The 72,089-nt window shown below is 32.2% G+C and overlaps 5 protein-coding genes across 6 annotated transcripts in view; all 5 read right to left on the reverse strand.

Moving 5' to 3' along the window:
• The window catches only part of LOC137808984 (uncharacterized), a 1,065-nt gene extending 15 nt beyond the window's left edge, over positions 1-1,050 (reverse strand). The window contains exon 1 of the mRNA XM_068610129.1: positions 1-1,050. This exon is cut by the window's left edge and continues 15 nt beyond it. Coding sequence (XP_068466230.1) covers positions 1-1,050 — 1,050 coding nt within the window.
• Positions 1,051-31,926: 30,876 nt separating this feature from the next.
• On the reverse strand, positions 31,927-35,955 carry LOC137810540 (phosphatidylinositol/phosphatidylcholine transfer protein SFH11-like). 2 transcript variants are annotated; one of them, XM_068611878.1, is made up of 12 exons: positions 35,816-35,955; positions 34,960-35,356; positions 34,757-34,856; positions 34,321-34,587; positions 34,006-34,083; positions 33,476-33,577; positions 33,308-33,357; positions 32,795-32,903; positions 32,604-32,684; positions 32,394-32,537; positions 32,263-32,304; positions 31,927-32,175 (listed from the first exon to the last, which is right to left on the reverse strand). In XM_068611878.1, exons 2-12 carry the CDS (start codon positions 35,340-35,342, stop codon positions 32,131-32,133), a joined length of 1,401 nt encoding a protein of 466 aa, XP_068467979.1. In that variant the 5' UTR covers positions 35,343-35,356; positions 35,816-35,955; the 3' UTR covers positions 31,927-32,130. The 2 variants fall into 2 exon arrangements, with proteins under 2 accessions (XP_068467979.1, XP_068467978.1); XM_068611877.1 differs by lacking the exon at positions 35,816-35,955 and adding an exon at positions 35,531-35,738.
• Positions 35,956-43,579: 7,624 nt separating this feature from the next.
• Positions 43,580-45,491, reverse strand: LOC137810541 (probable aspartyl protease At4g16563). The gene has a single exon (XM_068611879.1). The coding sequence runs from the start codon at positions 45,159-45,161 to the stop codon at positions 43,752-43,754; it is 1,410 nt and encodes a 469-aa protein (XP_068467980.1). The 5' UTR covers positions 45,162-45,491; the 3' UTR covers positions 43,580-43,751.
• Positions 45,492-57,834: 12,343 nt separating this feature from the next.
• On the reverse strand, positions 57,835-59,944 carry LOC137810542 (bifunctional adenosine 5'-phosphosulfate phosphorylase/adenylylsulfatase HINT4). Its single transcript, XM_068611880.1, has 6 exons — positions 59,717-59,944; positions 59,555-59,601; positions 59,325-59,401; positions 59,157-59,223; positions 58,363-58,440; positions 57,835-58,273 (listed from the first exon to the last, which is right to left on the reverse strand). The coding sequence occupies exons 1-6, from the start codon at positions 59,792-59,794 to the stop codon at positions 58,177-58,179; spliced, it is 444 nt and encodes a 147-aa protein (XP_068467981.1). The 5' UTR covers positions 59,795-59,944; the 3' UTR covers positions 57,835-58,176.
• A 1,791-nt stretch (positions 59,945-61,735) lies between these two features.
• The window catches only part of LOC137810543 (chaperone protein dnaJ 13), a 10,968-nt gene continuing 614 nt past the window's right edge, over positions 61,736-72,089 (reverse strand). Inside the window, exons 2-13 of the mRNA XM_068611881.1 lie at positions 71,874-72,089; positions 71,305-71,502; positions 71,098-71,212; positions 69,966-70,052; positions 69,654-69,742; positions 68,231-68,315; positions 66,710-66,763; positions 66,032-66,112; positions 64,330-64,407; positions 63,148-63,387; positions 62,168-62,275; positions 61,736-62,078 (exon numbers count right to left, since the gene is read on the reverse strand). The exon at positions 71,874-72,089 is cut by the window's right edge and continues 71 nt beyond it. Coding sequence (XP_068467982.1) covers positions 62,022-62,078; positions 62,168-62,275; positions 63,148-63,387; positions 64,330-64,407; positions 66,032-66,112; positions 66,710-66,763; positions 68,231-68,315; positions 69,654-69,742; positions 69,966-70,052; positions 71,098-71,212; positions 71,305-71,502; positions 71,874-72,089 — 1,408 coding nt within the window. The 3' untranslated portion in view covers positions 61,736-62,021. The remainder of the gene's footprint in view (positions 62,079-62,167; positions 62,276-63,147; positions 63,388-64,329; positions 64,408-66,031; positions 66,113-66,709; positions 66,764-68,230; positions 68,316-69,653; positions 69,743-69,965; positions 70,053-71,097; positions 71,213-71,304; positions 71,503-71,873) is intronic.

Genomic DNA, 72,089 nt, shown 5'->3' on the forward strand with positions numbered 1-72,089 from the left:
ACCACGGGATGGACGGTCGGTACTCCGTGGTGGGGATCTTGAATTCCTTATCCTCTTGACGAACTGCCGCAAGTGGCCAGCCTGGATGAGCTCTTCGATTTTGTCCTTCAACGCTTGACATCCTTCGGTCGTGTGACCGAAATTCCGATGGTACTGACAACGCTTAGCAGTATCTGCATTCGGTGGTGTTTGATACTGTTTTAGTGTCGGAATTAAATCCGTTTGCAGTGCTTCATCTAGGGCTCGTCCCCTCGGAACAGTTAAAGGGGTGTAACTGTTAAACCTGGGGATTCGGCCTCCTCTGTTCCGGTCGGACCTTGGGGTATTTCGAACGGTCTGTTCGGTCTCGAATTCCCTTTCTTTGCTCGGGGTTTGATCTTTGAGGACTCCGGATCCGACGGCTTTGAACCGTTCGTGATAGTCAATGTGTTCCTCAATTTGCATGAATTTGGTTGCCCGAGTTCGAAGATCTTCCATGTCTTGAGGTGGCTTTTTGATGAGACATTCAGTAAAACGGGTCGGACGGATGGCCGAAACCAAATGGTGTAACGGGACTTCCTGTTTGAGCCCTCGGATATTCATGCATGCCTTGTTGAATCTATCTAAAAAGGTTCTGAGAGATTCACCTTTTTCTTGTTGTATCGCTAGGAGAGACATGGAGGACATGTGATGCGGTCGGCTGGTGGCATATTGAGTGGAGAATTTCGCGGCTAGGATGTCAAAGTCGTCAATGGAGTTCAGAGGTAGCTTTGTAAACCAGGTAAGAGGTTCTCCCTGAAGCGACGTGGGGAATACTTTACACCACACATTATTATCTGTGGTATACAAAGTCATTTGCGTCTTGTAAACATTTAAATGCTCGTCCGGGTCGGTCGAGCCGTCATAAAGTTTAATGGCGAGGCCTCTCCATTTGTCGGGAAGTGGTGTAGTGATGATTTCGTCTGTAAAAGGATGACCCCTTTTACTTGACTTTCTTTCGACTGTTTCAGCTTTGGAAGCAGGATTGGTGTCGGTCGGTGTAGGTATGCGAGAGGCGGTTCGGTCGGCCATATGGGATTGGCCTTCTTGTTCGGGATTATCGACCTATCGCTGGAGTCGTGCATTCTGCTCTCTCAATAAGGCGATTTCTTCCTCTTGGCGGCGTCTATTCTCTTCGTGTTGACGACGGTCTTCCATCCCCTTTTGCCGCAGTTCCTCCATCTGAGTTTGGAGGGTTTGAATCATAGTCATCTGTTCTGTCATAGCGTCGTTGTTGTTCCTTGTCGCAACCATTATAGCTTTAAAAATTGAGATTTTGCCTCGGCCCCACGGTGGGCGCCAATTGTACCTGAGTGGAGAGATGGGGCCCAGGCACGGTCGGTTGACGTAATATAACTGCTGACGTGTCGATCTTCTTTTACTTCGGTCGGTCGTTCCTTCTTGGTGTCTCCTTCGGTCGGGCGGGGAGGGTACCTGCGAAGGCACTCCGACGCTCAAGTAAGTATGAGATTCTAAGTGTGGTTTAGTAAGTGAATGAAAACGTACCTTTCTTTGGCTTGAGCACCGTATTTATAGGATTGCCTAATGGGCTTTCTACCCCTTGGGCTCAGGGTGGTTATAGATAGGTCTTACCAATCGTGCTCCGGAATACCCGGGGAACATATCTTCTTTAAACGCGTATTCCTTATTCTTCGGAGGTGTATCTTAACCACCTTAGCTTTGTCACACACCCTCACATTTATTATGCGTTCGGTCGGTCGGTCACGTTCGTCCGGTGCCTACCATGTTGGCAACTGTCACTCATACGGAACTTCTGAAGGGTTCAGTGCTTCACAATTTGCCCAAAAGCAATATCTTCAGAATCGAGGATTAGGGTTTCGTTCTTCTCTCAACAAAGCTTAAATTGGGGTCTTTTTTCCGCAACTGTGTTTGCAGAAGAATCATAAATCACAAACAAGGTAATGTTTTTTCAAATTCAAATTTGATTTCGGATGAATTGTGGCGCCTTTTTCGGACTACATATACCCCCTCTTATGGATTGATTTTGCACTCCATGAACGAGGTAATCTTTTATACCGTTTATTCATCTCATTCTCACATTTCTACTATGTTTTTATATTTTTTGTATTTTTAAAGTTTCTTGCTTTTCGACTGATTCTCTTGATCTATTTTATGGTTTGTTTTTGACATTTTTTGTTCTCGGTTTCTTACATGTTTTCGTAACTGATGCAGTTTATAGATTTCTCTGATCAAAGTTTCTTGCTTTTATCTTTTTTTCCAATTTTATTTGTCTCTTTTACCATTATTTCTTCTGTCTTTATCATATTTTTTGTTCTTTGTTTGTTTTGTGTTTTCGCTTTTTCAAGGGTTTTCTTATCAAAGTTTCTTACTTTTATCTTTTTAACGGATCGTTGCTTTTATCTTTTACGGTTTTTTTTCTCAAGTGTTTTCTGTGTTTTTTGATGCAATTTTTTTTTGTATTTTCTTATCAAAGTTTCTTGCTTTTTATTCTTTTTTTTACCGATCCTTTTCATCTCTTTTATGGGTTTTTTTTTCCTCAAGGATTTTCTGTGTTTTCTGATGCAGCTTTGTTTGTATTTTCTGTTCAAGATTCTTTCATTTTGTACATCTCTTCTTTCTCAAGTGTTTTCTGTGTTTTCTATTGCAGTTTTTTTGTTTTTGTATTTTTTATTCAAGATTCTTGTTCATTCTGTACATATCTTTTATCAAAGTTTCTTGCTTTTATCTTTTTTTTACCGGTCCTCTTCATCTCTTTTACGGGTTTTTTTTTTCAAGGGTTTTCTAATGCAGTTGTTTTTGTATTTTTTTGTTCAAGATTCTTGCTCATTCTAAACATCTCTTTTATCAAAGTTTCTTGCTTTTATCTTTTTGACCGATCCTCTTCATCTCTTTTTTTTTCTCAAGGGTTTTCTGTGTTTTCTGATGCGTTTTTTTTTTGTATTTTCTGTTCAAGATTATTTCATTCTGTACATCTCTTTTTTCTCAAGTGTTTTCTATTGCAGTTTTTTTTTTTTGTATTTTTTGTTCAAGATTCTTGCTCATTCTGTACATCTCTTTTATCTCAAGTGTTTTCTGTGTTTTCTATTGCAGTTTTTTTTGTATTTTTTGTTCAAGATTATTGTTTATTCTGTACATCTTTTTTGCTCTTTTCATTTGTACCAGTTGTGTTCCAGTTTTGTAAGGCATATGTTCATGAAATTTCTATTTATTTCTTGCTTTTGATATTTTAAATTCTTCATCTCATTTGTTCTTCTGTTCATCTCATACTTTTTTCAACAATTTCATCTGCAAGTTTCCAATCCATTTTGTGCTTTTGATTCAAGTTTGAAAACGTTTAAGAGGTAATTGTGTTTGTGTATTATTAGCTTTCATTTTATTATTATTTATTATTAATTATTATTATTTATTCTTTCATATTTTCAAAACTTACAATTCCAAGATCATTAATTACCTTCTGATTCATATATTCTTTTTCTGACTTCTGCCGCACACTTATTTCCAATTCCAATATTATTATCATTACTCTTCAAATATTTAATTTTTCAGATTTTTGAAATTTAAAATTCCAAGATCATTAATTACATTTCTAATTCATATATTCACGTTCTGAAGTAGATTTGACTGTCTAAAGTAGATTTTGACTGTGCAGACTTCATTCGCAATTCCAATATCATTATTAATACCATTCTTTTCTCTATTTTTTTCTCTAGTCTTTTGCATTCTAACCATTCTCTTATTTTGGTGTGTTCTTCTACTATGTCAAACTACAACCACACATCCTACCTCTATAAAAGTGAAGTAAATTGCAAAGTTCTCATAAGAGCACCTCCATCGGTAAAATTCGGGTATGGATGGAGAGAGTTCTGTCAAATTCATGCATTTCACAAAGGTGATAAGTTGATCTTTGAGGTCGGGATAATCCCTAATAATATTAGGATATTGTTAGTGTTGTAATACTCAAGAATTTTACTTTTTTTTCTAAATGTAATTTGGCAATATATTTTTGCTAAAACAATGTTTCGCTTCTTTTACTATTTTAAGTTTCGTTCTGTTTTGGTTTAATGTGTATTTGATTTTAATTTGAAAATAAAATTATAATATGAAATTATAATTTAAGGTTTACAATAAAATAATGTAATAATTATTTTCTGATTCTTATACTATTTATACACATAATATTTATTTTATTGAAGCATATAATTTAATAATAATTTCATAACATTTATATCTATATTTATGTATAAAGACAAAATTTTATTGTAATTATTTTTAATATGTACAATACAATAATAATAAAATAGAAGTTCGTTCTTATTATAGAAATATTGGGGCCGCATTCATTTTTCATTAAATATTAAGTAATTATTTCATTAAATAAACATATTAAAAAATCAATTTTTGAATAGAATTAAAGAAATGATAAAATTAATTTGTGTATTATGTATTTTAGTTTAGGATTTAGGCTTTAAAAAATAAAAATAAAAATACACATATGATAGTAATAAAAAAAATAGAGATATAAAAAATAGTGATAAAAAAATATAGAAATACACATGTTAATAATCTATATTTTTAAAATACATATACAGAAATTATACTTATAATAATATGAAATTATAATTTAATGTTTACGTTAAAATAATGTAATAATTAAATTTTTATTCATATAGTCGTTTAAGGTAATTACTTTGTCATTTTTCTTCTATTTCTGAAAGTAACAGTATAATCTTTTATGTATGCGTTTAGGACTTTGCCCATTGAAACAAATTTAATTACAACAGTCAACATTTGCAGTCTTTTTATTTTTTTTTATTTTTATAGTGGAGGATTTTCTAACATCTTTTGGACAATTGTATAATAATAAATAAAAGAAACAAATAAATTTTAAATTAAATGAATATTAAATATAAAAATAAAGATTTAAAAGAAATAAATAAATATTAAATATCAAGATATAAAAATAAATATTAAATAATTAAAATCAATTAGATTAAATATTAAATTAAATATGAAATATTAAATAAGCAGTTGGTATGAATGGATATTTGAATTGGAATTGATTGAAATGAAAGTGATTATGATGTGTATATATGTATTGGTATTTAGAAAAAATTGTAAAATAAAACTATAGGTATAAGTATAGATAAAATAATTACAGTGTAGTGTAAAATAAAGAATAACAATAGTAATAATAATAAAAATATTAATAATAGTCATAATAAAAATAATAATCTCTTATCACATACGATCTTACACAATGTATAATAAATAAAATTTTAAATAAATAAAAAATTTAAGTTTTTCAAAATTTTAAATAAATACAAAATCTTAAATTACTTTATTTTTAATTTAAAAAATATTAAATTTAAAAAAAATTTAAAATTTTCAAAATCTTAAATAAATATAAATCCATAATTTTTTAACATTCCTACTTAAATAATAATCTAAAATAAATACCAAATCTAAATTTTACTTAAATAAGAATATGAAAAAAATAAATTTCTAAATTATTCAAAATCTGAAATAAAAAAATCTAAAAATTTATAATGTCATTCTTAAATAAAAATCAAAAATCAATAAAACTTCTAAATTATTCAAATTTTAACTAAATACCTATCCTAAATTATTTAATGTCATTATTAACTAAAAATCTAAATTAATTAAATTTCTAAGTTTTTCAAATTTTTAAATAAATAAAAATCCTAATTTATTGTATTCCCTACTTAAATAAAAATGCAAAATAAATATAAAATCTAAATGATTTAATGTTTTACTTAAATAAAAATCTGAAATAAGGTTGATAAAGAAAGAAATATACATTTTTATTCATTTAATTAAATTTAATGTATTTAATTTTACTTTTAAATTAATATTATTTATTTTACACTAACATTATAAGATTATATTGCAGGAAGTACTACAAAACCCTCATATAAATGTACTGGACGTACTTGCTTGCTAAGAGACGAATATAATTCTATAATTCTATTATTTTTTGGGAACATTTAATTAAATAGTGCATTGAACATTTGGAAATTATTAATCTTCATTGAAGAAAATTAATTTCGTTTACTTTGGTTTAGTTATGAAGTTTTGTTTACCTACATGCTAAAGTTATGTAATTTCATGTTAAATCTTATTATGGAATGTTATTTTGTATTTTTTATTTCAATATGTTACTTTATAATTGTTGTACTGTATGGACTATAAATGTCAAATATTTGTGAATAATTATTATGTCAACTATTTTATACGTAAAGTCTTTCTTTTATTTTTTTTATGTAGAATAATAATAATAGTAATATTATTAATAGTATGATTGTTGTTACTTGATGTATAAGTCTAGCTGAGATATCAAATGGAATAGTGATGCCTAACATGAAAGTTTTTTATATAAAAATAAAAATAATAATAATAATAATAATCTCTTACTACATACTATCCCAACACAATCGTATAATAAATAAAAGAAATTTGCACAGTCATATAATAATAAATAAAAGAAACAAATAAATTTTAAATTAAATGAATATTAAATATAAAGATAAAGATATAAAAGAAATAAATAAATATCAAGATATAAAGATAAATTTAAATATAAATATTAAAGAATTAAATAAATTAAATAATTAAAATCAATTAGATTAAATATTAAAGGGTATGAATAGACATTTGAATTGAAAATGATTGAAATGACAATTGTTATGGTTATGATGAATATTGGTATGCGTAATGTTTATGTATATGTGTATATATGTGTTTTGGTATTCAGAAAAATTGTAAAATAAAGCTATAAGTATAGGTAAGTTAATTACAGTGTAAAATAAAAAATAACAATAATAATAATAAAAAAATATTAATAATAGTAATAATAAAATAATAATATGTTAACACATACTGTCATAATCGTATAATAAATAAAATTTATAAATTTTTCAAAATTTTAAATAAATAAAAATCTTAAATTACTTTATTTTTAATTTAAAAATATTAAATAAATAAAATTTTCAAAATCTTAAATAAATATAAATCCATAATTTTTTAATATTCCTACTTAAATAATAATCTAAAATAAATGTCAAATCTAAATAATTTAATGTTCTACTTAAATGAAAATTTAAAAAAATTAAATTTTGAAATTATTCAAAATCTGAAATAAAAAAAATCCAAAAATTTATAATATCATTCTTAAATAAAAATCGAAAATCAATAAAATTCTTAAATAATTCAAATTTTAATATGTATTTGTTAAGTATAATGTTCTGCTTATTTTAATATTACAAGTTTTGTTTCGTTCTTACATATTATATTATGTGTTTAATTTTATTTTATTTTATTTTTAAGTTTATTAATTTAAGCATATGAACAATATAGAAATTTAAATTAATTTTTAACATTGTCTGAATAATGTAAAATTGGAATATTGTCTAATTTAATTATTTATTTATTTTTATAAAAAAAATTCATGTTAGACATCACTATGTTACTTGACATCTCAGTTAGATTTACACTTCAAGTAACATATGGTTTAATTTAATTATAACATAAATATTTAACCCCAGTTTACATGAGAAAGATACACAATAGATCTTTAAAATGATGAGTTATTTTTAATCTATTGTTTTTTTTGGAACATTTAATTAAATAGCACATGAGACATTTTGTAATTGTTGTAATCTCTACCGGAGATAATTAATTATGTTTAGTTTAGTTTTGAAGTTTTGTTTACTACCATACTAAAGTTATGTAATTTCATGTTAAATGTTATTATGGAATATTATTTTGTATTTTTTATTTCAATTTGTTACTTTATAATTTTTACATTGTATGAACTATTATAATTTGTTTAATTTAATAAAAAATAATTTAAAATTTATAAATGTAAGAACTTTGAAAAAAGACATGTGTGTTATTTTTTTAAATAAAAAAGGTGAAGTATAATAATATAATAATATTATTAACACTATTTATATAAGAATATTATCTTTGAAAATGAATTGAAATATAAAATATTTATGTTTGTTAGCTTTCAGGGTAATGTTTTGTCTTTCTGTAAATTATAACAATTTATATTTTATTTGTTTTATTTTATAACTGATATTTACTGTAATTTTTTATATTTGTTTTGATTGCTTTTTATACGGTAACATTTGTAGAGAACGATTGATTCATATTGTTTTTTTTATATTTATGAGTTTTATTTTATTTTAGAACAAAAAAATTCATAATAATATTTTTTATTATTAGACATTATATTTTTTTTTTTACTTTTGATAAGAAAGGTGGTGGCGTAATTTAAAGTGTCATTCACCGAAATCACGTTTAGGGTTTAGGCTTACCTAAGACTTCAAAGATGTAGAGCGAACTGGATTATGAACATGTTTATGCATATGTGGCAAAAAAAAATGTTCATGCAACACATCCAAAGTTTTAGCAACCCCAAAATGTCCCATTAAACCCCCCTCATGAGCTTCTCTAACAAGAGATAATCTAATAGAGCTTTGGGGAACACAAAGACGTTTTCCTTTAAAAAGAAAGCCATCTTGAATAAAAAAGTCTTTGTATCCTCCTTTAAGACACTCTTGATAGATGGGAGAAAAATCAAGGTCATCATGATAAAGTTCCTTAATGTGATCAAAACCAAGATATTGAGAGGTTAAAAGATTTAGCAAGGTGTATCTTCTAGAAAGAGCATCCGCCACAATATTTATTTTGCCTTGCTTGTGTTTGATCACATAAGGAAATTGCTCAATGAATTCCACCCACCTAGCATGCCTCTTGTTAAGTTTGTTTTGGCTTTTCAAATATTTAAGAGATTCATGATCACTATGTATCACAAACTCTTTGGGAAAAAGATAGTGTTGCCAAGTAAACAAAGCCCTAACAAGTGCATATAATTCCTTATCATAGGTGGAATAGTTGAGATGACTTCCCTTCAATTTCTCACTAAAATAGGCTATGGGGTGGCCCTCTTGAAGGAGAACAGCCCCAATACCTATGCTTGAAGCATCACACTCAATCTCAAATGTCTTAGTGAAATTAGGAAGGGCCAAGATGGGAGCATTAGTCAATTTTTCTTTCAAAGTATCAAAAGCATTTTGTTGTGCTTCTCCCCAATGAAAGACCACATCCTTTTTCACTATGTCATTGAGTGGTGCGGCAATGGTACCAAAGTTTGGGACAAATCTTCTATAGAAAGAAGCAAGCCCATGAAAACTTCGGACCTCATTCAAAGATTTCGGTGTAGGCCAATTTTGAATGGCCACCACCTTTGTTTTGTCCACATGGACCCCTTTACAACTCACAACAAACCCTAGGAATTCTATATGATCAAGAGCAAACATACATTTAGCAAGGTTAGCATACAAATGTTCCTTCCTAAGGGTTTCCAAAACTTGCCTAACATGCAACCTATGGTCATTCAAAGATAAGCTATAAATGAGAATGTCATCAAAGTAAACCACAACAAACTTACCAATGAAAGGTCTAAGAACATGATGCATGAGGCGCATGAGGCGCATGAAGGTACTTGGTGCATTAGTTAAACCAAAAGGCATAACTAACCACTCATATAAACCAAAGTTGGTCTTAAAAGCCGTCTTCCATTCATCACCCGGTTTGATACGGATTTGATTGTAGCCGCTTTTAAGATCAATCTTTGAAAAGATTTTAGAACCATGTAATTCATCCAACAAATCATCTAGTCTAGGTATGGGATGCCTATACTTAATGGTTATGTTATTTATGGCCCTACAATCCGAACACATTCGCCATGTGCCATCCTTTTTTGGCACTAAGATGATAGGCATAGCACAAGGACTCATGCTATCTTGCACCCACCCTTTTTCAATCAAAGCCTCAACTTGTTGGTGAATTTCCTTGGTTTCACTTGGATTGGTCCTATATGCTGGACGATTTGGTAAAGAAGAGCCCGGTATCAAATCAATTTGGTGCTCAATCCCTCTCAAAGGTGGAAGTCCATTTGGAGGATCTTGAAACACATCTTGGAACTCTTCTACCAAATTTTCCAAGCAATGAGAACTATCAACAAGTGATTCTACTCTAAGAGTTCTAGGGATGGCTAAAAAAAGAGGATGATGAGCCACTATTTCCCTTTCAATTTCACGCCTAGACACAAGGAGTGTAGGCTTAGAACTCTTATCTTTTTTATCTTTTTCACTCTCCCTCTTTTTCTTCATGATAACTTGGTCCTCATGGACTTCTCTTGGAGAGAGAGATTTTAAAGTAACCTTGTGACCATGGAATTCAAAAGATAGTTTGTTGGTAAAGCCATCATGTAAAACTTTTCTATCAAATTGCCAAGGCCTTCCCAAAAGAACATGAGTAGCTTCCATGGGCACAACATCACATAATACCTCATCTTTGTATTTTCCAATGGAGAAATGGATGAGGACTTGTTTATTAACAATTATTTCTCCTACTGCACTAAGCCATTGTAATTTGTAGGGCTTTGTATGAGAGATAGTAGGCAATCCAAGCTTATCTACTACTCTTGTACTAGCCACATTTGCACAACTACCCCCATCCACTATCAAGGAACAAATGTTGTTTTGAATAAGACATCTTGTATGGAAAATATTTTCCCTTTGACTTTCATCAAAAGGTTGTGAAACTTGTCCAAGAAGTCTTCTCACAACTAACAAATCCCCTTCAAGTGGACATTCACTCTCTTCCTCACTAGATGCATGAGAATGCAATGAATGCTTAGGAGAATTCGAATCATGCTCACTAACTACAATGCCCTCATGCATGTACATACTTCGTTTGGAAGGACAATTTGCAGCAATATGACCATAACCCATACATTTAAAGCATTTAGTATTAGATATTCTAGTGGGAGACTTTGGTCTAGAAGTTGATGGCTTAGATTCCTTGGGTTTGAAAGAAGAATCTTTGGAAGGATGTTTAGAAAAAGAAGTTTTGTTTCTCCAAGACTTGGAGTAGTATCCATCATTGGAAGCATTTTTAAAAGAGTTTTTCTTTGCAAGTTGGGCTTCCACCTTCATTGCAAGATGAACTAAAGAGCCCAATGATGAATACTCTTGTAACTCAACAATGTCTTGAATATCCTTCCTAAGACCACTCACAAACCTAGCAACCATGGCTTCTTCACTTTCTTCTAATTCAATTTTAAGCACAAGCGTCTCAAGCTCCTTATAATATTCATCCACATTTAGCGTGCCTTGTTGAAACCGTTGGAGTCTCAACATGAGGTCTTTCTTAAAATGTGGGGGCACAAACCTAGCGCGCATGTGATCCTTTAAAGAGTTCCAAGAGTCCACGGGAGGACCCTTGTGATAGATAATGTCCTTTACAATTCCATGCCACCATTTCATGGCATAATCACTAAACTCTAGGGTGGCTAGCTTGAGCTTATGCTCATCTTGGATCTCATGGATCTCAAAAATTTGTTCACACTTAGCCTCCCAATCTAAATATACATTTGGATCACTAGAACCATTAAAACAAGGTAACTTGACCGAAGGAAGCTTGGACTTTGCATCATGATAGAAGTCATTGCCGTAGTGAATTCTTTCCCCTTGGTGATGATGTCTTTGTCCATGGACTTGGGGTGGAGGTCTCCTTCTCCTATGCTCATCTTCACGGCCAACATCATTTGAAGAAGCTCTTGAAGATGGTCTATGAGAATGATGTCCATCATGGATAGAAGGAGATGGTCTAGCTTGTTGGACCTCCATCTTTTGCATTTTCTCCTCCAACCGTCTAATTGTTCTTTGAGCTTCATGTAATTCACCAAGAATTGAAGCTTTGGAAGGAGAATTCTGCTTGTAGGATGCATCACTTGAAAATCCAGCCATTTGTAAGTAAAAACAGCAAACACACAAAACAGCAAACAAATTAAAAAAATTAGCAAAAACAGTGAGCTTTGCAATTGAAACTGCCGAAGTGAAATGAGGTAGAAAAAGAGGTCACTCTCAAAGAAATAATGTTCTTGCACCAATCTGATCTTGAGGCCTTGGAATCCTCAAATGAAAGATGTCAAAGCAAGCACACCAATCTCAAAAGCAACCACCACAAAACCAATGAAACAATAAAGACAAACAAAAAAAGGTATAAGCAAAGAAAGGTAATTGCAAAAGGAAAACTATATGTGAGACAAACTCAAAGAGTAAGAATGAAAGACAATCAAGAAAATAAAGAACTGAATGAGAAAAGTAGGCACACAAAAGAATACTTAAGGAAAAGTTCTAGAGTAGATGAAGAAAACAAAAAATTAGCTACTGGAAATTTTTTTTTTTAAAAGGCAAACTGTGCTTCATATTCACTGATTTAACTGGAAAGATGTAGAGCGAACTGGATTATGAAATTTAAACCACAGAAACTTCAAGATTTTAACTCAATAATGGCACTGGAATCAATTAAAAACAGTAAGCCAATTGAGAGAAATAAATTTTTCAAAATCGCTGCCAGATTACTGTATTTTTTTCGGCATAATTGTACACTTTTTTTATTTTATTTATCATTTTTTGTGTACTTCGTATTTTTGAATGATTCTTTTTTTTATTCTTTTCTAACACTTTGAATATCTCAAATCCAGAATTTCAGAATTTTCCAGTAAGTAAATCAATTGCAATAAGGAAAAACAGTAAAGCACTTTTTTTCAGAAACAGAGGAATCCTAATAGGAATAAAAAAACAGGATGATGAACTAGCAAAGACATAATAGAAAATGATGTATTGGAACTTGTATAGGTCTAGAATACAAGTATGAACTCAATTCTAAAAAGAAAATGCACAAAGGATCAACATCAATTCAGAAAATTATATGACACCAAAGCAAGAAACAATCAAAACAATAAAAGTACTACTAGAAGTAATGACAAATATGGAATAACATGACTAAGACAAAACTTGACATGATTACAAAATTAAAAGACACATCACAAATTTTAACAACAAGTGAAAGGAAGCTTAAGGTAAACTCTAGGAAGGATAATGCCATTCCAAAAGAGCAACCATACTCATAAGAATTATGAGTGCCATAAACATTTTCACAAGCACTTGGTGTAAAAGAAAAACAGCAAGAATATTCAATTAAAATTCTAAAACAGAAACTTAAATTGCAAGAAAATTAAAGAGTTCTTGAAATTAAAGTGCACACAACTCAACAATTAAACAAGAAGAACCTAAGACTCATGATACCACATGATGTGATTCCACTAGCCATATAGAGAAAGGTTCTTGACCTTCTTAGGAATCACCTTGAGTTGGACATTATAGAGGCACTTTTCTTAGAGTTGGATCATTGTTCTAAGACAAGAACTCACCAAAAACTAGTACCAAATCCCAAACTCATTTGGATGAACCAATTGTAGTCAAATTGAACCGAACAAATGAGCAAGAAAAGCAAAGGAACAAGATGAATGGACAGAAATATAAAACTGCCGAACCAAAAACTCATAAAAACAGCAAGAACATCTAACCAAAACTCAAGAACACAAGCTAACACAAACAATAGAAAGAGGAGAAAGGAAGGAGAGAAGAAATGCTCATGAAGATGGAAGGAGGATGGATGATCTCGCCACTAGAAGTGTGGAATGCTCCTAGATGAGAGTGATGCCGCCACTTGAGGACTCCATTGATCCATCAAGATAAGACTAGAGAAGAAGGCTCAAAGCTCTCCAAAGTTCACTCAAAATTTGAGTAGAGTTTTCTTAGATTAATTCCAATCTGAATTTTACAAAGGAAGCACCTCTATTTATAGCCTAAGGTGCTGAAAAAATAGGTGGGAAATTTCAAATAAACTCATTTGAAATTCCCACCAAAAACAAGTCACATGGGAGGTGTGACCTTTTTCTACTATGACACCTCCCAAAAACTACACCTACACCTATCTACTAATACACCCCCCTCCTAAAGCTCCTAACTAAAGCCTAAAAGATGCTAAAACAAAAGAGGTTTCTAATGTTTCCCTCTAAGCACCTTCAACTAAAGAAATTACAAAAAGAGAAAATAAATGTCCTCTAGCTCCCAAAGCTTTGAACATGCTTCTTGTAATCCTTTGAGGTGGACTTTGACCTCCATGGGCGTCCTCCATTTGTGCCTCCACCTCTTCTTGATCTTGTTGATTGGCCTCCATGTCCTCTTGAGCTTGATCTCCATCATTATTTATATAATGTAAATTTGTTCAAATTATTTTTTTTCTATTGTAATGTATTTGTTATGGCAAAAATTTAGTCATTCCTTTTTATTTATAATTAATTTTTGGACTACTAATCTTTGTAGCATAGACACTGACACGGGGACACAGGGACACGGGACACGGGGACACAGGGACACGGGACACGGGGACACAGGGACACAGATCTATATATTATATAATTATGAATTATATGGTTCTTTGTTTACAAAAACAAGCAGCATAATCATCAAAATTCCATAGAACTTTTGCTAATTAAATTTATTGTATCATATTATTTTATCTTATTTGTTTCATAACTATTAACTTCAGCAGTACATTTCTTTAAACTACTGAGACAAAAACCTATGACAGGTACAAAATCATTCTTATTCATTTTCAATATTTACATAATTCTATTAATTGTCCATTCTTTTATTGACATTTCTCTTTTATGTATTATTTTTTGCAATGATGCAACTAACATCAGATGCGAAATGAGATGTGTTGACATTGAATACAATATTGATCAACCCTCATATTATAGCACCTAAAGAAAAGCAACTATGTAGTCCATTTGTATTATTTTTAGTATGTTTTGTTTTCTTACTGAGTATATTTTCTGTTATAAAGCTTTGAATTTAGAAATACATTTTACTTCTTTTGTTATCGAATTTATTTACATTTCCCATGAAATTATTGTTGTCTTAATTGAGCCTTAAATACACTTGGCCACAAGTAATGAAGTTCATATTTATTCTATAATAGTATTTCCTATAATTAATGAGATATTGCATTATGTTACAATTTATTATGTCAAAAGTCTTTATTTAATAATATGAAAACAGAATACAATGACTTACATTATTATGCATACATATAGGTGTACACATTTAAGTTCTGGCTTGTTCTTTTTGAAACAATGTGTTTACCATTTTCTATGTGGTTAACATCTATAAGACAGTTACATGAATATATGACTTATAAAATTATGAATATATGACTACCTCATGGATATTGTATCTAAAAGATTATGTATGCTTTATATTTTGCAGCTACAAAACAGCCTTTGCCAATTTGATGAACAAGAAAATGCTCAGGCTACAAAACACCCCTTGCCAATTTCAAAAAGAAAACGTTGAAGCACAATTATTCACAACAAAACTTTACTATTTATGGAAACCTGCCTTCTCTTTTAAATTTGAGAAAACATCTATCTAAATATATTTATAATAAATATAATACACTGGGTCAATTTTTTATTTTTGTTTTTTTATGTATTCTTAATTGTTTACTAATAATTGAATAATTGATCGATTTGATTTTTCTTATTTCTTTACTAATACTTCAATAATTGATGTAATTTTGATTTACTCTAAAATAATTCTTAATTTTAATATATAGATTTATTATTATAATATTTTTATTTAAATAATAAATATTATAAATATTCCATATACTAGTTGTGGGACATGAAAAAAATTTCTTCCTTTTTTTTAATAAAAGCTTTCAGGTTAGGTATCACTATGCAACTTTAAGATCTCAGTTAGACTGACACCTCAAGTAACAACAATCATTTGCCATCACATGAAAAAATATTATTAAAAAAGAAAAAGAAAATACAAAAATACGGGAACTAGACCAAAACTCATATGTTAACAAAAACGATACATAGGTAGACTATACATATTCATAAAGAATTCTAAGAACAGACAAGATGGAAGCCTATTATACCAATGAAAAGATTCTCTATGAATAAATCCTAAATTAACCAACTTATCAGCAAACACATTCCCTTCACGAAAAATATGAGTAACCCTAAACCTAATTTTTCCACAGTAATTAAGACAAGTATTCCATCGAAGCATCCAAGGAACATTTGTCCTAGTAGAAAATGTAGTACAAACCAAAGCAAAATCACATTCAAGCCAGACATTAGTAAACACCATCTTTTGAGCTTCCTCCACAGCATGTATAATCCTATAAAACTCAGCAACCAGAGCAATATGAACTTCAAAAAACGCAGAAAAAGCTTCAATAAATTCCCCCATACTGCCACGAAAAATACCTCCATAAGTAGCAAGACCAGGATATCCCCTAGCAGCCCCATCAGGTTAATTTTAACTCAGCCTAGTGAAGAAAACTCTCATTTAAAAGGAAGAGAATGTAGAACTTTACTAGTACGAGTGTTAATATAAAAAAACTTGAGCACATTGAAATCGAACATATAATTCTTCATTGAAGCTTTAGAGGAATTATCCACTAGACAAGTTAAATCTTTAATAACCAAAATAGCTCTATAAACCTCAATCTTATCCTGAAAAAGCATAATTCTTCATACGCCATATCATCCAAATAGAAAAAGTTATCACTACTAGCTTAATCAATTTAACTAACAGACTACCATCACTCTTAATAAAAGAAAGAAGATCATCCTTATTAGATAAATGATAAGAAAGTCCTAGCTAATTTAAGAGTGAGACGACCAGACTCATCTAGAATGCAATTAGGAATATCTTGTTCCGCCCCAACCATGATATGACTAAAAAAATGAGGCATTTGCTGTAAAGACAATGAAATATTTCAATCACCATCTGTTCAAAATTGAGAGACTGTATCTGGAATACTAGCACCATCAAATAATCCTAGAATATTTGCTAAAGAAGTAGTAGTACACCATTTATCTTTCCAGAACTTTCTTCCTTATAAATGTGTCAAAATTTATGGAGAATATGTCTTCAATATTCTATATTTGACTATTATATATGATGGAAGAGGCCCAAGCACAAGCCCACATGCAAGCCCACCAAAGAGTAGATTTGGGCCAACCATAGAGTTATGGCCAAGAGGATCCAAGAAGACGTTCTTTTACATGCTCAAATGCCATAAACTCTAGTGTAGAGTAGACTTTAATTTCTTGTCAAAATTAGCATAGGAACTTTATTTGTAATTTTCTTAGAATTAATTTTGGCACCTAAAAACACCAACCTAGGTAAACTTAGAGTTTCTAAAAAAACCTCTAAATTTACCAAGGCCGGTCTAGAAAGCCCATGGAGGGGGTAAGCATAAAAACTAGACACACCCCTCCCCATGTGCTCATTTGTGCACCCATGTGCCATGTGCACCCATGTGCTTCACATTTACATTTCATTTGGCTAGCATTAGGGTTGCATTATGGTCCTCCTTAGCCTATAAAAGGAGGAGCCTACACCTTGTATTTTCAAGTTTATTATGAGTAAAGTTATGCTGCCATTTTGTGCCAAGCTTTGCTTCTCCCTAGAATTCTAGGCTCTAAACTTCATCTCCTTCACCTCTCCTTGGGTTGGCCGAACCTCCCTAGCTTCATACACATCATGCACCTTCAAGATCAACACCACTCTTAGGAGGATCTTGCTCACCTTCATTCATTGCTTCCGCCCCATTACTCTACATTGATTCAAGAAGAACTTCATGAAATGCCATCAAAATATATATATATATATATATATATATATATTAAGTTTTGAATTTCTCATAATTTTAATTATTTTTAATTAAGTTTTTATGAAACATTTTTTTATTAATTACTTAACATTTTTATATATTTTTTAATTAATTATTTATTATTAAGTGAAAGATGTGATCGTTATCTATAGTCATTGTTTATTAAGTTTTAAGTTTTTTATAAATTTATATATATTTTGAGTTAAGTTGTCATTAAAAAAAATATATTGAATGTTTAAAATATTTATATTTTCTATTAAGTATATGTCATTTGATTTTGTCACATTTAAAATTTTTTGTATATATAGTTTGGTGGTGATTATTCAAACGATAATTTTGTATAACAAGCGACTTGTTAATGACTTTTAAACCTATACTGGTCTAATAGAATGCGATAAATACAACTTTATAATTTAATAGATTTATTATTTATAGAATTTTAGAGAGTAATTTTCACAATGATTCTCCTTCTTAGGTTAGTGCATGTAATAGTAATATCTATACTTATATATAAAGGGGATTCCCCTCTTAACTATCATCTTATTTTATTTCAATTTTATTTTTATCTTTATAAATTTTATTTTTTAAAAACAATTTAAATTTTATATCTCAAAGAGATACTAACATAGCTGATAAAACTATTTTTAAATTCAAATTAAACATTGCAAAGTGAGGTTTGCTCAGGAACATTGCACAATTGCATTTTTTTCTTCACGTTCATTTTCACTTTTATCTCATGAAACTTTTTCGCTTTCTATTTTCATATTCACATTATAAGAAGTCGTAGTTTCGTTCCAGAACCACGTAGAAGATGAAAATGCAATGTCTGAATTTACTTTTCTTTTTTATTCCTTTATGCATGTTTTTAGCATTGTATGATGACAATATAGTAATTATTATGCTCACACAAATAACAAATTAATCAAAATTATAACAAATCTATTAAAGAAAACACAAACAAATAAGAATCCTACGGTTTTGTTCATTGAATAAAAAATTAAAAGACAAAAAAACGTACCAGATAAAGTTCTGTCGGTGAAAGTGAGAGAAACTAGTATATGAGAAAGAAGGGATTAGAGAGAAAAAGGGAGGCGCATTAGGAAGTTTCGAGAGAGAGATATACTGAAAAGTAAAAAACTCCATTGTTTTTCTTCAGATTTGAATACAAAATGTAGTTTTCGTTTCTCTCTTTCCATTTTTTTTTTCTATTGATTTTCTTTTATCTAATTATGCTTTTAATTTTGATTTTATTTAATCCTTTGAAAGAAAGATAGTTACGAGATAGTTCCTCCATTTATTTATTTTTAATAATAAAAACTAAAAAAACATAATTAAATTATTCTTAAAAAATATTTAACAGTAGCGCTATCATCTAGATAAAAACCTTTTTTTTTAATATTATCGTATTTCATATATTTATTTTTACATTTGCAAAATATTTTCTAAAGATACTTTTTATTCACGCTATTTTTATGTACAATATTTGTATATAATATATGTACCATAAACTTTAGTCAATGACCATGTTGTGTTTTAGATACTACTTAAAGATTGTGACTTTAACAACTACTTTTATTTTTTTTACTATTAAAATATTTTGAAAAAAAAACAATTCTTTTATAAATTTTGACTCTTTCCTAAACCATCATATATGTAAAATTGGAATGAAATAATAATTGGTGAAGATGATAGCATTGTATGTGAAAAAATAGGTGTGGAGAATCATTGAACTGAACTATAACTAGAAACACACACTCAAACCAATTTATGTCCAACTGTTTTAGTTTTGTAAGCCATTTTTCTTTGACTTTTTAGTTTTCTCGTCAAAAGTTCAACTACATTTTGAATTTTCAGAACAGAAACACCAAATGTGTTTATTTTAAAATGAGAATACCAAAATTATGGATTCAACAAAATACAGGACAAAAGTTATATATTTTAAAATATGATGTTAATTTTCATGTATGTTATAATTTTTACATTATCAATCAATTACAATTTTATCTCAAATTTTACAAAAAACTTAAATATAATTATAATATTGGATACATAATAGAGGACAAAAGTTATATATTTTAAAATATTGGATACATAATAATAATAATAATAAAATACTAGATACATAATAATAATAATAAAATACAGATATACATTAAAAACAAAAAACAAAAATGCGGATACACACCTGTGTTCCCGCTAGTACAAGGTAAAGTAGATAGGATAAAGAGAAATACACAATATATTTTTGTACTCATTTGTGTGACAAAATATACTACATTCAATTCTCAGTTAATATATTAAGTTTCATTAAGCATACTAACGTTATGAAGTATAAAACAAATATCATTTCGGCTCGTAGTCACACTCTTGGTTAACCCGCACAAGTATTGTTTCAAATTGCACATATAACTAACCCACAAAATATTCTTTGAGCTCATAGTCACTTCTGAATAACATCTTTAAGTATTGTTTGGGAATGTAGCTACTCATGACCAATGCCTTCAAGTATTATATGGGCACATAACCACTTATGGTTAATCCTTGTGAGTATTCTTTGGAACTGAGTCACTTATGACTAACCTCATTCAAGTACTCTTTGATACTTAGTCACCCTTAACTCAAACTGAGTATTTTTTTTGGATCACAAACAATCATCGTTAACTCGTTTAAGAGTATTCTTTGAATAATAACCATTCTTAAATAACAACCGAGTATTCTTTGTCAAACAACAATTTCTAGCTAAGATAATAAATTATCTAAGTAGTGATCAACAAATCACAATGTTGCTCAACAGGGAGGAATAATGTCTTTTGATGTATATAAGGTTTATGAACTCTCTTATAGTTTGTTAAGTGAACACAAAAAATGGGTTTTTTTTTATCATAATGGGGTTATTTTTTTTGGTTTTTACCAAAATGGGGTCCGTTTAAAAAAAATTACAAATTTAGGCAAGTCGTGTCAATTCGGCACGACTTCATATGCAGAAATCGTTCCAATTAGGCACGACTTCTGCCATGTCATACTGAAGTCGTGCCTGTTGGCACGACTTCTGCCCTGTCATACTGAAGTCGTACCAACTTGGCACGACTTCTGCCCCGTCATATTGAGGTCGTGCCAACTTGGCACGACTTCTGTCCTGTTATACAGAAGTCGTACCAACTTGGCACGACTTCTGCCACGTCATATTTTTTTAAATTTTTTTTTAATTTTATTGTTTATATATTGGGTAGTAAGTTATGTAATGTTAAAAATTAATTTGATACATAATTTTCTAAGAGTGTTAGTTTTAAGGAACAAAAAATTGGATAATCGTGTATGAATTATGTTTGACGGTAATGTAATACAATAACTTGATTATTTGATTAATTAAAAAATGAAGAAAATTGTTATTGAATTTGGAAATAAATAGATAAATGAAAAATTATTGTATTTGAAAAATAAATAGAGAATTATTGTTGTGAATTTGCAAAATAAATAGCTTGAGAAGTAATGATTTTACAGAACACGTAATGATGAGAAGAAATTAATTTTTAACATTACATAACTTACTACCCAATATATAAACAATAAAATTAAAAATAAAATAAAAAAATTATGACGTGGCAGAAGTCGTGCCAAGTTGGCACGACTTCAGTATGACAGGGCAGAAGTCGTACCAAGTTGGCACGACTTTAGTATGACATGGCAGAAGTCGTGCCTAATTGGGACGACTTCTGCATATGAGGTCGTCCCAATTAGGCACGACTTGCCTAAATTTGTAATTTTTTTAAAACGGACCCCATTTTGGTAAAAACAAAAAATAATAACCCCATCATGGTCAAAAAAACCCAAAAAATGTTCACTATGAAGCTTTTTGAACATATAAAATTTGAGCTACGTTTTTGCAATATGCAATGCGATCTCTCACTTCTTCTTCTTCTCAACTACCTTATGTAAGCGATGAAGAATATAGTTGTTATAGTTTTGTTCTGACGGATGAGCAATTTCAACTAAGTTGAATGTTGTTATTACATCTAAGGAGCTTGAACATAAATGGTGTATTAAATGCACTTCATGCAACATTAATTTCTCTTTTCTTTTTTATGCAACATCCCAAAATTTGGATGTGCCTATCTTTTCTTAGATAGTGATCAACAAATCATAATGTTGCTCAATAGGGAGGGATAACGTCTTTCGACGTATATAAGGTTTATGAACTCTCTTATAGTTTACTAAGTGAAATGTTCACTATGAAGCTTTTTGGACATATAAAATTTGAGCAACTTTTTTGCAATATGCAATGCGATCTCTCACTTATTCTCAATAAATGACCTTAAGCGGTGAAGAATATTGTCATTGCAATTTTGTTTCTGACAGTTGAGCACTTTCAACTTAGTTTAATGTTGTTCTTGCATCTAAGGAGCTTGGACATAAATGGTGTACTAAATGTATTTCATGCAACATTAATTTCTCTTTTTCGGTTTTATACAACATCCCAATATTTGGATGTGCCTAGCTTTTCTTAGACTGTGTGTCTTTATTTGAATTTGTGTAAATGATAAAGTCGTACAAAACAAATACTCTTTCCAGAGTTGAAAATGTTAGAATCATGAAGTTGTTGAAGAAAGAAGCTTTAGCTCTTCATTCAAGATATCTTGATGTGACTTCATTTTTTAAACGAATATTCTTGGCAGAAGAAGGTAACAATAATTCCCTATGTCATAGAATAATTATATGGATATTCTTGCTTGTAGTATGAAGCTAGCTTAAAATTATGTGTGTATCGTTTAAACATATCAAATGTTTATCATACGTAAAAGAAAGTAGCACATTGTTGTATTGTCTAATAGACGAAATACTTGCGTCTTACATGATTTATTGTTGAATGAATACTATCGTCTTACATATGAAGTATAATCATTTTTAAGACTTAATCAAAGTCACGAGTGTTTGACTTTTTCCTAACAACGCAAATGAAACTAACCATATGAAGAAACAAAACAATATTGTTTTATAAAGATAATTAAATTTCCAAAATTTAATTTTTCTTATTATAAAATCAAACAATCATGTTAGCTACTTGATGATAGAGACTCATTTGAAAAATATAAAAATTTCAAATTCTCAATGAACAAAATATTTTAATGAGAATTCAATTGAAAATCTTAAATTTCCAAGAGACTTAAACTTAATTAACCATTTTTTTTTTGTTTTTATGTGAAAACTGATGGCAAATTCATGAAATTCTTCTTAGAATCATGTAAAGGATGGTGCAGAAGTCATGGATGTGTGTGTGCAAGATCCTCCTAAGAGCTATGGTGATCTTGAAGGTGCATGGTATGTATGGAAGTTGGGAGGTTCGGCCAGCCCAAGGAAAGGTGAAGGATGTGAAGATTAGAGCCTAGAATCTAGGTAGAAGCAAAGCTTGGCACAAAAATGGCAGCATAACTTTACTCACAATAATCTTGGAAAATACAAGAGATGGCCTTCCTATTTATAAGCTATAGGGTCGTAAAAACTAAGCTAATTCCTAATGAAATGAGAGCCAAATGAAATGCACAATGACAAGGCACATGTGCTCATGACCGGCCAAGTAAACAAGTTCTAGAATGTTCACTCATTTATGCTTTCTAACACTACTCTAATTACTAAGCACCCCTAATGGGCCTCCATGTAACATGTACAAGGCTTTCTCTCTTCCATTCGTGGCTTCATCCAATTGGGCGTGAATGTGCTTAGCCATTGACCTTGTAATAGGGCCTAGACGGTCTAGGTCTCTTCCTAGACGCTCCATGTGTAGCCTTCCCTCATCACGTCCTAGACGCTCCTTCCTTGAGTCTAGACGCTCATCACAGTCTATCTTTGGGTCTTGGCTTCCATGGTGAGATGTGCTTGGCCCTCCTCCATCATCCCTTCCCCCTTGGAAAGGATTTGTCCTCAAATCCAGCTCGTCATCGTCATTGGTACCTACAAATGGAGAAAGATCAATTACATTAAAAGTGTCATGAACTCCATATTCAAGAGGTAGGTCCAATTTATATGCATTGTTATTGACTCGCTTGAGGACTTAAAAGGGTCCATCACCTCGGGGACTTAGTTTGGACTTCCTTTGAGTTGGAAATCTATCTTTGCGAAGGTGAAGCCAAACTAAGTCTCCTTCCTCAAAAATTATTTCCTTCTTCCCTTTATTGTTGTATTTTGTGTACTTCTCATTTTGTTGTTGTATTTAGAGTTTAATCTTCTCATGCATTTTCTTTACAAAGTCGGCTTTGATTACTCCTTCCTTATGCACAAATTCTTGTGGATTAGGAAGAGGTAACAAATCCATGGGTGTGAGAGGATTAAAACCATATACTACTTCAAAAGGAGAAGCATTAGTAGTCTTGTGAACTACTCGATTGTAAGCAAATTCAATGTGGGGAAGATACTCATCCCTTCATGATAGCCCTAAGCATAGTCCCAAGAGATCTATTGACTACTTCGGTTTGGCCATCCGTTTGAGGATGACAAGAAGTTGAAAATTGTAGTCTTGTTCCAAGTTTGCCCCAAAGAGTTTTCCAAAAGTGGCTTATAAACTTGGGATCTCTATCGGATACTATACTTCTAGGGAGACCATGAAGTCTCACCACTTCTCTAAAGAAGAGTCTAGAAATATTTTGAGCATCATCTACCTTGTGGCAAGGAATAAAATGGGACATTTTGCTAAAACGGTCCACTACCACAAAGATAGAGTCATGGCCTCTTGCAGTCCTAGGAAGTCCTAAAATGAAATCCATGCTAATGTCTTCCCAAGGAGCATTTGCAATCGGCAAAGGGGTGTAGAGTCCATGAGGCATTGTTCTAGACTTTGCTTTTAAACATGATATGCATCTAAAACAATGTCTTTGGACATCTTTCCTCATGTGTGGCCAACAAAATTTTGCTTTTAAAAGGTCTAGAGTCTTATCAACTCCAAAATGGCCCATGAGTCCCCCCTCATGTGATTCTTTGACAAGGAGTTTCCTATGTGTTCCTTGGGGAATGCAAAGTTTTCCCTCTTTAAAAAGATATCCCTCGGACACATAATAACCTCCTTGCGCTCTATGTAGACATTGGGCATAGATGGATGAGAGTTCTTGATCTTCTTGGTAAAGCTCTCTTATGTGATCAAATCCAAGAATTTGGGCACCCAATTTTGAAAAGAGTGTATGCCGTCTTGAAAGAGCATCGGCCACTATATTGGTGCTTCCTTTCTTGTATTTGATTACATAAGGAAATTGTTCAAGAAATTCCATCCATTTAGCATGTCTCTTGTTGAGCTTGTGTTGGCCCTTCAAATATTTTAAAGACTTGTGATCACTATGGATGACAAATTCTTTGGACACAAGGTAGTGTTCCCAAGTCTTTAGGGCTCGCACAAGAGCATAGAGCTCTTTGTCATAGGTGGGATAGTTGAGAGTGGCACCATGGAGTTTTTCACTAAAATAAGCAATGGGGTGTCCACCTTGCAACAATACCGCACCTATGCCTACCCCCGATGCATCACACTCTATCTCAAAAGTTTTGGAAAAATTTGGGAGAGATAGAATTGGTGCATTGGTGAGTTGAGCTTTTAGCCTTTGGAAGGCTTGCTCATGCTTTTCATTCCAACAAAATGCAACATCTTTTTTAACAAGTTCATTCAAAGGAGAAGCTAGACTAGAAAAATTAGGCACAAACCTTCTATAGAAGCTAGCTAACCCATGAAAACTTCTTACATCACTTACATTTTGTGGAGTGGGCCACTCGCAGATGGCTTTGATTTTCTCGGGATCTACATGCACCCCCTTTTTGTTTACTATGAAGCCTAAGAAAACTACACTATCTACACAAAAGGTACACTTATCCCTATTTGCAAAAATACTATTTTTCTTAAGCACTAGAAGAACTTCCCTAAGGTGACTTAGATGGTCTTCTAGGGTTTTACTATACACTAAGATATCATCAAAATAAACTACTACATATTTACCTATACAATCTCTCAAGGTGTGATTCATAAGCCTCATGAATGTACTTGGGGCATTAGTAAGCCCAAAGGGCATCACCAACCACTCATATAATCCAAATTTGGTCTTAAAAGCGGTTTTCCACTCATCACCCTCCTTTATTCGAATTTGGTGATATCCACTTTTAAGGTCAATTTTGGATAATAGAGTTGACCCATGTAATTCATCAAGCATATCATCAAGTCTTGGGATTGGATGCCTATACTTGATGGTGATGTTGTTGATTGCTCGACAATCACAACACATGCGCCATTTTCCATCCTTTTTGGGCACCAACAAGACAGGTACAGCACAAGGGCTTAGGCTCTTTTGAACCCAACCCTTCTCCAACAAGTCTTGAACTTGTGATTCTATCTCCTTTGTTTCCTCGGGGTTTGTTCTATAAGCAGGCCTATTTGGTAGGCTTGCCCCCGGAATGAAGTCAATTTGATGTTCTATACCACTAAGGGGAGGAAGCCCAATGGGACCCTCATTAGAGAATAGATCTTCAAATTCACTTAAAAGGTGTTCTATTTGAGGAGGTAAATTCATAAGTTCACTACTTGTGGCAGTGCATGTAAGTGCTCCTTTACAAAAGATAAGGCTTGGTTGTTCAACAAGAAGCAAATTTTCAAAAACGTTTTCAAGAGGCTTTTCTTGTTGATCAACCTTGTGGGAAGGAACACTCTTCTCCCACGCCTTCCTATCCCTAAGGATTTTCTCTTTTTCTAGCGCTCTTTTTTTTTTTCCTCATCCCTCTTATGCTTCATTTGTATTTGGTCTTTCACCACTTGAGAATGTGGTAAAGGACTAAGTACAAACTTTTTATACTTGTGGGTGAAGGAAATCTCGTTAGTGAGACCATCATGCAAGGTTTTCTTATCAAATTGCCATGGTCTCCCTAATAAGATATGACAAGCTTCCATAGGTACTACATCACATAAAACTTTGTCTTTGTATTTCCCTATGGAAAACTTGATTTCCACTTGTTTGTCTACATGTAGTTCCCCATTTTCATTAAGCCATTGAAGTTTGTAAGGTTTTGGGTGAGGAACTACTTGTAGCTTAAGCTTTTCCACCATCCTAGCACTACAACAATTACAACTAGATCCACTATCCACAATGAGGGAACATATGTTTTCTAAAACATTGCATCTTGTATGAAATATGTTCTCTCTTTGTGTTTCAATGGATGTGCTAGGGTGATTGTTGAGGGTTCTCCTAATCATAAGCAATTCTCCCTCTAGTGGAGCTACCCTCTCATCCTCTCCCCTTTCCTCTCTCTCACTAGACTCATCCTCGCCACTAGTGTATTCATCTACACCCTTAAGAAACAAAGTCCTTTGGTTTGGACATTGTGCTTGCACATGCCCTCTACCATAGCACTTGAAACACTTAACATCTCTAGCTCGGATGGGTGGGGTGGAGGTTTCTTTGGTGAAAGGTTTGGTAGGTTCTTTTGGTTTTTCTTTTAATGTACTACCCTCCCTTCTAAACTCCTTCTTGGGATAAAAGTTAGAGTAAGGGCTCACCTTTTGACTTGACGTTTTGCGTAAGATTTATTGCTCAACTTTAATGCAAAGTTGAACCAAGTCATTCAAGTCTTGGTAAGGTAAGAGCTCTACCCTATCTCTTATCTCAAGTGATAGGCCACTAAGGAACCTAGCTATTGTGGTATCCTCCTCTTCTCTAATGGATGCTCTCATCATGTAGAGCTCTATTTTTTTGCCTATACTCTTCCACACTCATGTTCTTTTGTTGGAGTCTTTGGAGCTTGTCCATCAACTCCCTATGGTAGTAGGAAGGTATGTGGCGGCGTCTTAGGGCTCCCCTAAGGTCATTCCAATATGTAATGGGAGGTTCCCTATGAAGACGCCTTTCTCTTTCGAGAGAGGTCCACTAATACATGGCGTTCCCTTGGAAGCTAAGGGTGGCTAGGGGTACCTTACGTTCTTCACTCACCCTATGGCAAGCAAAGAGTTGTTCTACTTTCATCTCCCAATCTAGGTAGGTTTCTACATTCTCCTTACCATGGAAGTGAGGTAGGTCTACTCTAGTTTCCCTTGGCCCCTCTTGCTCCCTTTGCCTATTCCTTCTAGGGGGTGGTTGGTAATAGTCATTAATTCTAAGGCTTCCCTCCCCTAGAGACTCATTACTCCTAGATGCATGAGTATGAGTTTTCTTTGATTTTTGTGATTTTTGGGATTTCTCTTCTTGGGCTTTAGCCAATTCATTAATTTTTGTCTCATTCTCCAATTGTCTAAAAGAAATCATTTGCACAGCTTGTGAAACTTCTTTTAAAAGAGATTTTATAGATTTTACTTCACTTTCAATAGACTTTGGAGAGTGAGGAGGAGAAGACATGGCTAAAGTTTTTGTGTATATAAGTGTTTTACCTTGAGGAAATTTAGGAAAGTCAAAGAAGGTAGTTTTCCAGGTAAGGGAGGTGAGTCACAAAGGACTACTTAAGTACCAAGCCTTTGCCTTAGCCAAAAACTATCCCTCAATGTCTTCACACAAAACTTTCTCTTAGTAAACTACTTAGAACACAATTAAGTTGAGAAATCAAATTTTTTTTTCAATGCAAGAAAACAATGTAAGCTAACTAATTAACAAAGCTAGACGGTTTTAACAAAGCTTAACAAAACAACCACACAAAGCGTTACTAATTAATCAATAGAAAAGCAACTAAAAACAATTAACAATTGCTAATTAAAGAGTTCTACACTAGTTGGCCCTAGGTGAGGCTTCTTGGACACTTGGAGCCCCTTGAAGACACACTCACCGTCTAATAACGTAATTAAGAGGTAATTAACACAAACTAAGTTGCAAGGAAATTAAGAAAACTCCCTTTGTTGATCCTCTTTTTGCTAAAGGAACTTCCTTGTTGTCTTTGCTTGTTGGCCCTCCAAGTGTTTGTGGTGTTTTCAAGAAAGCTTGATTCTGCCTTGTCTTTGTTTCCCCTTAGAATGAAGGTCTTAATTCTCCAATTCCAGCACCTATCAAAAGACTAGACCTTACCCAAGTCAAGTTTCCATTCAATTAAGCACCAAGGGAGAATAAATTCCAGTACCAAATTAGAGGTCAAAGAACAAAAGCAAGAAACAATTTAATTGAATAAAACAATACCACCAAAAGGAGTTAGATTATGACAACTAGAAAGAGGTCCAAGAAATATTAAGCAAGCAAATAAAAGTTACTCAAATAAAGGTAGGCACACAAAAGAATTCCTAAGAATGACACTAGAATTAGATTACAAAATAAAAAACAGCACCACTAGAAAATTGTTGTGGGCCAGAAACGTGTTTTTCCCCAATTTATGCTGAGCTGTGCTTTTTAGATTTGATTCTGAAATTTGATATGCAAGATATTCAAGATCTTAGCTAAAATCTGGCTTTGGAATCACTCAAAACGCATGAACCATTTGTTTTTAATAAATTTTTCAATTTCAGTGTTCAGTTACGTCAGTTGTAGCGCCTCAGATTTGCACACTGGTTTTAAAATATTTATCATTTTTTTTCTGTTGACTCTTTTGAGCTAATTCTTTTTTTGTCTTTTCTGTAACACTTCAAACTTGCATATTCCAGAGAATCAAAATTTTACTATGAGTGAAAATATTTTTCTGGAACAAAACAGCCAGCACAGAGAATGTGAAACAGGGGATTCTGGAAAAACTGGAAAAAACAGTAAGATACCAAAATTTAAACACAATGGAATTGAGAAAAGGAATTTGTGTAAGATCTAAACACAAATAGGAACTCAAACTAAAATTAAAAAGGCACCAAAAGATCAAATGAACAGCAGATTCAAAGCAAAAGCATATACCCAAAATCAAGAAACAATCAAGCCAATCAAAGGACTACTATGAATTGATGACATTGTGGATGAACATGACTTGAAAAAAACATATATGGATTCAGAAATTAAAGACTCAAAGAGCATAATATGAACCAAATTAAAAGTGCAATAAAGACTCAAAAACCTAAAAGAAAACAGCAACTCAAAGGTGTATGGAATCCTATCACAATTTGCACAAGAATTGTTCAAGAGCAATTGAACAAAGTGCACCGGTTGGATCTTTCAAATAGCACACCAAAACAAATTAAAATGTAAAAAACAACAAGACAATTATGGAAAATAAGATGACAACCTGAAATAAAGAAGAACTAAAAATGAAAAGACCAAGAACAACTCATCTTGGAGAACCTAAGCTCATGATACCAAATGATGGCAAATTCATGAAGTTCTTCTTAGAATCATGTAAAGGATGGTGCGGAAGCCATGGATGTGTGTGTGCAAGATCCTCCTAAGAGCTATGGTGATCTTGAAGGTGCATGGTATGTATGGAAGTTGGGAGGTTCGACTAGCCCAAGGAAAGGTGAAGGATGTGAAGATTAGAGCCTAGAATCTAGGTAGAAGCAAAACTTGGCACAAAAATGGCAGCATAACTTTACTCACAATAATCTTGGAAAATACAAGAGATGGCCTTCCTATTTATAAGCTATAGGGCCGTAAAAACTAAGCTAATTCCTAATGAAATGAGAGCCAAATGAAATGCACAATGACAAGGCACATGTGCTCATGACCGGCCAAGTAAACAAGTTCTAGAATGTTCACTCATTTATGCTTTCTAACACTACTCTAATTACTAAGCACCCCTAATGGGCCTCCATGTAACATGTACAAGGCTTTCTCTCTTCCATCCGTGGCTTCATCCAATTGGGCGTGAATGTGCTTAGCCATTGACCTTGTAATAGGGCCTAGACGGTCTAGGTCTCTTCCTAGACGCTCCATGTGTAGCATTCCCTCATCACGTCCTAAACGCTCCTTCCTTGAGTCTAGACGCTCATCACGGTCTAGCTTTAGGTCTTGGCTTCCATGGTGAGATGTGCTTGACCCTCCTCCATCAAAAACACACCAGCTATGATAATACAATGAATTAACAATTCATTTTCGTGTAAAAAACAAGAACTCAATTAAAATAATATAGAAATTTTGGATATTCAATTGAATTTTTTTAAGAAACTTAATTAAAATAACTAAATGTACGAAAACATTAAAAATTAATTAATTTTATAATTAATTATACTGTGAAAAAAAAATCATATTTAGAATATTATAGCCTAAAATTAATATGAAGTATTATAATAATTTATAGCCTACTTTTTTCACCTTTTCATTTTTATTATAATAGTAAATAGTAAATTAATGTTAATTTGATCAAATATAATAAATAAAATTTATAATAATAAATAAAATTATTAAAAATAAATGAAATAAACTTCTTTTTTCATTTTTTTTTCTAACCAAATCATTCCTCTCCTCATTCATTCCTTTTTTTTTCTATGCAGAATATCTTTATTTTTTTTGTGCACCTAGTACATTAATATTTTTAAAAAATTATTTAAAAACAAAAACAAAATATCCTTAATTAACAATACACATTATTGAATTCATAAAAAGAATCGACAAAAAGTTTATGAGAAATAATTGATTTTCATAAAACATAATTTATTTGAGGAAGTTGAGAACTTTAAATGTATCTAAACCCAACACTTATTAATCCTAAACGTGTCTCACAAGATCAAACTTTGTAAAACAAGTCTCACTCTTAACAAAAAACGAAAATGCATCATCAGCTGTGTTTAAAAATAAAAAAAATACAGATCCAGTTCTCCCAATTCTACCTGACTCTTCTATCATAATAAAGGTAAAGTAAAAAAAAAAACTTTAAATTTAAAATAAATAAAAATAGCAATTATTTAGAATAAAATATTAATGATAATTATAATAATAAATTCCTTAAAATCAAATAACCTTTATGAAAGGAATTTTCTGTTTGTTTTTTTATTATTTATAATAAAATAATATTTATTATTTATCTTCATTTTTCTTTTTTCCTCCTCAACTAAATTATCTTTATTTTTCTCCAATTCTTTATTTTCTTTTTCACTCCCATTATTTATATAAAGAACAAGAAAGTGTAAAGTTTATTTATTTTCTCTTAATAAAACATATTTGAGTAATGATATAGCGAGAACTTTAAATTTTTTATACCACCACATTACAACTTTTAATACTATCATTTTAATATATATAATTTAATTACAAATTTATCTTTTATTATATATATTTATTTTTAAATTTATACATCAAGTTATATACAACTCGTGAAAGTATCATTTTCCTTTTATACAAAAGAAAGTATAAACCGTGTTTTCAATCCTAAAAAATTATTATTCTTTATTTTTTACTGTTTCTACACTTACCAAATATCATCTCAATAGTGTCTCAAAAGATATATATTCCTGCGTAAAATTATTTTATTTTTTCTTTCTGTACAAGTATTGGTAGAATTTTGTGCAACCACCATGTCAGGATATTAACATAGGAGAGTCTGGTAAACTTTAATATAACAATACAATGGGAATTGGGAAAAATTCAATACACTGACTGAACAGCGTTTTTTTAAACGATTGCTGGAACAGTCTAACACTAGCCACTTTTATACTGTGGGCTGTTCTGGATGATGTGCATGTTCTTTCAATGCCTGAAAGAGAAAACAAAAAGTAAAGATAAAAACACGGGTCATTTGTCAGTGCTAGAGGAAACGTTCATGAAAGTGTTTTAATCTCACCATCTTGGTGTCTTGAAGTGCATCTTCCAGCGTTTTGATTTTCTGCGACATTTACAAGTATCGTGAAAAATCCCGAAGCATTGGGATTGCCTTAACCTTAAAATGTAATCATTAATTTTATGAAAACTCACATCCTTTATGTCTCCAAGACTAGCTTCAAGGCAATCAATTTTTTGCATTGCTAACCGACAAGTACATGCAGAGTCTGACCCCGCGCACGCTGTCTCCTCAAGCAGACTCGCAGTATTATCGTCATCTTCGGTTTGCATGTCAACCTGCATATTTCACTATCTTAAGCAACAGAACCCATACCATTGGTAGAACAATTAATACTACCTCACCTTTTTAGGCATCGAGGAATCTTCTGTAGCCACCTCAACATCCTCGCATTTACCATCAATCTCTTCTCTCAAGTTAACAACCTGCATATATATAGCCAATGAGATAGACATGCCCCTCTCAACTATTTCTAGATCACAAATTCAGAACCAAAAAATCAAGAGTAGTAATCTCATTCACAATACTGCCAAACCTTAATCATTTCCAACACTTCTGGATTTTTCCAGGGGCCTCGATCACTCATCAGACAACCTCCATAATCGGAACATGTGCAATTACCACCCAGAAAAGTTGGCAAATTACTGCAAATCAGACAATGAAATGTAGGAACTTCATTATATGCAGAATCTCAAAAAAATATTTTTCTTGTTAATAGCAGTAATTCATCAGCAAGGTAAAAGTTGCTACTTGTGAAGCATATATATGCTGAGTATCCGTAAACATAAGGTACTTGTTTACTAGTTGATATTATTTTTTATACGTGCAAATGAATTTCTTTTCCTGTCGTTCAATTTCCCCTTGTTTCTTTAATCAGGCTCTTTCGTCCTTACTAGTGATATGCGAATTTGTTAATCTCTTTTATTATAAATGTATGCTTAGCATATCAATCTAATCTACAACTTCTTTATATTATTCAAACATTTATCATGTTTTGTATCACATTCCCAGTACTCATATAGTCATATTCATGGAGAAGTCACATTACCTCGGCTCGATAGCCTCAAGCAGCACACCGAGATAATTAGAGCCCAACACCTGTAGCAGCAATCTTGCACGTTCAACATGGATGCAGGCCAGAAAGTAATACAACAATAACATGTGCAAATTCATGGCATCTGATAATGAAATAATAAATATTTTCAATTATTCATACCTGAATTTTTGCTACTGTGCGTACATCTAGGAATGTCTTTACTGCTTTCCACAGCATCCTAAACCCAGATCCGGCATTAATAATAAATAGCTTATTTAGAGTCTGCAAAAATAAATAGCTTATTAATAATTAACTACGTACTCATCTCATAAACACAACATTTAAGCATATCTTCTCCATCTCGCATGATTAAAAAATCTTAACAACCTGTTTTTCAGTACAAAAAAGAATATCAATATCTCAAGGTAATTAGCCATAGAAATGCAAGTAGCTGAGGTTTACAACTCTATTTTGTTTCCTCTCTCTCTCTCTCTGTTTCATTCGCAACTTCATAAAGTCGTTAGTGATAAATTGCACCATGAATGTACCAGAAATTACACCATGTATAGATTATAATTATTTCATGTTATGTTGAATGACTGTTAACAACTTCAAAACAAGACTTATCATCAGATAAAGTGACCTCCAGTGTCACATTTATCACAAGCGTATCCAAATCATAGCATATGAGCTATAATCTAAAAAATTACCTCAGGATAGTAACAGCTATCGATCTTCTGAATTTCCATAAAGAGGTACCTCGCGGGCTTTGAGAAATTAGACATTCCCTGGAATGTAAGAGTAAACCAAATAATTGTATCAGTATTTAGATACCTTATGATATAGATATGTATATGTAGCACTAGAAAGTGAAGTGAGCCCAAAATAGATCATAACAAGGTTACATTTTGGATAGTTTTTTGAAAAGGCTATTTTTCTCACTGTAAACTTAGCAAGTCCTCTCTCCCATGTCTAGCAAGTTAAGGTAAACAGGAAAAGAAAAATGTTCAGAAAAATGTCCTTACAACTCCGTTGACATCCAAGATACTTGTAGTGGATGCTATGTGACTTTTAGCTGCTAGAGAACATGCAGGGAATCTTAGTTTGAGAGTTTTCTCTTGTTCTGACACATGATGTTTGATAAACCTTTCAAATGTGGTAACTTGCCCCAGTTTGTTAAGGTCTACCATCCCAATTCTCTCAATATACAAGGGTCTTCCGTATCTGTCAACTCCGTGGTATCCATGAGGGTAGCAGTTCTTCACTTCATTGTACTCCGTGAAATGGAATTCCTGATTATGTGCCAATACGTGAACCCCGCATATAATGTTAATTGAGCAATCCACAGCTTCAAATTTCATTAAAATCATTAACATTTAAAGTTGTGAATTCCTGATTACGTGCTAATATGTGAACCCCGCATATATAATACAACCTACAAGTTTAAAGTTGTTCGTTCACCTTTGGAAGCAGGTCTACTCGAAATTCGTTTCGCCACTTGAGATAATTTTGGAACATTTCTTTGGATTTTGGCATGTCGAAATCCCTCATACGCAGAAACCTTGCATCATTGAAAAGCTATGGAGTTAGAAAGCTAACTCTGCAATTAATTAAACTTGTCATAGAACAGCAATTAAGAGATACATGTTTATATGTATATATACCTCAGAAGAGTGTGATAATCATCATGCTTAGGTGGCAAGATAGCTTCTTGCAATAGCATTTGGCGAAAAGAGTCGACAATTTGTTTATCCTTAGGATCACGAGCTCCTTCAATAATCATCACAAGGCTTTTACTCTTCCTAAATTTCGTGAACGGGTATGACAAGAGTGACTTGACAGGGGACGAATTAGACCTTTTCCCTGACGCTGATGAATGCAGATCCCAATGCGTTTCAATCGGGGGATGAATACTTTTTTTTCTCTTACCACTACCACTTCCACTGTCAAACTTCAATCCCTGAAAACCAGAACACAATTCATCTTCTCCATCACCTCTTGCTATAGTCACGTCCCTGTCTTCGGACTCTTCCTTCGAACTTCTCATTTGTAATCCCAATGCTACAGAAAACGTGCATTCATACATACAAAATATATTCAATAGATCTTATAGCTTGCAATTGCGTGCCTTCAAATTACTGTTTGCACGCCAGAAATAAATTTAATTTCTCACTGTAATTCTTTTACAGATAAATTGGAATTAAAGAATCAAAATCCATGTTTAAAATCTTATACCTCTCACTATCGAAAACCATAATCGATGGCCATAATTTTTAACCGTAGAAATTTTACAACTACTTGAGGGTGGCATGAAGATCAAAATGAATCATTACTTTATACGAACCGTACGTGAGGATGCACGACTAAAAGTTAATTGAACAAGCGTTAAATTCTACATGAAAATTGGAATCAGATGGGGAAAAAATGTAACTAACAGAAGGAAGGAATTGTGAAACAGTAGAAAGAGGTTGGTGTAATATAACAAACATCAAAAGAAAAGGAAAAGAGAAGAATACTCACGAGAAGGAATTCAGGTGGAATGAAGAATCAATAGGAAGAGGAAAAGAGTGATAATTGACGTAGGAAGCAGACGCTGGTGAAGAATGGTATTGGAATTATGTGTGTTCCAAGGAACCGCCAAAACAAACCAACCAAGTTCGGTATCTCATTTTTTGAACTACATCGGAATACACCTTAACCTTTACGTCACTAATAATAATATTTCCATAACAAATTAATCAGAAAAGAAAATATTTTTTACTAATTCCATAGTGACAAAAATATATATAAATTAATATTTGATAAATTTATAACTTTTTTTAAGTGCTTCCTTTATATGACTGCTTTCGAGAGCAATGAATCATTACCAGTGATTTTCTTCATCGACACTATTTTTTAAAAAAATTTGAAACTTTGGGTTAACACAGCCTATCTTAGAAGCAGCTAATTTTCCGTTAATTGATCCGCACCCAACATTTTTTATTTAAATCCCAAACTGTCCTTGTGACTTTTATTTAAAAAAAATCTGTAAAGGAGCTCGAGTTTCCTATGATGAGAGCGTTTTGACTGGAGGTAATGGTAGTGTAGTCGTTTGTTGTGGTGGTAGATGCACTCACAATGGTGCAAAGGTGTTTCTAGATATCGGTGGTTGAAAAGTAAAATAAGTTGACATCTGGAAGTCATTGTTGAGTGTCTCGATAAGATTATGGATGGTGATATCCGAAAGACACTTATTGGTATTAGTTCCGGACAAGCATATGGATATCCAAAATATTAAGGATAAAATAGTCAATTTCTCTGTAGGTGTTGGATGCTGGTCAGTGATATGGTGCGGGGAGAATTAGCCCTTTGAAGCCTGTTTGACCTCTCTATCTGGGCTTCTCAGACACATGGCCCAATTAACAGTTTTGTCATCATTGAACTCTAGCCCAATAAGAAAGCATTTTATAGTTTTTCTTTTGGGCTCTTTCTTTCACCACCCATAGCTTCCTTCTGCACCTCATTACATCCTCAACTCTTTTTTTTTATCTCCTTTTATAAATATAATTTTAGAATACCCTATAATGAGATTTGCCATTACTAAGTAATTGAATTTTTTCAGAATTCATTTTACAATAATATTTCAAAAAAATATGTTAAATTCATTCTGGAATGTCTCACCTACCCATTCTGAAAATATAATTTTAGGATAAAATTTAGACTCTTAAAAAACGCAGTAATAATAAATTTCACTACAAAATGCTCCAAAGTGATTTTACCGAAAATATGTTAATTTTTTTATGAAATGACTTTCCTGAATGAGTTTTAGTCTGTTCCAAAATTATCCTTCTGGAAATGATATTTTTTTTGCGAGAGTACTACGAAGTTAAAAAAAAATACTCAAGAGTAATTTTGTCCTTTCATATTTTTAGAGTTATAAGTCGAAATTCATATGAAGTAAAAAAAAAAGAAATGTAACAAATTATTTTCAAATTACTTTTTACTTTTTTAATAAATAAAATGTTAATGTGTTGATTACATAAAATATTTTTCTTTACTAAAATGAGTAAATAAAATAGCTAACTAGAATATTTTTATTTAATGTATTTATAATTATATTCCTAAATTTATTCTTAATTAAAAATTTTAAAACTTTGTAATGTATAGTTCAATTTTCGAATTCTTCATTATAATGCTTATAAAAAATGCCAAATAGATTTTAACTTTAAATATGTTTAAATTAAAAACTAAAACTGAGTAAACTTTTTATTTTTTAATTTAAAATGTTTTAAAACTAAAAATCATTGAACAAAAATCACCTTAATTTTGCAAGTGCATGCAGTTTGGTTGCAAGCTGTCACTTCTAATTATGTTATGTCTCTGTCTCCGTGTCATAAAGATAGAAATGTCTGACAAGCTAAAATTAACATTTTAAGTTATAAGGGTAAATGATTTTTTTTTTAAATTATTCTATAGAGAGAGCAGTCAAATAGAAAAGACAAAATATATTAATAAGATAGTTAAATGCAGAGTTAACGACTTTTATGGTACTTTTTGAATCAACATGATAATGGTATATGTTATACGTGCAATTACCAGTGATTTAAATGAAAAAGTCTTCTAGGTTCATACTTTTTAAAAAAAATCCAAATTACAAAATCTAATCCATAATTATTTAAATTTATATTAGTTTTGATTCATTTAAATGGATTTATTTCAAATTTAAATTCATATTTTTGAATTTTAAATCTAATCCATTTAATTGGATATGGATTGGATACATTTTTGGATTATCCAAATTATATTTTAGGTTGGATTTTGATTTGGTCCGATCCAAGTTAAACCAAGACAATTCAGGCGCAGGTTGAGCAAAGTTGACCCAAGTCCATGTTGAGCCGAATGGCCCCGGGCCGATGTAAAGCCGAGCGGGTCAGGACTAATGTCAAGCCAAGCGGGTCCAAGCCGATGTCGAGCCGAGGGGGTCAAGGCCGATATCAAGTCATTCGAGCTTGGGCCAATGTTGAGTCGTGCGGGCCGGGGCCGATTTCAAGTCGTGCGGGCCCAGGCTGATGTCTAGTCGTGCGGGCTCGGACCGATTTTGAGTTGTTCAGGCCCGGGCCGGTGTCGAGCCGAGCGAATCCAAATCGATGTCGAAGCGAGCAGGTATGGTTGATATCGAGACGATCGGGCCTGGGCCAATTTTGAGGCGACCGGGCCCAGGCCATTTTCAAGGCGACTGGGCCCAGGCCGTTTTCGAGGCGACCGGGCCCGAGCCGATGTCGAGGCGACCGGGCCCGAGCCGATGTCGAGGCGACCGGGCCCGAGCCGATGTCGAGGCGACCGGGCTCAGGCCGATGTTGAGTCGACTGGGCCCGGGCCGATGTTGAGTCGACTGGGCCCGGGCCGATGTCGAGCAAACTAGGACCAAGTCGATGTCGAGCCGAGCGGGCCCGGGCCGATTTCGAAGCGAGCGGGCCCGGGCCGATTTCGAAGCGAGCGGGCCCGGGTCGATTTTGAGCTGGCCGGGCCCGGGTCGTTGTCGAGCCGAGCGGACCCAGGCCAATGTCGAGCCGAGCGAACCCAAATCGATGTCGAATCGAGCGGGCCCGATCGATGTCGAGACGATCGAGCCCGGACCGATGTCGAGGCGAGCGGGCCCAGGCCGATGTCGAGCCGAGCAGGCTCAAGTTGATGTCGAGCTGAACGGGCCGTGCCGATGTCAACGGGCTCATGCCGATGTCGAGTCGTTCGGGTTGGGGCCGATGTTGAGTTGTCCGGGCCCAAGCCGATGTCGAGTCGTCCGGGCCCGGACCGATGTCGAGTCGTCTGGGTCAGGGTCGATGTAGAGCCGAGTTGGTCTGCATCCAGTTTGAGTCGGCTTAGGCCCAGTTCGAGCCAAGTTAGTCTCTATCTATATCAAAATGGATTTAATGTAATTGACAAAGTATATTTAATATAATTAACAAAGTAGATTTAATTTGGATTCAATCCACTTTAAATGGATTTTAAAAAAAATCCAAATATATTTGATCTAGTTAAAGTGGATATGGATTTTAAATCCAATCCATTTATTTGGATTTGGATTGGATCTAAATTGGATAATGGAAAATCCAATCCATGTCCACCCTTAACTATAAGGAATACAAGTGTTTTCGTGCTTTGTATTTTTTTTTATATATTTATATTTATATTTATATTTATTTAAATGAAATATAAATTTATGTGTATCTGTATTTAGGGAAGAAATAGAGAGTATGGAGATACAAAGCATGAAAGTTATATTACTGAATTTAAAAAAAAGAAGAGAGATAAAATAAGAAAGATCGAAAAAAAAGTTGTGATAAAATCTCAAAAATTCAAATTATAAAGTAATAACTGCATATGAAAATTAAAAAAATTGAGATATATTTAAAAAATTAAATTCAAAAAAATATATTCTACATTGAAAACTGTTTTTTATAACTGTCTTAATATCTTTTAAAAAAAATAAAATTAAATATTGATATAAGTATAAAATAAAATAAAATAAAATTAAAGAGAAAATCTCCTTCTTTATATATAAGTATTATATATAAATAAAAGTAAAAAAAAATCAATTTATTTTGTAGACGACATAATTAATTAATTGTGTTATCTACGCCTATATATATTACAATAATAAATATTGGAAAGTTTTATTTTTTACATACATAATAAACAACTTTTTTGAACTCATTTTTAATCTTATTTTTTATATTCTCCACTTTCTTTTACGTGGTCCAAATGGGTTAATAACGACAAAATGATACAACTGTACCTTTTTATTAACTGTTTTGGGTTGGAGTATGGGTTATCCAGAAGCACACGTGTGCGTGATTGGAAGTAGGTGTCCATGCATGTATATATGTAAGTTTCTTACTACACTAACTACAATACAATACATTATTTTATTTTTATTCTTCTCTCGCCTTTAAGATTATTTTTATTCTTTTGAAGACAATTTTGTTGAAGCTAGACGATATTTTTTTTAAAAATATGAACCATAAATGTTAAATTTAATTTTATAATCTATATAAAATAAGTCAATTGTTCATATAAAAATCCACTTATTTTGATTTATGTGACATTCAACGGTACAGTTTCAATAAATTTATTAAAATAGGTGAAAAAAATCTTGAAGATTTTTTCACCATCTAAGCTCTTTTATTTATATGATTTACAGAGCTACCCGATAAATAATATTGAATAAATAAAGCGGAATAATAAAAGAGATAAAGAGAAAAAATGCACCAGAAAATTGTTAACGGAGTTCAGTCAATTTAGCCTAATCTCCGAGCACAGCAAAAACAACTCACTTTTATTATTATGAGAGAAGATATTACAAAATTGAGATATATAACAATGAAGGATGAGAGTTTAATTTATAACCCTCAAACCTCCTTCCCAAACAATGAACCCTCCGATGTGGGACTTGGGATTAAGCCAAAATCAACAAATCTCCACTTTGACTTAATTTCAAGTCCCACCTAAAACAAATCTTCTCAAAACATAACAAAAACAAACTTTGCAGTGCTTCAAATTTGCGCCTCCGGGCGCCAACTTCAAATGTGCAAGATATTAACCAAGTCTAAACAATGTTCAAACTTGGTCCTTGTAACCACCTTGGTGAGCATATCTGGGTTCTCCGTAGTGTGAATCTTCTGGAGAACAATCTCCTCTTCTTCGAGAATCTCACGCACAAAGTGATAGCGAACATCAATGTGTTTCGTCCGTGCATGAAAGACTTTATTCTTTGCTAAATGAATAACACTCTGACTGTCAGAATATAACTCAAGTTGTTTCTGGCCAACTCCCAAGTCTTTAAGCAACCCATGAAGCCACTGTAATCGCCATATACTCTGCCTCTGTCGTAGACAAAGCCACTGTAGACTGCAAGGTAGACTTCCAACTAACTAGCGCTTTTGCTAAAGTAAACAAATAGTCAGTTGTAGACCGTCGCTTATCCAAATCACCTGCATAATCAGAATCACAATATCCAACTATGCATTGACCAAGTGATTCATCTTGCTCAAATGTCAATCCAACATCTAAGGTATTTGTATGCTTTTTGACTGTGAGGATAACCAATGAAGATGCATTGTCGGACGCGCGGATCAAATTTTTGCTTAGGTGAAACAGCAGTTGCGTAACAGAGGCAACCAAAAGTTTTTAGGTGAGAAAGTGAAGGTGGTTGATTATATAGTAGCTCAAAAGGTGATTTATTTTTTAGTAAAGGTGATGGCAAACGATTAATGATATATGTGACGGTTAAAACGCATTCTCCCCAAAATTCTAATAGTGAATTGGATTGAAATAGAAGGGCTCGTGCTGTGTTTAAAACATGTCTATGTTTGCGTTTTACTACTCCATTTTGTTGAGGAGTGTAGACACAAGTGCGTTGACATTCAATACATTTTTTGAGAAAAAAAATCATACATTGAAATAAATTCCAGTCTGTTGTCAACGCGGATGATTTTAGTAGATGCTTGAAATTGATTTTGTGCAAATGTAATTAATGACTCTAAGAGATGTTGGGTTTCAGATTTGTGATTCATAAGAAATAGGTAAGTACATCTAGTATAGTCATCGACTATAGTGAGAAAAAAACATTTTCCAAAATGAGTTGGGGTTTTATGAGGACCCCAAATGTCACAATGCAATAGATTAAATGGAGAATGAGATTTTATTGTGCTTAAAGGAAATGGTAGCCTTGTCTGTTTAACGTTAGGACAAATACTACAATTATTATGAATGGGATGAGATTTTTATTGATAGGGATAGGTAGTAAGGAAGATACAAGTTGTAGACACGCCAGAGAAGGATATCCAAGGCGCTTGTGCCATAAATCAGGATCGGTCGATATTTGAGATGCGTGGGCTTTGGAAGAGAGACATGTAGTATAAGCCTGCGTGTTTTACCCGAGCCAATCATCCTCCCCATAGCCAAATCTTGTACGACACAACAATTTAGTGAACTGGTTATCTTACTAATGAACATTGTCATTGAATTTAATTGTGCTCGTAGATGGGATGGACGCAGTTGAGCCTGTGGGCAGATTAACATTTGAAATAAATGATGATGAAGTGTGTGTGAAAAATCGTGAATCAGATGCAATGTGATCGGTTGCTCCGCTATCCAAAATCCATGGTTTCGTAAAAGCAGAATTAGAAGAGGAGTTATGGGCAAGCAGACCTGTAGAGCTAACAAACGTGTCACTTTTACCGTTATTGTTGAGCGAGTAATAGCCATTGCCAATTGCTGAATTTGCTCAACACTGAAGCGTTGTACAAGGTTTCTATCGAACTCGTTACTGGTGCCTTCTTTGCCAGACATGATTTTTTATTTAGGGGATAAAAATGGAGAGGTTGTCAGGGCACCAAGATCGGTGCTATGATACCATATAAGAAAATGATAAAAAATAGAAGAAGAAAGGTTTATGTGTATATTACATCACTTCATGTATAGGAAATATATAAAGAATTTCTATTCCCCAAATTCCAATCTAATTAGGTAGAATACTAATCATGAGATTATATAATTATTAAATTAATTGCATATAATATCGTCAAATATTGCATACAATAGCATATAATTTGATAATTATTATTTCCTTAATAATTTCTTTAATAAAAAAAACTTTTTTATTATAAACTTTAAGTTTTCATTAATTTAGGAATTATTTTCGTATTTAACCCTATAACTCATTCCAGGTTGAATATTGAATACTATACCTATATTATTTTTTCCTTTTAGATATTATTATTTAAATTATTTATAAATTAGCAATATTCATATGCCTCTTCTCTCTTTTTTGGACAAATAAGATATAAACTTAGGTTGTGTATAAAATTCCAAAATAGGCTACCCTCCCCCACCCACTCCCAAAATATTCAGTAGATGGAATGTCAGAAACAAACATTTAATATTTTAAACTAAGAGAAACAAAGGTTAGGAATAAATAAATGAAACGTAGATATATAATCTCTAAAACCCAAAATTAAATATCTAAACTTTTTTGACATGTCATGAAAAGCTGAGTTAAAACAAATGGATATTTTGAGAGAAATAGATTACATAAAATGAATTTACATTAACTTATACTTCCACGATAACAGACTTCCATTTAAACGTTAGTGAAATTATGTAGATATGTTATCTTATGGTACACATAGTTTCCCTCCAAAATATTTAGCAAAATAAACTAACTAACGTTAAATACTCATGATGTTTTAATCAAACACACCAGACACGATTTCAAACAAAAAAATTAATCGTACAAAAAAATCATAAAAAAACTGTAAGCATTTGTACTTCACTTAGTTTTCATATCATACACTTGAAGAAGGGAGCCCGAACCCAAACCCACCACCTTATTTTTCCATTTACAAGAGACCAGACCCGACCCGACCCGATCCAATTGACAGAATCTTTAATCCGGTGGTACAGAGAACAGTAAACACTAGCTTTTGTGACGGTTGAGGTTATCCCAAAGCGAAGCGCATTCCCTCTTAGCGAAACCCACGCGCTGGTTTTCCAAGTCATACACCACCTCGAACCCTTGCTGCTGATAGTTCCCAAGTGTGGCCCCAGGTCCACCGCTCAACTCACTGTCATCACCACCGTTCATCATCATCAAGCACCCAACCTTCCTCCTAACCCCATCATCACCGTCCAAAAACTCATAAAAATAGTTCCCCCTAGGCAGCACCACATTTGAATCATTACCCACAAAGTGCCACGTCACCGTAGGCACCTCCACCAAACCTTCCAAAAAATAACAAGGTTCAAGCCCCGTTTTTTCCTCCACCTTACTCGCGCGTTTCTGAACTCGCCCGACTCGCCGGTCGAACTCACTCACCACCGAGTTATACAAACTCGCCGGCAACATCGTGAACGTGGTTCCGCTGTCAACAACCACGCCGCCGTCCCCTCTGCCGTTCACCCTCCGCAGCATCTCCGGCGCCAGAATAGTCTTCTTCCCGACGGAAATACCGGAGAGACCGACGCAGTAAAAATAAGGATGCTTCGGGTTCCGAAGCATGGAGGTGTAAACAAACTCACTACCCTCGCCGGAGTCGTCGTAGCGGCCGAGAATGAGTGGACTCGGTTTGCGAACTCGTTGTTCATCGAAAGAGTGAGAAACCAGACAGTAAGAAAAACGGTTACCGAGGTTTGGAGAGAGCGTGGCAAGTTGCGCAGGGAGGGACAACAAGCCCCAACCGAAACCCGCGACGCCGGTGGGTTCACCGAGTGCGGTGTGGGCGCAACCGAAGGTGAAGTTTTTAAGGAAAAGAGAGGACATAGATAGCGAATCGCGGTAGAGGCGCGCGATGAAGCTTCCGTCGCCGTAAGCGTAGTAGAAAGGTGGACACGTGGCAGAAGAGCAATCAAAGGTTTCAATGTTGTCGAGAGGACAACGTGCGATTGCGCAGAGGTCGTGGGAGGACATAGAGGAGTGTGCTGCGGAGCATGCAGGGGATTGGCAGGAGACGCGGTGGGAGCGCGTGAGTTTGAGGGGTGTTGTGGCGTTGAATTTGCCTTCGCAGAGAATGCATTGGAAGGGTGCGCATGGGAACCACACGAGGTCGCTGCCTGTGTCCATGTAAAGGGTTATGGATTGAGAAGGGTGTGAACCTAAGTTGAAGGAAAGGGTGTAGTCGCTTCCTGAAGAAAGTGGGAGAGAGACTGAGTTTTGGCTCTGGCGATGGCGGTGGAAGCGTGCGACTGAGCGAGTGGAGGTGGTTTTGAGAAGGTGATGGGTACTGTTAAATTGGGTTTTGGAAATTGAGTGTCTTAAGGGTAACAGAATGATTTGGTGTGCGTGGGAAATGCAGAGCATGAAACAGAGGAGGAACAGTGGAGAAGGCATGGTTTGAGTTAGAGACAGGTTTTGAATTGTAGGAGGAGAGAGTGTATAGTATAACCTAGTAAGTTGTTGGTGGTGGGGGTATACGAGGAAGGTGTTATTGTTATTGTCTTTGCTTAATGTGTATTCATGATTACTCAATATTCAAGCAAAGAAGAGTTTAAATCATTTGAAAATTCAGCAGCTTTGGAATTGGAGACTGCAATGAAGTTGCTTTTGGCACAATAATTGGGATTTGGTAGCTTAAGCAAAGTATAAGATAAGAGAACCTTGTTTTGTTTTGTTTTGTGACTCAGTTCTGCGGTTTTTGCTGCTTTACCTTTCTCTGTTAAAGACACATAAATATTAGCCTCTTTATACTCTTTTCTTTTTATAGTTATTTCTTTCTGGAAATATTCTGATAAAATTATCATTTTGTTAATGAATTCCAACTTCAAAAATGTGCTCACTTTGTCTGACTTAATTAGGTGTTAAGTATGATGAAGTGGGCATCAATCTTTTTCCAACATATTAATGGGATTGGACCCCTTCCTAATAATACTCCTTATCCTTAAGCTTCACTATGGAATCTTAAATTGCAAAATTTCATATATTTTTACGCGTATTAAACCTTCCCTTTTATTGCTTCTATATAATTATATTTTTTAACAAAATATTTCAGAAACGTTAGTTTTTCTATTTAATACTCTTCTTTTTTGTAACCTGTTATAGTAATTTAAGGATACACAACTTTATCGTTAACAATTAAATGACTTTATCGCCCCTTATTTAAAAAACGACTATCTAGGAATATCCACGTCTTGAAATTTAAGATGCTCTAAAAAATATTATTTTATTTTTCTTCTTAATCAAAGGATATAACATTCTTTTTTCACTTATTGTTTTATAATCTAGATTTTTTTTCTTTAATTATTATTAACTGTTATTGCTATTAAAGACGGTAGTGAATTATCAGGAAATATTCTGAGATATCAAACTTTTTTATATATATGTATGCATTCTTTTAGAGTGTCAAATATATAAAATATACTAATATTACAAATAATTTTATTTATATATAATTTTAAAAAAGGTAGGGAACCAAAGTCTTCAAATATAACCATGTTGTGCCACTGATTAAAGACAATTCGGTGAGTAACATTTTCATTATAATTTGATATATTTTATAGCATAAATAAAAGGATTTTTTCATACAAAATTGTGGTTAGATGCATGTGTAAATTTTAATTGTAATTTTATGAAATTATCAGTGATTCGTGAAGTTAATGATTTGTTCCCTCTAATATAGAATGAGTTTGAAAGGAATCAGTATATTTTAAATGTATTAATAAAAATAAATTTTATTCGTATTTTAAAATCTAAAACTAGTTCTGAACTATTTTTTCTAAACCAAAATATAATGTCTAAGTAAAATGTGTTTTCTATTTTCTCTCCTCCATAGAATCACGCATATTATAAAAAACCGAAAGGATGGGAAATTTACTTAAGCAGTTATTACTTGCTCGATATTTTTCATTAAAATTAAAATCATAGTTTTGAAATTGAAATAGCGTTCTTGGGAACATATTGAGCACTACACCAACTTATATCATAAGAATACAAAAGAGACAAATATTATTTTATAGTATATTTAATTTAAAAATATTATGTTTGATAATATATTAATTCATTTGTCGGTAATAAAATCTTGTTAATATTTTCTTCTCGATTCTTTTCTTTCCACGAGCTCGAATAAAAGAAGAATTAGAAAAAAAACAACTTTAAGTTTGTTGATATTTGAGATATCATTCCTTTTTTTAATTTGAAAATTTATTTATCCATTTAAATTGTTCCAACTTTTAATTCATACGAGATTATTATATGTATTGGAACATCTATTTAAATTGTTTTGACTTGTAATTGATACAAAATTATTATATGTGGAACAAATTTTTCAGGTAATAAAAATGAAAAATTGTTTTTTTTCCTAATTAAGGACTAAGAAAATAAAATTTAATATTTTAATCTCAAATCTATTAAAATAATATTGTTAAGATGAATTATTGTTTCATAGTGTTTTTATTTTAAAGTTCACCATCGTCACAATTTTTTTTTAAAAAACACTTCAAAAAATTAAAAAAAAATATATTTAAATTGCTTTCAAGTTTATTTCTTAAGTAATAATACAATATTATTAGACTTACCAAAAAAATAGAAACTTATAATACAATCAAATTACTAACTTCCAAATTAATTATCTTTATATATAAGAAAGCTAAACAAATATTTCAAATTGGAATATTAAAATTATTATGTAAACCATTTTTTCACGTTGCTTAATTTTATTTACATAAACAAATAGACTAAAAATAAAAGACGGTATCTTTTATCTCAATGATAACAAATACGTGTTAATTAATGCAATTAATACATTGAGGAAATATAATTATAGTTTAAAGTTTCTTATTGAAATGAGATAAGAAAGGGAGTTATTATGAAGAAGATTCTCTTTCTTCCTCACTAGCTCAGTTATTAGAGTGATTAATCAATGATTCATTAATCCATTATTAATTTGAGTTTTTAAACATTGATTATAAATTATTTATAGCATGGAGTTTGTATTTCTTTTGAGAAACTTATTTCCATAGTTTATCTTTAGAAAAGTAAAATTGAGTATTCACGTTTAAGAAATTCATAATCAATCTAAAAAGAAAATTTTCAGATTATCCTCCGCAATAATTATATTCGATGTTCAAAGGGGTTACAAAATAAATAAACACATAGAGGTTCTGATAAAATTGAATTAAATTTGAAGAATATTGTTGTATATTTTGAAGGTAGAAAATGTTAATTATACTATTTATAATAATTCTTCTAGTACAATTTTTAATATTAAACAATTCGAAAAATATTTTATCAAAAATAGGAATTCATTGTGGAAAAAGTTATTTTTAATTTTTTTTTTAATTAACGACTCTGGTTAATTTAGTAATAGATATAGGATTAGTGACATTTATAATACAATAATCTCTCATCCTTAAAACATTGGTTAAAAAGAAAAAACGAAAGGTAAAAAGAAAAAACATATGTTGCAATATTTTTTTTTTCTTTTCTTCCTCATTTGTGTGTATTATTAGTTTTAGCATGCTTAATATTTCTTGTATAAATTTCTCGCTCATCAATAGTATATCTGAAATGTTATGTGATTTTTTTTATGAAACTTTTAAAACTTAAGAAAACTATTTTGCAGACCTAAAATATTTTTTAATTTTTTTAATATCAATTTTCTTATGGATAAAAAATTATAAATAATATGTTAGTGGATAGTTTTTTGGGATTTAAAATCTGTTTGATATTTTCTACCTATTTATATAATTCATAAGATAGTTTCTTTTGAATTGTTTAAGAAATTAGTGTTATTAATAAGTGCATCCCACGAAATACAGGTATAATTATTTATGAAGTATTATTATTATATTAATAATTTTTTTATATTATTTTCTTTATATTATTTTTTTGGATTTTTTTTTATCAAATTCCTTACTTTTATATTTAACTCTTCCCCTGTATTTAAAATTCACATGCAAATCATGTAGGGATTTTTTACTTCTCTAGTGTCATTCCATTGTTATTGTTACTTTTTTTTATTTATATTAATGAAGAGGAAGAGATAAAATTATAATATAAGCGTCAGTTATACAGAACACATTTTACTATAAAGATATTACTTTATTATTTTTACTATATTACTTTGTTATTTGTATGAAAAAATATACTATACTTATCATCTAAACAATCTCAACTATTGATTTAAAATAAAAGAAAAGAAAAAATAGTTACTCTATTATTATATTCTTATATGAAAGGGAAATGAATCATTAATTTTTTTAAATAATATTAATGGTTTTAATCTTTAATTGTTCTCATCTCGAAAGGAGATGGAGTATTTGTAAAATATATTCTAACATTTAAGATTCGATATACGATAGTTGAAGCAGTGATTAAAGTTATAAATGTGTATACACTATTAAGAAGTGAATTTTATGTCTAACTCAACCTCATAAAATTAGTTTATAAGGCGAGGTAAGGTTTGAACACACTTAAATATTATGAAATGTCTTAATCTATAATCGATGTGAGATTTTGAACACACACCCTCACGCCGAGGCTATACTTATCATCTAAACAATTTCAACTATTTATTTTTTTTAAAAAAAGAAAAAAAAGTAGTTGCTCTTTTATCATGTTCTTATACGAATGGGGAATGAATCATTTCCTCAAATAAATATTAATGGTTTTGATCTTTAGTTGTTGTGAGCGTCTCCATTTCTAATATTCAAGATTCAATATACAATAGTTGAAGTAGTGATTAATGTTATAAATAAGTCTACATGGTTAAGAAATGTCCTAATCTCTAGTCAATGGGGGATCTCCGAGTAACCTGATATCAAATTAAAAAGTGAACTTTAAGCCTAACTCAATCTCATAAAATTGGCTTATAAGATGAAATTTACAGTCACTTATATATTATGAAATGTATTAACTTCTAATCAATGTGAGATATTCAACGTATATTTATCTAATTCTTAAATGTGTATTTGTAAAAATATTATGTGAATTGAGATAACTTGTTAAAAAAATCTTGTGATTAAAATAAGATTCCATACATTCGTATTTTACTTAAATAATTTTCTTTAAGACAAATTTTTTCTGAATAATCGACCCATATTAGATTTTCAAACATTATGTGCATAGGTCTCTTGGGTCACTTTGGGAACCTATCAAAAGTATAAAACACTTAATTATGTAAGAGCTTAAATGCAAGAAATTGTAATGTAAATATTTGGAAGGATTACGTAGCATTTTGTGGTCCAGTCCTGTTATAGCAGACAATGGAAAGTTTTGTGTCAACGAATTTATTGAATCAGAGTTAAAACAGAAAAAGACAGAAGGCACGACAAGGAAAAAAAGAAACGTGCCAAACGAAATCAACGTCAATGTTAATTAGTTGAATGCAAAACTTTGAAGAAATCAACGTCAACCTGATTTTGGATTCTTTTTCTACTTAATTGTTTAAATTAATGACCAATACTATATCTAACATCCATGTAAATTAAAATTAGAGAAGTGCGGGTAACATTCTAAAAATGGAGAAAACTTAGAGTGTTTTGTGACTAAAAATATTGTAAATAAAAATAAATATAGAACTATTATGTAACAAAAAAAATTGTGTTAAGTTTGATCAATTTTTATAGAATAACAATTTTTAAATTAGTTGTGTTTGTAACATTTCAAAATGGATAGACTTAATATTTTTTAAATTAAACTATTTTAATATAAATATATAATTGTTACATAGTGAATTATAATACATTATAAGAAAAATTGGTTTTAAAAATTATTTTTTTCTCTAAAATAATAAAATTAGTCACTAATTTAATTAAAGATTAATTTAAAATCTAATAGGAGTTAGTGACTACAAATTTAGTAACTAATTTTATATACCAATTTAGATTCTAATTAGAAACTAATTTAGTTACCATTAAATAAAAACTAATGTAGTAACCAAATATATATAAATTAATTTAATGACCAATCATATAGAAACTAATTTATTAATCAATTTCATTGAAATCAATTTAGTGATAAAAATATATAAAAACTCATTTAGTGACCAAATATATAAATACAAAATAATGGTACTATATTGGTTTCTAAATAATATAATTTATTATGAAATATAATTTTATTTACCTACTTACTCTTTCATATTTTATATTTATTTGTAGATTTAAGTTCACTAATTTTAAGGGTGAGTTACGTCTAAGAGGGTGTTCTCAAGCATAATGGTAGAGTTCTTACGTGATAAATTTTCGTAGCTGATATGCATAAATTTTCATGGCATCATAAATCAAAATGTTGCTTCCATATATTTTCTTGACAAGGTTCACATGAAGTGAGTCATCCTGTATCAATACATTGTTTTTGCATAACCTTATCAATAAGGTTCACAAGGAGTGAATCATCTTGAATCAAGTTGTTACTTTGGAAGTCTTCTCGGTAGGGGTTCACAGGTGTGAATTATTTTGCAACAGGAATCTGCTGCTTTGGGAGCCTTTGTGGTAGAGTTCACATTGAGTGAATCATTTTGCATCGAGAATACATGCTGCTTTGGAATCCTTCTCAACAAGGTTCAAATGGAGTGAAATATCTTGCATTAAGAAGATGTTGCTTTGGAAGTCTTCTCGGTAAAGTTCATATGAAGTGAATCATCTTGAATCGAGAAGTTATGTCTTTGGTAACCTTCTACAGAGAGTTCACATGAAGTGAATCATCTTGCACTAAGAAGGTATTGCTTTGCCCTTAGAAATTGTATGTAATTCTCATTTACTCAACAACATAACTTATCAAAACCTTTTCAACACAACCCTTTGTAGGAGAAAATTCGATGGTAGAAAATAGTATATTTGGCCGTAACATATAATTCGACGTGAAAAATTTCAACTGATTCGCATTCCAAGTGCTTGGTATCTTGGTCTCATTGAGATTTTCGTTCCTGTATACTCCCTTGTCGAGGCTATGTTGGACTTGGAAGGGTCCTTCTCAATTTGAAGTGATTTTTCCTCTACCATTTCTTTTTGTGTGCTCTTCTCTCGAGTGCAAATTGGACTCACACTTGATTGTGAAAGTTTTTTAGTTCTTCCATTAACATAATTTTTTTTGCTCTGCCTTAGTTCTTTTAGGTTGATTGTCGGTTTCTTGTATAGATTATTGAAGAAGGGGCTCGACTTTAGGACAATGACTATGTGATGCATGACTACCTTTGAACCGAGGTTTATGATATTAAGGTTACTTTCCTGAATCATTCCATAAAAGCAGACAATGATTATGTCTTTTCCTATTTAGTGTTGTCAAAATCTATTGATTTTATATGGTGTAGTTGGTTGGTTGTTAATTGTGATTCGAACTTAGCAATCAAGGTATCAGAGCAACCAATCAACTAAGAAGGGAAATGGGTGAACCAACTCAAGGTATCCCCTTGAGAGATGTTAGGAAGGCACTACATATGATTGTGTCTTCCTGAAGTGTACATGCTAACATGTGTGATATATATGTCAACATGTTTTTATGGATTCATTGTACCTGTCTAAGGTGAGATTCTTCCAATAGGATGGAAGGATGTCCCCATGATCCCTTTCATGAAAGAGTTCCAACATGATGATGCACCAAATGTCGTATGAGTGGATGTGTGTGGATGACTTTTGATTATTTGATATTTGTCTGCAGGTTCTCCTTATTCCGGTTCAGGATCTAGCGATATGGTAATGCTACCTTCCGGCTTTCACGACATATGTTTCCTCAATGTTTTTTCTATTCAAGGTTTGTAGTTCCTTTCAGAGTTCTCTTGATAATGCAGTTTGATCTACATGGTTCTCTTGTCCTTCTTCCAGGACAAGTCTTTCGTTGCTTGTCATTTTGTGTGGTAACCATGTGGTCCTTTGCCAAGGTCTTTCCTGATTTCACGGTGGACGTCAAAATGTTCTTACAAGACTAAGATGACCTGTATAAGACCACATATTTCCTGTTGGTTAGTCTTTGTATTTGAAAGTCTTCCGTTCATAGTCATTTCTCGATCTTGGGGTCTCGATCTTGGGGTCTCAATCTCGTAGATGGAGGTACATGTAAAAGTACTTAAACGCTCAAATTAATGTGTGTAGATAATCGTTAATGTAGTCATAGAATAATCATTAGTATCAATGGTGGGGTTTTTGACTATGATGGGGTTATTTTTTTTTTTTTTTTTACCAAAATGGGGTCCGTTTAAAAAAATTACAAATTTAGGCAAGTCGTGCCAATTCGACACGACTTCATATGCACAAATCGTCCCAATTAGACACGACTTTGCCATGTCATATTGAAGTCGTGCCAACTTGGCACGACTTTTGCCACGTCATAATTTTATTTTATTTTTAATTTTATTGTTTATATATTGGGCCACAAATGTCGTTATTTAAAAGGCCCCAGTATACAGTCTGCACAATATTTTAAAGGCTTATGAGGTCCAATTTAATCCAGTTCGAAATCAGGATTATTGCTCTACTTACACGGGACCAAATTTCTTACCTGACCCCATCATGTGTCGACATCAATCAGGAAGACCTAGCACTCAACGCATTCGTAACGAAATGGATGATTCAATTCCAAATAAGCCAAAAAAATGTTCATATTGTAGAACGGAAGATCACAATAGAAGCAATTGTCCGCACAAACAAGCTTAATAATAAAATTCAATTCAAGTTTGATTATTAATTTCCTCATTTTCTTTATCTATGTATTTATTCATTCAATTCAAACATGATCCATACACAATTATCCAATTTTTTGTTCCTTAAAACTAACACTCTTAGAAAATTATGTATCAAATTAATTTTTAACATTACATAACTTACTACCCAATATAGAAACAATAAAATTAAAAAAAATATGACGTGGCAGAAGTTGTGCCAAGTTGGCACAACTTCAGTATGACAAGGTAGATGTCATGCCAAGTTGGCACGACTTCAGTATGACATGGCAAAGTCGTGTCTAATTGGGACGATTTGTGCATATGAAGTCGTGCTGAATTGGCACGACTTGCCTAAATTTGTAATTTTTTTAAAACAGACCCCATTTTGATAAAAAGAAAAAAATAACCCCATCACGGTAAAAAACCCATCAATAGTGAGTACCTTAAGGATTGTTGTTTATTTGTATTATCCTTAATGAGTCTTTATTAAATAGATCTTAGATCTTGATTTAATAATTGTTTAGTTGTGATGATTGTTTTTACATATTTATTATCATGATTACATAGACATTATATGTTGAGGTGTTCTAGACTTTACCTGACAATACTAATACTTTTAAGCTTTTGATTATTCTTATAAGACTAATATTTGATCTTTATGAACTCAACTCAATAATGCTATATTTTTGAACCTTATATAATACTTCTCAATAAAATGGATACTTATGAATAAAACGAATATTTATGAAAAACACCTGTACTTCATGACTTTTCTTAGTATTATCTAAATCCTTTATTTATAAATATAATATATATATATATATATATATATATATTCCATCCTTCTATAACTATGAAATAATCTTTAAAATAAGCAATAAATACTTAATTACCAGGTTTACATATCAATAAAACATATTCTTAAATAAACTTTAGTGTTATGATATATTAAGTTTTAACTCTCGGTTTGAAATTCATACTGTGTTGAAATTTTTTTAAAAGAAAATATTGTGTTCTCACTTTTTTAAGAAAATATTATATTGGAAGATAAAGATGTTAATCATGAATTGACTAACGCTGAAACAAAAACATGTCAGAGATTCAAAGTAGCTGTCAAAGTCAATTTCGAACAGTAATTTGGATGTTAAAGTATTAACATTAATGCTTAGTCAAAATTACTTTTTCTTTTGCATAGTACTTCTTTTCTCATTTTTGTTTGGCCATAAATGAAATGATGGGTGGATATTATTCTCTGGTAGCATGATAACAAAATTTGCTTACATATTTGGAAAAACGAAGACAGTAACAGATATGAAATGAGTAATTTTAATAAAAAACAAGTATATACCTTTAATTATTGACGGAGAGTATGATTATTATAATATTTATATATTAATGGTTATTATTTTTATTTAGAATGGATTTATCAAAATAATACTATTAGAAAAAAATATTAACAATGGAATAATTATTTAGAGTTTGATTTTATAAATTTATTTTATTTAGAATTTGGAGAATTCAAATTATTTAACCTTAATTTTATTTGTATGATAACTTATTTGAATTTCTTTTTTGAATTTTTTTTTATTTGTATTAATATTTTATGGTGCGGTTTTATTTAGATTATACATTAATATAATTTTTTTACTTGACTTTATATTTTTTTTAAATATTTTAAATTTTTTTAGTTATGATTTAAAAAAAATAAAAAGTATTTATTGGATCCATGATAGAAATCCGCAAATACCAAACTAATTTATACGTATTTTTTAATTGGGTACCACCAAGTAAAATGATGACTTTTTTATATACTATTTAGCACACATCTAAAAAGATAAAAAGAGAAAATAATTCAAAATATAAATATTGTGTAATGAAGAAATATTATTAATATTAATAAAATGCGTAGATGTATAAAACTCTATATGATAAGAATTTGGAATAAGTTTACCACGTAATGTTTTATGGTATTAATGATCATATAAAATTTTATACTTTTATCCAATTACAAATTATGGTTAATGTAATATTAATTTTTTGTGATTATAATTTGAGAAATTAATGAATGTTTAGAAATTAGTGTAAGAATAATATTTTTGTTGATATGTTATGTTAACCAATGAGATTATTTGCTATAAAAACAATAGCTCATTCTCTTATGAAAATTCTGGTATTTTGAGACAATTCTTTCATCTCAAACATGCAACTATCACAATAACTTTTAAATTAGTTGTTACTGAATAAGTTATTTTCATATATGTTTTTCAAGATTTAATCTTGTAAAATTGGTTTTATCTCTTTCAAATGATGAATAAGAGGTTTAACTATCGATAGTGTATATAGTTAAATCTACTTCTAGTATTTTCTGAGTTAAAAAAACAAATATAAAAGAATCATTAAATAAAAATATAAACTAGTTCAAATCTTTAAAAAAATCGGAACATCTTCCTTAAAAATTTAACTGAAAACTAATAAAATAATCTTCAAAATAGGTTAACCTCATAAAAAAAATAATGATAATAACGAATTTTTTTTATTACATCTGCTGCTGTGAGAATTGCAACCTTATCAAGTCGCTTTCATGTCATTAGTGGATGATAATTATTTGGGTTGGTCTCGCCAATTATTTGTCTCCAAATTTGCAAAATAATATAGTTTTCTTTCGCTGAAATTCCTCATGTCTTGGTTCTGTTCTACGAAGTTTGGGTGACACACAATATATATAACTTGCATTCTTTGTGGTTGAATTTTGTAGACACATTAAGGAAAAACACCAATTATCTTATTATGTGATCATGAAAAGGGTCAACAAAGTAACATAAGATTGGCTGCGTTTATCGAATAAATATTGATGTTCTGCCTAATGGATGGTAGACCAATCCCAAGAAAGAAGTTGCATTAATAGGGAAACGAGGACCGTATAGGAATTATAAACTATAATGCTTCCATTCGTAGTAGGCGAAGACAAAAAAGGAAACACAAAGAAATTCGTCAATGTTGGTGAATATATAGAAAGTCAGAAGCTATTAAGAGTTCATTATTTTGTAGGCCAATCCCAGAAAATCCAACTCATTTAAATAATAAATTCTAACTTTTTAAGTAATACTCACATTAAATATATGGGCCAAATCCTTTTGCCTTGCTGGTTTCATTCATTCATTAGCAGAAAAAAACATACTATATTATGAAATGTTTTAGCTAAAGTTTCTTGGTGGTGTGGATTGTTTATATTCTTGATTCTTCTCAACCACAGAATTTAATAACTTCTCTGCACTTTTCTTAAAGTTTTCTACAATTTTTATTTTACAGCTGTTGGCGTACCCGTTTATTTTGGAATTCATGATGGATAAATTGATTATTCGATGTCTTCTTGTGAATCCAAAAGCTACCATGCTCCTTCTACTTTTTGAAGTTGGGGGGCAGCATAAGAGATTTTGGCACAGATATTTGTCTCATTAGTCATTGCTACTCAAAATATTTACGTGAATGTTCTGGCAAAGCATTCAATATACGAACAGCATTCAATTCTGCCAAGATTATACACGCTATTGAAGCCTTTTACAGTTTCACTACCATGTCCATTATTCTTCTGTTTATATTATTTGCAATATGCTTCCCAGCTTTTACCCAACAATTTTCGCTTTTAAACATTTTTTAGTATACAATTTCAGGTTCAACAATTTTTGCATATTCAATCTCTACATTTATTGTTTATTGTGTTTTTGCATATCCATGTTGCAGTTTTGGCGTAAAAGTACAGAAAGCTGTGTAGACACAAGAAAGAACAAACGTGCCTCAAATTTTATTAATTAGCATCTTTCTTTGGTAAAGTGATAGTTAACGTTTTAAAGAAGTTTTAACAAAAATGAGATAGTTTTCAAAAATGTTTTAACAAAAATACATAATGTAGTTGATCACGAGTTACTAATGAACCTTCTCTTCTGGTTGTGATTGTCTGGCATTGAAACTGGGAAATCTTCGGTATATACTATTTTCCATAAAAATTGCTTACCCTTTTAAGTGATTCGAGATTTTCAATTTTTTTTTAAAAATGACAGAATCTGACTCGATAATTTTTTCTTCTAAAATTGTGGTATCGTGCATAATATCGTAAGCCATACCGAACATCCCCAATTATCAAACTCCATTAGATTCTGATTCACAAACTTAAAACCCAACACGTTGATACAGTCACTTCTTGGTCGTATGAAAAGAATAAAGAACTACTGGTAAATAAAGGACCAAGATGTGTCTTTCTCTCTCAAGTCTTCCAAGGTCCTTGTAGAAAGCCAGAGAAATTTGCCTAAGCTAGTATTATCACAATATGGTAATTACTAAACTCAACACAACAGTATCCTGAAGTTCCAACAAAGGCGTCAGGCAGTTATGCTAAAAATCTGTCAGTAGAGATAATGTTTCAATGTATAGTAGTTACCATTATTATTGTTCCCCATAAGAAGGTCAAGATATCATATCAGGCATCATGATCAACAGATCCAAAAGAATAACTACAAACTTTGCTTGTCATAAAATCTATCACAGGTAAGTTTGAATGGCATCCAATCTATCTAGCATCTTTCTAGAAAAATGAAAAAGACACATAATATATAAGCAGTAATTTAAAGTTACCTAGAATCTGATTGTTTTAACTGCAAACTATTTGGAAATGAATTAATCTGGACCCTCCTTGATCTCAATCAGAAAGCATTATAACATTGGAGTAACTGGAAATCAAACGGACCCCGATACTTTTCATTGAAATGTGGACAATGGCTTTATCTTTTCCAGAAACTTCTCCGCTTCAATGAAGCCAAGTGGTCCAAAAGATAAGTATTTTATTGATCGCCATCTGAGCTCATGAAGTAGCAAGTTCAAGTATCCACATGCAGCATACATGACAAGCTTAAATACGCAGTAACCATAAAGATTTATGGGTACCTGGGTGTATATGGTAGCGCCAAACAATGGAGGTGTAGGTGGTTAACAGAGTTCAGTGGAGGCTGATGAAAGCCAAATCTGTCCAAAAATCGTGACAAAGAATCACATTACCATGTTTTGTTCAAGTACAACAATTTAACTTCAAATCACAGTTCAAGAAGTAATTTGTTTATGTTAGAAGTACCAGGTCAACTAAAGATATAATTAAATTATACTATAAATATGTACAAATCTATTCTTACAAGTTGGTAAGTTGGTATTGTATGATTGAATTAGACCTACATTCAGTAGCAATCCTGGTTTCATTAGCATGTTCAAAGCTAATAATCTTGTTAAAACAAATCACCCTAGGGTGATTGACCCATATTCCATGAAGGTAAAGTCAAAGTACAAGATATGAGCACTCAACCTATATGACTGACTCTTTGTTTTTGGACTCAAATGCTCTACATAGTTATCACAACAGACAGCAATTCCAACAAACATCAAGTAATTACCCCTCAAATGTTGTTTCACCGATAAAAAAAAGTGAAGCCACTTGAGTTGTGCCAGTAATTTTGATTTTGACAAATAGAAACATTTCATTTTGACAAAAAATAACTGAATACAATTCGTTTTAAAAGCATATAATCCAATCAGAATGCAAGCAAATTATAGCCTTTGAAATGAAATATTACAATCCAGTAACAATTAGTGGGAGGAATTGCAATTCAAATCACCATCATGGATCAAATAACACAGCAGAAAATAACAAACGTGCCCAAATTCCTTGTAAATCACGAACAACAAAATACCTGTACTGCTGGGACTGAGGCGCATCTCTAAGTAATAACGTTTTCCCCACCTCTAACATGTGATTCACTGAATAAAATAGCCAATCATGAAATCCGAATATGCAAAATTGAACAAATACATACATAAATTTTAAAATCTGAACTGGCCCCAGGCATGAGTTTCTTTACCCAAAGAATGGTCATCAGTTCTTCTCTGAAGATCTTTAACAGTAGGAATGTGCGCCACAGGAATTACCAAGTAATGCCTAAAAGTTGTCAGGTTCAAATCAGTCATTTCAATTAATGTCAAAAAAATAGATAAACATTTGAAAAATTAGTCAATCGTGAAATTGGCGAATCGAAATTGTTCTTTCCACTAATTAAGATTAGAAATTAAAATATCGACGTATTATGAGTACCTAAAAGCGGAAGGATTAATGTCCTGAAATGCGACAACCTTATCGTCCTGTAATTACAAATAACGAACTGAATCAGAAAGGAAACATAAACTAAAAATGGAGAGAGAGAGAGAGAGAGAGAGAGAGAGAGAGAGAGAGAGAGAGAGAGAGAGAGAGACGAACAGAATGAAGAAGAGCATTATGAGAGGTGGATTTGGTGGCAATCGCACAGAAAACACAGGACGGAGAAGCTCCCGCCATTATTTTGCCCTAACGTTGCCAATCTTGTCGCGTAGGGTGGAAATTACGAATTCCAACGCCTTTATACTGTCTTCCTTTCCCACGTGTCCCGATCTCACTGCGGAGACAAATATGTATAATCCGTAGAAAAGATAATCACCATCTTTCAATCCTTCCAGTAATTAAAGAATATATTACTTACAATTTTATAGTTTAATTTTAGTATATTTTTTATGTAGAAATTGAATACATTTTACAAAATTTACTTCATCTACCATAGTCAATCAACTGACTCCTGTGACAAATAAATTTAACTGCCAATAAAGTGATTTATTTTTCAATATAACAGATGCAGTGATTTTGTCACTAAAGTTAAACATAAAAATAAACTATAGCTATTTAAAAAATAGTATTCAAAGTGAATCATTACATTGAGAAATAAAAGTAATATTAAAAATAATAAAAGACATGTCTTATATATAAAGTATTTTAATTATTCATCTTTTTATTAAATGTGATTTAAATATAAAATTAATTGTGAAACAAAGAATAAAAAATATCAATTCAAAACAAATTTTTACATGTATTTTGAATAAAATAAAATAAAACTGTAATCTTTTTATATTTAACTTATTATCCAATAATAAGAGACAGAAGTATCCTATTTTCCAAAATACTTTTTTTCACAAAAGCTAAAGTGCTAAATTTTAAAATAATGTTTAACCTAACCTTAAAGGTCCACAGAAAAAAATAAATCAAATTTAAATCATGATACTTAAACTATTAAGTTCCTCGAGTAAAAAAATTACACCCTAATTAAGCTATAGTGATAATGCATCATCAAACAGGAAAAGAACTTGAAAACAATTTCAATTTATTAAATAAAGTCAAGCTTATAAAGTTAGTTTATTTGATATTTCAAATACAAATATCCGTAAAAACTCATTATTACCAATTTTGTTATACATTGAAGTTTTCTAATAGTATAACTACGGCAAATTCTTCAAAAAAAAATTTAGATATAATGTATTAAATCCTTAATTAATTGTCAGTCGTATTCAATTTGGAAGTTGCCTGAGAAAGCCATTTTGGCTTTAAATTGAGCCGGCTACACAACCACAATTATGTCATTTCTTTCTACAACCAAATAAAAATGCACCTCAATATTTTATCACTCTATAAACTCAACAACACTGGGGAAGAAGACAAAGGAGAGAGTATATTTTATAATATAAGGAGGTTATCTAATAAAGGAGATTATTAAAATAAGGAGGGATCTGTTAAAAAAAATGACAAAATTCTCTACGAAACATATTACAAAAATAATAAACATGATAAACACTTTTTATAAACATGTTAATTTTGTAAAATATTTACATCCATAATTGCATCATATTAATTTTGTATAATATTTCGTACAAAATTGCCATTTTTGTTGTTGAGGATATTCCCCCTTATCTTAATAATCTCTATTACATAACTTCTTATTTAATGAAATATACTCTCCTTTGTTTTGCATTTCTTCCCGGTGTTGTTGTGTCCAAAAACAAAGGAGATTATTAAAATAATTCTCAACAAAAAAATTGCATTCAATTAATGTTATTTAATTATAGACGTTATAACAGATATTGTCATGGTTATTAATTTTATTAATTAATACGAAAAATGACTTTCAAATTACAGAATTCAAAATTCATTTTTTCATAAACAAAAAGTGAAAATATTCATATTTATGTGTAGAAGAAAATTATAGGGATGAAAAAAGAAATCGCCCGATAATCAGCACCTTGGCCAGTACAAGTGAACATAATGTTTCAGCCCTTAATTTTATTCCCAGATGTTATTGTCATATGTATTATTACTGTCTTGAAATTGCAAACCCAATGACAACATGATTTTATTATCATACCAACTCCTACAACTGTTGCCCTGATAGAAGCTTTATGTGAATGGGCAAACGAATCAAGAACAAAAGGATTATGACTAACCAACCAAAATTGGTATCCAGCAGCAGAGTTAATAGTAGCATAACGCAACTCCTAAGTTGTCCTTATTTCATAGAATTTGGGGGTAGCAATTATGAGAAAAATAAAAGATTTAAAAAATAAGCGATGGTACCACTGGCCCAAAATTTGTAAAAAGTACCTCTTCTAATTCCATCTGACAGTATAATTTATACCTCATGCATGTAAAACAGGCAAAACTGCAAGAGGTTACAATGGAATATTGATGTGTTAATGATAATCCTTTATATCCTGTGGCTGCCCTTAGGGATCTCTAATTTTTCATAGTCACCAGCCCAAACCTGTTTCAAAATTTGAATTAGCCCCTGGATCAACCAGATGCAAGAGGTTTATAATTTCTTTTTGAATCGTAACAATCAACTGGTAATACCTGGTATTGATTGCCAGCATAAACGTACTCTACATACAACTCTTTAGGTCTTCCTGGACATGGATCACAGAAACCCATAATGCCTGATTTTTTCACACCTTCATGAAGCTGCATCAACAATGAGGACATATTTATCATCTAATTAAAAAAAGAAGCCGTTTCGACAAGTAAACCATGCATTTATTTCAAAAGACTTATTTTTGGTGAAGGCACTTGTCTTCAGCAGTGCAACATTAATTTATGAAAACTTAAGCTATATATAAGATTGTTCACAAGTCACAGTATATTTGCAAAAAAAATAATAATTATAAAAATAAACAGGAATTTTTCTTAATGAGTACAGGCTAAATCAATATTCATTAAATACATAAATCAATTTGCTTCTTCAGCTTGCTTGTAAGTTGAAATATAGGATTAAGTTTCGAACGAAGTTCTCCCTCACTTGACCTTTCAACGAGGATTCTGCAGCTTCCATGGACTAAAAGGGAAGGGTGCACTGTTGATTAATCGTCCAAGATTCTAGAGTTATTTTAATAATCACATTATTAACAAATACATTAGGTCTGTCTAGGAAACAAAGGAATCAATGAGATGTAAAGGGAGATCATTACTGGGGAGTCAGGTTAGCAGGCGGTTAGGCTAGTTAGAGAATTTTGTTTGACAGTTTGGGAGTTAATAGAAGAGGGACATCTTCTGACTACCATTGTATATAAACTTTAAGAACCAGGCATCCTTGGACCCTGAGACTCTTCAATGTCAAACTCAAAGTTCAGATTTTTGGTTCAATCCATTAAAGAGAAACATATCACACTATTACTTAGTTTCTATTACTGTTCGAAGAAGAATGCTGTATCTTATCCTTATCCCATATTTACTGCAAATTTGAATTCATATGGGTAAGTTGGCAGAAACAAAAGTTTGTTAGACCTCACAATAAGTAGAATAATTGTGAGAACTTGCACCATGAAAAGGAAACATACCTTGAGTTCGCCAGAATCATTAACAAGAAAATTCAGAGGTATCGTAACATCAATGACATCAGAAGTTGATTCAAAACTTATTTCACTTGATGACTTTAAGTTGTTCAAAACTATCTCATTTCCGTATAGTGCCCTCGTGATAACCAGTCCACCTGTTTCTAATTGCCTGTTTCTTTTCCTATTAGCCACATTTTCTTGTAATTTCTGAGCTTTCTCAGATGCAGCCCTCGCTTCCTTAACCTGCATAGTGTTTTCCCCAGGGGAGGAGAGATGGATTAACCCGGATATTCAACAGATTTCATTAGAAATATGGGCATGTACCTCCTAAGACAATCTCAATCTATGAATTAGAACTTTATTAAGTATGGACATATTCTTACATGAGAAAAGGAGGGAGATTGTGAATATGATATTTGAAAATCACTACTGAGAATTACAAGAAGGCACATGGTGAAATAGAATCCGAATTCTACAGGTATTTTGGACTCGTGCGAGATATTTGGGTATGAACTATTGAAATAAACGGAACTTAAGGCCCTACGTTTATATAACAATTGAAAATTATTGAAGACTTGCAAATCTAAAAAAATGCATTAAACTAGTTGGATCAAAAATGGATATTAAGCAACCACTATATTGGATCCCCAGTCATACTGCAAGCATGGGATAATAGAGAAATGCAGGGATTCTAGGTATCATATGTTTAAGTTACATGTATATCTTACGTAACAATGTCAAGAGGATAACATGCCAAATACTGCCAAAATATTCATAGCTGCACTCACTCACAAAGGAGTAACTGGATGATAATTGCAAGTTGCAACCATCTCTGAATCCACATAACAAATTGATAAAATCATAAAGGATTCTCCATAATCAATTGTTAAACAAAAATAATCTTCAGACATCACAATGGACAGTTTCAAGTTCAACCATTGGGTGGAACTTAGATTATTTATTGGGTGAGGGTGGGTTGAGGAGCCCCCATACAGTCACACAAAAGTGTCATATATTGACAAGAAGCAGATCTCCAATTATTAAAAGAGAATATGATCATTCCTATCACACAGTAAATAAATTATAAGATGTTTTACATGAGGAGGGTAACAGTTGCAAATAAGAAACAACAACGATTTGCAGGAACAATAGAAGTCAATTTTTAGGCACATTGATCACCCGTACCTGAGCAGAACTTTCCTTCTCCTCCTCCAGAGCCTTCTGCTTACTCCTTCTAAGGTAATAAGGTTTAACAAGAAACTTCTGCAAACACAACACAAATATTACGACAAAAGATGAAGGAATTATCACCAAACTGTTCAATAAACCAAACCAAAATTATTTTCATCTTACACCGATGACTTTAATAAATTAAATGTGCATTACATTATTTATTTAAAACTTGTTAAAACAGTTGAGTCACCCATGCAGAGCCACTGGTATCCTGCTAGCTATGAAGACTGAAACAGCACTTCAATTGTGTCTCCTCATGTCTAACACTGACATGTGTATGACATGTGTCAAACACTGTTGAAAGTGTCAAATTAAATAAACATTTTCTAGCAGCTTCAACACTTCAAGACATGGCTCCAACACAGTTTAATGAGAGAAGACACGGTTTGATCATAAAACTTTTTTAAGACGTACCTATTTTGGAAGTTGGAAAGTCAATGTAGTTGCTCTTCATTTGTTCAATGTTAGTGCTTTTTCAAAATTTAAAATTTATCTGTTTTTTACAATATTTGTATATAGTTATCTGTTTTTTGACACTTTCAGAATCATTTTCTTTTCTATTAACAATGTATATAATAATGATGTTCCCAACTTTCATTAAAAGAACATGTTGCATTGCAGGTCATCAATTGTTCCGTGGCGGAGATCAGATGGGCCAAGTCACAATTGAATTGTGGCGTTTGGGCTGCTTTGCTCTTAAGCAGAAAAAGCTACACCAAGCTATAGCCTTTGCCCTAGTAGTAAGCACTTGATCCAACAATTGGTATCAAAGTCAAGGTCATGAGTGCAATTTCCAGTGGAACAATTTCAAAGGGTGAGATTGTTGTAGGTAGCATCAATTGTCCTTTGGCGGTGTCCAGGTGGGCCAAGTCACAATCGAATACAATCGAATCATGGCGCTTAGGTTGCTACACTCTTAAGAAGAAAAAGTTGCACTCTAACTATCAGTTATAGCTTTTGGCTTAGTGATAGGTATTATGGTTATGTCATTTTTAATTCATGTTTTCTGTTTTTTGCTTTTACTTTTTATGCACGTATATTATTGTTTTGTCCACCATGGCTTCCACCATCCCACCCACCATTTGTACATGGTGGTTTATTGGCTCACTGCCAAGGTTACCATCCACTACTTATGATAACAGCTCATTTGGACCCTACTTCACAATTAGAGTCCTAACACAAGCACTACAACTAGTTTATATCCTTTGATGAAGCTGATTTTGTACATTATTTTATTCCCCACTGAGTACTGCCAACCATAGTAATACTATAGTTTTGTACTTTGTTTTCAAAGCAAAACTCTAAATAACCCACACTTTTAACATATTAACCACTGTTATAGATATGTTGTGCTTTTATGTTGAGAAATAACATCTACTCCAAATGTTCATTACAAAACTGAGTAGAATTTGCACTTAAGACCCTACCAAATCATGGCACAAGGGGGAACTAAGCAATCCAAAGAAGCTAGCATCAGTCAGATTGAGAGGAAAGCAAATTACCACGAAATGTTTTCCTCTTCATTGGCATACTAACAATAAATTGTGTGCAGCTACTTATGGTTATAGGTAAGGAGTCTTCACAAAAATAAAATAGCAGGAAGCACTTTAATAAAAAGAAATTGATTATTGATGTAAGGTTAAATAGAATTCACCTTTAGAACAAAGTAAAGAGATGCAGGAATGACAAATGCTCCAGTAGCAAACACAGGGTCAAGATGCCTTGTCAGCAAAATCTGCAAGCAAAAGTCCATATATGTTACAAAGAAGTCAAACAAACTAATTTAAATTGTAACTATACTTGTTTTTAACAATAGATATATTATCTAAATAGTTACTAATCAAGAACATGTTGCTCAAGTCAAATGCATACCAAAGATTAGAGGCATTTAAAATCTAAAATAAAGCAAAACTCCATATCAAAGCCAAGTAATACAACCAATATAAAAAAAACATGACTTTTTAAAGATAAACTTGTGTCTTAATAAAAAGGGTTGTGTATATTGCCCAAAGGAACAGAGTATGTGAATGTTTGGGTTCAGTTCCTCGCTTCATTTTAGAAATATTATTGCATTTATTTGTCAGCTTTCTGAGATAACTTGTAAAAAATAGGTGATTACTTCTCTAAAACCATCTCACAAAGTATAGTGCATGCTTATCACTTATTAAGTCTAAGAAGGCAAGTACAAACTTCTTTATACATAGATCTTCTGAGACTCCTCATAATTGAAAAGATATACAAACCCTAGTACATAGTATATCTAAATACAGGTCAAAGTCTGAAATTCACTTGGCATATATCACCAAACATGTAAAGAACTAAGTGTCCTTACTGGAAGAATTATCTTCTGACCCCCACGATATAGTTCAAATTTCCAGGAAATACCCTGAAAAGGTTAAAAAAGAATATAAGCCAGCTTATACAACAGGTAATGAGCAAGTGGGGGAGAGGGAGATTCACCAAACATTGAACTTCAGGTACAAGGAAAAATTACAAGTGAGAGGAAGTAAATTTTTGGACCACTTCATATATTTTATCCAAAAAAAAAAATTATGGTACATGGGCATTCCAAAATAGCACATGTACTTATTTGGTACAATTGTTACATATCCCAATCCAATATTGACTTATCTTTTCTCATACAAATCAGTCCATGCATAACGCCAAATTTCATTGTGAAGTTGTTTGGTTGATTGGTTTATTACTAAATGAAATAAAGCATGATTTCCTTCAAAATTTATGCCTTCTTTAAATAATTATGTTCGAATTAGAACTTTCTTAAACATTATATTATATTCAAAGAGTTTACTTTACTATTTATGTTTTTATGTTGGAAACTGCACATCTAATGCAAACTATATTAAATGTTTAGGTTCGTGTGTAATGCTTATTCTATAGAAATTCCATTCTTTATTTAATCTTCCTACATGTAAATCATTTTGAGATGAATTTCTAATTACATACTGGACATCTGCTAAGTTATTTTTCTCTTGCTCACTTCATCACCATCATATTCTTATTTTGTACTTGCATTCCTTTTCCCTTATAGTTGGGAGGCCTAGTTCTACAAGTTGTGGCTGGAACAGCCTTCCCTCGTGTGTGCTGCCTAGTATGCAATGAAAGTGCAGATGAGAATGAGATGGCCGACCTTGAAGCTGGTTATATTCGATTTTAATTGAATATTTAGTTGCTTTCACCCAAAAGACTTAGAGAACTAAATTTGCATGATCAGATTTCTTTGATTTAATTGATAATTTGATGTGTATTGCTATTTTGGTTATGAAGCTTGATGTTCTAATCACCATTATGAATATGATTTGAATTTCAGTATTTCTTTAATCATTTTTCAGTATATCTATATATAAATATTAATACTATACATTCTGTAATATAAAGCTACTTGGACATCAAATTAGGTATCATCCCACTGTTCACTCTTTTGCTATAGTGTTTGTAGGATGGCCCGATTCCTCTATTATTGACTACTATGAGGAGGTCATTCACATACTTTCATCTAACAGTTTAAAAGTTTTGGGATAGTTGGTTTATGATGATACTGTTGTTTCAGTGGTCTAAAATTCAATCCTTGGCATGCCCATTCTTTTAAATAAAAAGAAACTTTTTGAAAGTAAGCACGAGCTAGATAGAGCTGAGTCCACACTTCAAACCTAGATAATGTTGCAGAAGGGTGCGTTTTAAAGGTATACAAGTTATAAAAATATAAAAAATTGTTCATTTACCATTCGCCAGAAAGTGAAAACTTTTGGGATAACAGGATTTTGTCAAGAAACAAAATAAATGACACAACATATAAACAACTTGAGTAACAATGAAAAATTGTTAACTATAGTACCTGAATTCCTATTATATACAACCACCGTACTGAGCTGAATTTGGATAACTTCCTACCACCACCAACTTCAATCTCGAGAGAAGAACTATAAGAACAAGTGGCTTAATGTCAAAACAGATAGCACGCAAACAAATTAAGACATTGACTATCAATGGTTAACTGAATATATGAATGATAATTATTCTGGTGATCATGCATGATCAGCATTAGTACTCATAAAATAATATAGGTTCAGTTAATATTAGCATTATATGAGATTCTACTCACCCTTTTTACATACAAAAGAAATACTGATTCAATTTTACACAAAGAAATTTGGAACCAATAGTACTTCCATAATACTCCCTTGCTTCAAAAAACCAACTCTAACAGGTCTAGACTTGGTCCTAACAATTCAATTCTAATCACGATAAAAAATACTTTGAGCATACATGTGAGATATCATTGCAGGACAAGAAAATAGATCCCAAACACGTAAAAAAATAAAAGAGATGTGATAACTATAGCACTGAGAAACTTCATTTGTTATCCAGTGCTAAAGGGAAGTTAAACAAGCATGTATTCAAAAATCTGAACTAACCACCAAATCCAATTTGAACAAGAAAGACGCAATACAGAATCTATTGAACAACCAAGCCTTTTCCCTACAAGGACCGTGGGGTTGGAAAGATGGATCAACCAACACCATTGATATATATCAAAAAGTCAAAGTATTTAGATTAAGATCAATTTTATGTTTCTTCTAATGTGTTTGTGGTCTTCCTCTGTCTTTGCTAGTTTCAAATGCATTAAAATATGATATAATCAACCACAACATAATATTACTATATTATATAATCCTACAACCAAAATGATCAGTGTAAATGACACCCTAGAGTAAGAATTTAAAAGAACCCAAATCTCATTTGGCAGTGGCACGCAGAAATGAGTTCCTCAATCAAGCTTTACAATTGTTAGTCCCATCTTAAATATAACTAACTAACAATTTTTTGCATCCAATCAGTAAAATTTATACTTGAGCAAGGATATAACATAAAAGGGAGTAAATCTGCAGATAAAAGGAATGTTAGTTTCTTCAAGTGATACAAAAAAGTTGGTTTATTAATTTAATATATAAGCTTTGAAGCTAAAATAAATTCTCAAATAATTCACAGTGAGTATGGGCAATAATTTCATCTTTTTAGAATACACTCATCAAGATAGTGAAGAAGCAAAGGAAATATTCATACGAAGCGTTGGGTTCTGAGTCAAGATTTGAATCTACACTGCGTGTGTAATCAAATACTAACATGAGATACAACTATAGAAACATTTCCCAACAATATCATATGAAATTGTGAGCATTTAACAACCAAAATCAAAACCAGAAGCAGGAAGAGACACCCCGACTAAATTTACACCCAATAAGATTTTTTATACCTACCTCCCAACTCTTCCCACAATGCAGCCAAGAGATTTAGGAGAAAAACGATGAGTACAATGAACTGCTGCTTCAAACAAACCTGTGCCCAACTAAAGGAGTTGAGAAAGAGTTAATTCAGTATAGGAAAAGATGGATTTTTAAAAGTCCTATAAAAATTGCCAATATTCAAGGCACTGTTTTTAAAAGATTGAAGCACAAGACATGTCAACTTTTTCTAACTTTTTGGGTGTAGAACAATGGATTATGAAGGGGGAAATTAAGGTAACAAAATTACGAGCTCAGACTTGATTACGGAGAAAAACATAGAAGTACCTTCAATTCTCCAGAGGCAGACCTTCTCTGATCTTTTTTTTGCCACCCAACAGCTATAGATGATTGCGGTCCCAAATTAAGCTCTATCTATAACACAGATGAGAAGAAAGCTGATCAAATATAGAAGGTTTTTTAGAAAAAAAAAATCACCAATTCAGTGCTGTAAAATGGTCTTAGAAATTGTTCTTAAAGTCTAACTTAACCACACAAAATTGACTTGTAAAGTAATGATTGCCCAAGTTTTATAAGATCTATTTAAGTCATACATATAGTTGATGTAGGATTAAACCACCACCCTTGAAGTAGGCAGGTTAGGATAACCACATTTAAGGCTATTTTCAATACTCCTGCAGACTCTCAGAACTACCAGCCTGATGCAAGGCAGATGTCGGTAGACCCAACAATGAATGCAGGATAGAATCTAATACCATCCTAGAAATTAGTCTTAGGATCTAAGTTCTAACTATATCTCACAAAACTAGTTTGAAAGGTAAAGACTGACCATAACCTCTATTTAAACTATATCTCTACTCGATGTAGAAATAAAACACCACCCTTGAGATTGCAATTAAGGCAAACACCAAATAGACCGCATTTAACGCAGGCTAGGAAGGAATGCAATTAAGGCTGTTTCCATTAAATGGTCCCTACTTTGGTTGCTCTGGTGATTTAGTTAACTGTGACCAAGTTCGACCACAACACTACACTACAGATTTGGATATCTAGAAGTACCGAACAAACAACTGCTTTATGGATCTCTAGTACAAATTCAAAAAAAAGTATCCCCACCAATAACAGACAGATCATTCCTCTGTTCCTTGGGTTTTGAAAAATCAAATGACGATAGATTAGTTGCTTGTACAGTATAATCTTGCATTTCCGAAACAATGTAAGACACAGTTGCTAACTCTCCTGATGTCAACAAATCTAAATTCTAGTTAAAAGTCTTTGATTTAAAAGTTAACATTATACAAATCTTAATCTAATACTTGATTAGCTGATCCATATATGTTGACACCATGTTATGTACAACTATATATCTCAGCTCCCAGTCATGTTTGCATCCATGTGCACTAGCTACCGTGTCATTGAAGAGAGAAGAGTTTGAGGTAGAGACTACAGAGTAGCATACATGTCCACTTGCTGTTTCTGACAGTTGGCGGGTCCACAAATTTGAAAGATTCAATGAACCATCTCTCAAAGACATTGCTACGCCCATTGTTGCTGTTGAGTGTGATGATAAGTTACTGGAATATGAATCACAAGAAACATACAAATGGTCACTAAAATGGGTAAAGCAGCACTATTCAGATTGATCTACAGAGTGCAAATAACCTACCGAGTTGTTTGCACCCCAATTAGCGCACGCAAACCAACTGAAGCCACAAACTCTACTGATGAAACTTCTGAAAGTTGATGCCTAAATAGAGCATTCGCAGCTCCACCACCTTCTTCTCCATTCACTGCTAAATTACCAGCAATTGTAAAATCATTGCGCTTGGATAAGTGAGACTGGATTTCACTTGTCATAGCCATTCTGATACTCATAGATGTAATAAAAGACAAGCAATCAGATAAAAAACCAAGGAGTAGCCAAACATACAAATTGCATTATGCAACTAATATTTCAGTGTCAGGACTCAGGAAAGTGTTTGTATAAAAAAATTAAAAACTAATGCACTGTCCTTCAGAACGCTCCACTTTCCGTCGACCATTGTTTACATTGAGCCTCAACATCATTCAAGCCATTTCTATATCAGGGTATTTTGTTTTAGGCATTAACAATAAATGATTAAAAAATAAAATAAGCCTCTCCTTTTCCAAATTGAACTGTTAACACTGGGGTTGTTCAACAACCACATTCATATTGATACAAAAAAGGGAAAGCTATGATGAACAGAGGAATACCCTTCGAGGAGGCCACCACCGTCTAAATAGCGCGGCAAAGACATGTTGGCGAGAATTGTACCAGAAGGTAGAAAATGCGCCGCCATTTTTTCCCGTTCCTTCATCTTCTTTAATCTCTCTAGCTCTGCCTTGATCTCTTCAGCACCATTGAGCTTTGGACCAAGTTCCAAACCAGAAGTCAAACCTTCCATACCATAGATATCATATATTTGCCTC

The sequence above is a fragment of the Phaseolus vulgaris genome, chromosome 2 (assembly GCF_000499845.2).
Source record: "Phaseolus vulgaris cultivar G19833 chromosome 2, P. vulgaris v2.0, whole genome shotgun sequence".
NCBI lineage: Eukaryota > Viridiplantae > Streptophyta > Magnoliopsida > Fabales > Fabaceae > Phaseolus > Phaseolus vulgaris.

Coding starts and splice junctions, on each gene's coding strand:
- LOC137810540 (XM_068611877.1), bottom strand. CDS start 35,606: ATGCCACCCTCAAGTAGTTGTAAAATTTCTACGGTTAAAAATTATGGC. Junction 34,857..34,959: donor GATTATCACACTCTTCTGAG/GTATATATACAT, acceptor CAATGATGCAAG/GTTTCTGCGTATGAGGGATT. Junction 32,305..32,393: donor GTCTTGGAGACATAAAGGAT/GTGAGTTTTCAT, acceptor TAAATGTCGCAG/AAAATCAAAACGCTGGAAGA.
- LOC137810541 (XM_068611879.1), bottom strand. CDS start 45,161: ATGCCTTCTCCACTGTTCCTCCTCTGTTTCATGCTCTGCATTTCCCAC.
- LOC137810542 (XM_068611880.1), bottom strand. CDS start 59,794: ATGGCGGGAGCTTCTCCGTCCTGTGTTTTCTGTGCGATTGCCACCAAA. Junction 59,224..59,324: donor AACTGATGACCATTCTTTGG/GTAAAGAAACTC, acceptor TATTTTATTCAG/TGAATCACATGTTAGAGGTG. Junction 58,274..58,362: donor GCGCTACCATATACACCCAG/GTACCCATAAAT, acceptor TCATGAGCTCAG/ATGGCGATCAATAAAATACT.